This window comes from Ranitomeya variabilis, chromosome 4 (genome assembly GCF_051348905.1).
Source record: "Ranitomeya variabilis isolate aRanVar5 chromosome 4, aRanVar5.hap1, whole genome shotgun sequence".
Classification (NCBI taxonomy): Eukaryota; Metazoa; Chordata; class Amphibia; order Anura; family Dendrobatidae; genus Ranitomeya; species Ranitomeya variabilis.
The window spans coordinates 298,030,202-298,102,290 of NC_135235.1; the positions used below are offsets into that span (position 1 = coordinate 298,030,202).

General features: G+C 43.0%; 1 long non-coding RNA gene across 1 annotated transcript in view; it reads right to left on the minus strand.

Moving 5' to 3' along the window:
• Positions 1-70,344: 70,344 nt before the first annotated feature.
• The window catches only part of LOC143768864 (uncharacterized), a 3,798-nt gene continuing 2,053 nt past the window's right edge, over positions 70,345-72,089 (minus strand). The window contains exon 3 of the long non-coding RNA XR_013214085.1: positions 70,345-70,704. This is a non-coding gene — a long non-coding RNA (uncharacterized LOC143768864). The remainder of the gene's footprint in view (positions 70,705-72,089) is intronic.

A 72,089-nucleotide genomic window follows, 5' to 3' on the forward strand; every position in this document is an offset into this window, starting at 1 on the left:
GCCCACGTAGTATATAGCACAGCCCACGCAGTATATCACACAGCCCACGCAGTATATCACACTGCCCTTGTAGTATATAGCACAGCCCCCGCAGTACATCACACAGCCCACGCAGTATATCACACTGCCCATGTAGTATATAGCACAGCCCACGCAGTATATCACACTGCCCACGCAGTATATCACACTGCCCATGTAGTATATAGCACAGCCCACGCAGTATTTAGCAGTGTAGGCACCATATCCCCGTGCGGCTCGGCGGACTACGGAGGGTGAGAATAGCAGGTTGTTTTTTTTTAATTATTATTTTTAACATTACATTTTTTTACTATTGATGCTGCATAGGCAGCATCAATAGTAAAAAGTTGGGGACACACAGGGTTAATAGCAGCAGTAACGGAGTGCGTTACACCGCGGCATAACATGGTCTGTTACCGCTGGCATTAACCCTGTGTTAGCGGTGACCGGAGGGGAGTATGTCGGCGCACTGACTGCAGGGGAGTAGGGAGGGACTAATCGGACTGTGCCCATTGCTGATTGGTCGTGGCAGCCATGACAGGCAGCTGGCGAGACAAATCAGCGACGTGGGATTTCCGTTATGGAAGTTGAGGACAGAAAGACGGAAGTACCCCTTAGACAATTATATATATAGATATATATCTATATATATTAAAAATCATATCTGTTCCTGTTTACAGATTAGCACAGATGTAGGTGATGTGAGTGCATATACTATATGCAATGTGCTGAGAACATATGGTTAACATATCAATAATGTAATATAATATGCAGATAATTATAGCAGCAGAGATATCTGCAGGACACACAAGCTCCATTCACTTCTACCTTAGAATTTCCACGTCGACCAGTAAGGCCGTAACTACATTACCTTATCTTTCCATCCTATTGAGTAAGTGAATTGTCAGCCTCCAAGAACAAGGATGTATTGTGAATGGAGATTATATCTTTATAGTTAAAATTACACATTTACGCAAAATCCAGCTCAAACCAGCTCTGGAAAAAAAAGCAAACCTGACTGATGTGTAATTGACCGGGAAGAAATAATAGTATTCATGGAACGATGGCATTTATAACAACATGGGATTTGGTAGCAGAACCGTACAAAATGTACTTAGCTTTAGTCAATCTACCTGTTAGATTGTACAATGCTCCAGTTCTGTTACTCACCATTATACTGTATCCCTACAGCAGCGTAGCTAGCGGGAGTGAGGGGGTTGCAGAGGGGGCTGTTGTGTGCATTGCTCATCGATACAGTTAAACCCTATGGTAGATCAGGAAATATGGTCTCTCTACACTCCTGCTCTCCATTGTGTAGACCACAGATAGCCATTATACCGCTGGGGGAATAATAGAAGGACCATTATATAGCTTGATGGCTAATTCAAGGGCTATTATACAGCTCTAGGACTAATGCAGTGGCCATTTTACAGTTTGGGGATTAATGCGTTAATGTGGGGGCCATTATACAGCGTGGGAGCTAATGTGGGGGCCATTATATAGTTTGGGACCTAATGCGGGAGCCATTGTACAGTGTGCCGACTACTGTGGAGGCCATTATACTGTGTTTTGGAGGAGCAGTGGGGACATCATAGTATGTGCAGGGGAGCTGTGGGCCAATCATATACTGTCTAGTGGAGCTGTAGACCATTATACTGTGTAGAAGACAGTTGTGGGGACATCATATTGTAAATAAAGGAGCTATGGGTGCATTATACTGTGTATAGGAGAGGTCTGCGGGCATTACATAGCGTATATAGAGGAGCCTTACATTGAAGAACTCTGGGGACGTTATTAGATGTTAAGTGGGCACTTAAGAAGCATTATTATTATAGGGGCACACAGAGTATTGTGACCGTCAAATTAGCATTAGGATTAAAATGTGGACACTGTTTTCTAGGGCATTTGCACAGGGTATTAATATTTTCAAGGGGACGATTTTACTATCTAGAGAGCACAAAGAAAGCATTATTACTACTATATAAGGGGCACAATGGTGGGCATTACTATGTGGGGCAGAAAGAGGAGCCATTATTGTACCACATTGTATTGGGATATCAGCATGGATGTTGGGTGTTACGGATGCAGACTGAGCAATTGCCCAGGCTCCCAGCCTCTACAGCAGGAGCTTCACTGATAACAGCTTTATCAGTATAGCTTCCGATGGGGAGACTACTTCAGGTCCTTTGGTGACATCACGGTCATGTCACTGGTCATATGGCCGTGATGTCACTACATGTCCTGTACTCTGCGGGTGTCAGTAGGACTCTAGAGAAGATAGATGGATGGTTAGAGTGTGTGTCTGAAACATATGGGCTCCTGGTAGGACCTCTCTGCAGCCCATAAAGCTAGATGCCTGTAGATGGATGTTGTTCAATTGTTAAACTTAACTCCTTCATAACCTTTGATGTACATGTACATCATATGTCCTGTCTCTGCCTTTGATGCGGGCTCACACACCAAGTCCGCATCTTTTACTGACAATGCAGCTTCAAGTCCCCCAAGGGAACTATTAAATACAGTAAAAAAAACTTTTCTCAATTTTTGAAAATATGAAGGAAATAAAAACAAGTTTAAATCACCCACTTTTTGCTCCATTAAAAATATTTTAAAAATGCACATATTTAGTATCGCTGTGTTCGTAAGTCTGTTCTATCAAAATATGAAGAAAATGAATCCGATCAGTAAACGGCATAACGAGAAAAAAAAATCAAAACACCAAAATTACATTTCTTTGGCCACTGCAACAATGCAATGAAAAAAAACATTGTATCTACCCCAAATTAGTATTAGTAAAATCGTTAGATCAGGATGCAAAAAATAAGCCCTCACCCTGCCCCAGATCCCTAAAAACTAAAAGTTATGTGTCTTGAAAAATGTCGACAAAGGCAAATTTTTTATTTATTTTTTTTTTTTCAAATTTCTGAATTTTTTTCATCAAGGGAAATAAAAAAATAACTATACATATTTGGTGTATGTGTATATTGCCAGATAAGTTTTAGCATATAGGAAACATGGTACAAAAAATCCCTAAAACCAACTGTGGAATTGCATTTTTTTCTGCAATTTCAATGCACTTGGAATGTTTTTGTTTAATAATGGTGCCATTCAAAAGTACAACTCGTCCTGCAAAAAAACAAGCCAAGCCCTCATACTTTTATATTGGGTATATGCTAAAGAAAATTTCATTTCTTTACCTTAACGAAAAAAAAAAACATGCATTTTACAACACCATTTAACAGGTCATCCTGACAAATGTTGGGCAGCACACATCTCCTGGAGGCTTAGGGCTTAGTCGTACGTCCGATTTTCAGATATGAGTGCAGTCCGTGGTTTTCATGGTTTTCACGGACAACATTCATACATGTGATAGTTTATGGGGCCAATGACATGTCTGTGATGTTTTGCGCAATCGCGGAGACATATCCATTTTGATTCGAGGGTCGAAACCAGCCATTCAAGTCAAAGGGTCTGCGAAATCGGACCGCACTTGATTTTCACGGACTGTGAGAATGGAGAAAGTGGAGAAACCTTTTTTTTATTTCTCCTTGTATGAGGAAAAACGGATGACACTCAGACAACACTGATCCAACTCTAATAATCGGTCCGTTTTTCTCGTACGTCTGAATGAGTCCTTAGGGCTGTGACTGGCTTTGTGGCGTGGAAAGGGTTAATTGCTTACATTTCCCATTGAAAAGTGAGGAAGCGAGGTGTTGCCCCATGACAGCTATCACCTGCTCCGCGTACACACCTGCATCCTCTCCGCTTCCTGAGAAACCAGCCCAGCTTATACTTGTACTTACCTCTGTGTCTAGACAGTGTTACCCAACTCACCCGACACCAGATGTTTCCATATTGTCTGCATGAGACGGACATCATATATAAGATAACTAATAATTAGTACACCACAAAGCAGGAAAGATTTTTTTTTACGTGTGCATGAGACATTGGGATTCTCATTCAGAAAACTCTTCAGGGTTTGTGACAAATCTGCGAAGAAAAAAAAGCTGCAACATGTGCACAGGCCCAAAGTCCTGCTGGGGTACCAAAACGGCAGCAACATGGACCACAGACAGACTTTTGGCCACATTTGAGCACCATTTTTTTTATTATTATTCTAATTAGGTATATAAGTCTGTACTGATTTATACTTTCAACAAATTTTGCATAAATCAATAATACAAGCACAATGAATAAACTTCCTAATATATCTTATCAGAGAAGTATGCTTCCTTTTTTACTTATCAGACACTTCTTACCTCTGCCCACCTCCTTATCTCACCATACACTCTGTAAAACAGAACACCTCCATCTTACTCAAGAGAGGACAGATAGCCAATACATTAAAGTCTCATATTACAAAGCAAATTATACTGTATGGAGCGATGAAGAGGGGAAATTAGTGAGAAAACAGGGACAGGGAAAAACAGAAAGATGGTGATGAGCTTTGCAACAAGTCTTTTCCCTCTTTCCTGATCTGTATTCACATCTACACAGCTCATTATTCATTTATTTTTGAATGATGGTGTTCTCCTTCATTGAACTGTGGAACCTATGGTACACACCTCCGGCTACATACGGTCTGTATGGGTGTAAGGCCCTCACAGCATAAATCCACACACCCAGCCAGGACCCACACTTTCATGTACCGTACCGGGGTGTAATAGGAGACGAATGTGCAGCGCCCCAGAGTCCTGGTTGTTGCAGTACTGATGCTCCGCCGCTAAGGGGGGCTATGGTACGTCTGATGGCACAGAAGGAGTTCACCTGACCAGGTATCACAGACACCAATACACTTCACAGTCTGGCCTCCAGGGGGAGCTAAGGGTGCTATGTATTAGGCCACTCCTCACAATCTGGTAAAACTGGGGGTTGGATAGGAAGTTAGATCAGAAGCTGACGGGGAATCGAACAGGCAACACCCTGTGGCAGAGGGTGTTGCTGGGAGAGACTCAGGGGGGTCCCTGTCAGGGGTGGGATCCTGACAGAGGCCTAGCGAACAGAGAGAACGTTACGGGACCGCGCCTGCACGAGATAGCAGCGGTACCCTAAGAAAGGACAAGAAGCGAGGTATATTGTGCTGAGTGAGAAACGAGATCAACGCAACAAGGAGAAATACCAGTAGGAGTCGTGCTGTAAGACGAGGCAACATCCTACTGAGGCGTGTAGCCGGTGGCCGGAACCCCGAGGAATTACTAGGCTCCAAGCAATACTTCAAACCTACGGCAGGACAGTCAGCTATAGGCGGGCTGTCTCACACAAATCACCTACGAAGACACAGGGGGCAACAACAGGAGAAGGGCAACACTAGGGTCCAGGAAGAGCTCCGAGCCTACCCGTCATACGGGTGCGTCCTAGCCATATCATCTGGGGGACGAAAGAGAACATCATAATCGAGTTGTGAGGGAACACGAGAAACAGACACAACAGTTGTGGGGACTATCCCGTAAGCACAGCAGGGGAGGACCACAACACACAAGCGCTAGAAGGTAGGCACAGATTTCCACCTGCAAAGGAAACTCTGGAGGTGCCATCGGACCGGCCGGACTTGCGCAGCCTGGTTGACCGTATTCCGGACTGAGGATCCTGAAGCCTTCAGTAAAGAGGTAAAGAGACTGCAACCTGGTGTACTCGTTATTTACTGTGACCGGCACTGCACCGCACTACCACCACCATCCACACCTATTATTGGGCGCCCCTTAGCAGGGTCACAGACCGGGCCTAGCCACCGTGACAACCCCAGACCAGAGACTCAGAGGCCCGGTACCGGGTACCCCTCGGCCCTGCGGCAGTGGGGGCGCTGCAAACTTGGCGTCACGAACAGGATCTACTTAAGCCTGAAGAATCAGGTCATGTGTGCCTTGGAACTGTGATTTATTATACTTGGACTGTGACTTATTGCAAAGACTGTGGATTGCCATTTGCCGCCAAAACCAGCCGCCATTACAGCGCTGAGGAGAGCGCAGGAGGAGAAGAGGGGCGTGGAGTAGGTGTGGACCAGCTGAAGAGCGCGAAAGACAATGGCCGCCCAGTCTAAATATTTCTGCACCGTGAGGACGTGTCCGTCAGCAGCCGAGATCCGCCTCCTGATTCTCAATGGTGGGCGGAGACAGAGAAAACGAAACCGCCCACGAAGGAGAGAGCGGGAAAAAGACCAGGAAGCGACCCATGCGGAGGACGCCATGTCGAGTCGCTCAGACCAGGAATGCGGGGTTGAAGCCGAAGACTCCCCCAGCCACCCGGATGAGCCCAGCGGCCAGCTCTCCACGATTGGGGCCGGCCTCCTGCAAATGGAGATGGAGGGCCTGATCGAACAACTCCTCCAGCTGCGGACGGAGGCACCAGCGGAGGACCTTCTAACGTCGGACCCTGCATTGCTGCCGCCACCCCAGCCGACGCTCCCATTGACCATACCGCCAGCGGAGCCGACCGAGGAGGAGGGGCACGCACCGACTGGTGAGTCCGCCGACCCTGTCCCGCTGGCTGAGGGTCTGTTGATAAGCCCCGTCGCGGCACCCCCTCTCCCTGGGACCCATAGACTCCAGCGCTTGTTACCGTGGGAAGAGACAACGGGTATGGAACACTTCTTGAAAGCCCCGATTTCACCAATTACCCCTCTGAGTGAGGTCCATGCGGAGCGTACAGTGTGCTGCTTGGTGAACCCAGGACCCGACCTCATGGGGTTCCCCGGGGTGAAGACACAGGAAGGGGAGATGGTGCAGGCCCTGAGCTGGGAGGAATACCAGGCCCAGCTTGAACAGCAGTGGGAGGAGAAGGTAAGGGTGTACCAGGCCGGGCTAGAGGCCTACCACCAAAAGGACTTGGCGGTCAAGGACCGGGCCCGCAAGGACCCCATCGCTCACCAGGCCCCGTGCAGGCAGGGCACCGTTGTCACCTTCAAGCTCCGCGGAGGCTGGGGCTTTATAAAAGAGCCGGGCCTGTACGCCGAAGTCTTTGTCAACCGGCGGGATGTGGAGTCTCATCTCAGAGAGGGCCACCCAGACCGGGATCTCTACCCGGGGGACGAAATTACTTACACCAGGCACTTTGGGGAAAAGGGGTGGTTCGCCCTGAATGTCCATAGGAAGCAAAACCTCGTGACACCCCCGACTAAGGGGCCAGTGAAGCTGACCCCCATAGCGAAAGAGCCCCCTTGTGGTCAGCCCATGATCATCACCAAGACCACCGAGGTCACCCTGACGTACACCATCATCAAAACCACGACCTGCAACATTGTCACCTCGACCACTGTCGTGGCCAAGGGGGCGTCTTCTCAGGTGGTCAGTGCACCAGCTGCCCCAGAACGGAAGACGGTGGGTACGCAGACCCCCAGATGGGACAACACTCCCCCTTACGCAGTACCAGGTGGCGGGCAATATCCAAAGGGGTTGCCTCCGCCGGTGCTGCCTCCTGAGTGGTTCAAGTAAATGTTCTAATCTTCCGAACATGTAAATAGTTAATTGTTTGTCTTCTTGCTGCTACAACCCGATCAGGGAAACTCTTAAAGGGATCCCTTTGTTTACCCGGGATCCCTTCTGCTTTTTGTTTTTGTTTCCTGTTTCATCATTGTTAAAATAACTGCTGGATCATGAACACTGCATGATTACAAACTCCTTGTAAATAGTTTGCACCTTCTTAAAGGTGCCCTCTACTGGTTTTATAAAAGAAAGGACTCTTTGCGAAGAAACTGTTCCTGGAAGCAGTACCGGAGTCCTTGCTGCGTACGGACTTGCAGCTTGAGAAGTTGCACTACCTCATAGAGACTTGGTCCCCTCTTAAAGGGAACGTTCACCCATAGCACTTAAAGTATAATGATGCCTTAAGAGAAATAGTGATAATGCTTACATGTAAAGTTATATGTAGTCAGACAGTTGATAGTAAGAAATGTTTAATGATGTGTCAGAGAATGAGGACAGGAAGTGAACCCGTACGGGGTTAATCGGTGAGTCCTCCTAGGAGCCATACAGAGATGGCTCAGAGATCTTGAACTGAGAGATGGATGATAAGTTCTATACTGTGTATAGTAGTAGAAAGACAGTAGGCCCGGGCAGAAAGGGGCGGTCCTGTAATAGAACGAGAGGCGGGAGGCCTGGGCAAGTAGACAAGTGGTCCTGCAGATGTAAAGATGGAAAATGAAGAAAAAGTTGATTAGCCTTATAATGTTTTATAAGAAGGTCTTTAGTGGATTCAGCGTGTATGTCCTTAAAGGCAATGTTAAATTATTATTCAGAAATTTGCACTAAGTAGAATACCCGGTTGGGTAAGAAAAGTTATTTATAGTATGTTATATAAAGTATTTAACCATGTTTGTAACGTTCAAGTGTCCTCACCTCCCATAAAGGGAAGCTCTGTTCAAACTTGCTTATTGTTATTGCATTTCAAAATTGTATGTCTTTTTGCTGATCTGTATTGGTGTTTTCTTCCCAGTCCAGGAGTACTGGATTTAACCGGGGGGGAGTGCAGCGCCCCAGAGTCCTGGTCATTGCAGTACTGATGCTCCGCCGCTAAGGGGGGCTATGGTACGTCTGATGGCACTGAAGTAGTTCACCTGACCAGGTATCACAGACACCAATACACTTCACAGTCTGGCCTCCAGGGGGAGCTAAGGGTGCTATGTATTAGGCCACTCCTCACAATCTGGTAAAACTGGGGGTTGGATAGGAAGTTAGATCAGAAGCTGACTGGGAATTGAACAGGCAACACCCTGTGGCAAAGGGTGTTGCGGGGAGAGACTCAGGGGGGTCCCTGTCAGGGGTGGGATCCTGACAGAGGCCTAGCGAACAGAGAGAACGTTACGGGACCGCGCCTGCACGAGATAGCGGCGGTACCCTAAGAAAGGACAAGAAGCAAGGTATATTGTGCTGAGTGAGAAACGAGATCAATGCAACAAGGAGAAATACCAGTAGGAGTCGTGCTGTAAGACGAGGCAACATCCTACTGAGGCGTGTAGCCGGTGGCCGGAACGCCGAGGAAGTACTAGGCTCCAAGCAATACTTCAAACCTACGGCAGGACAGTCAGCTATAGGCGGGCTGTCTCACACAAATCACCTACGAAGACACAGGGGGCAACAACAGGAGAAGGGCAACACTAGGGTCCAGGAAGAGCTCCGAGCCTACCCGTCATACGGGTGCGTCCTAGCCATATCATCTGGGGGACGAAAGAGAACATCATAATCGAGTTGTGAGGGAACACGAGAAACAGACACAACAGTTGTGGGGACTATCCCGTAAGCACAGCAGGGGAGGACCACAACACACAAGCGCTAGAAGGTAGGCACAGATTTCCACCTGCAAAGGAAACTCTGGAGGTGCCATCGGACCGGCCGGACTTGCGCAGCCTGGTTGACCGTATTCCGGACTGAGGATCCTGAAGCCTTCAGTAAAGAGGTAAAGAGACTGCAACCTGGTGTCCTCGTTATTTACTGTGACCGGCACTGCACCGAACTACCACCACCATCCACACCTATTATTGGGTGCCCCTCAGCAGGGTCACGGACCGGGCCTAGCCACCGTGACAACCCCAGACCAGAGACTCAGAGGCCCGGTACCGGGTACCCCTCGGCCCTGCGGCAGTGGGGGCGCTGCGAATGCATCCAGCACGGCTACCGCCCCGCGGAGCCATACATACATACAATACAATATATAATACATCGCAGTTTGGAAAGTTTCTTCAAAGTACAGTTACTTTTAAAAGGAAACCAGTCAGCTGTCTTTACTGACCGCAGCATGTCTAAGTATCTTGCAGAGATGCTCCATCTCCGCAAGATAAATAACCAACTCAATGGATAGGATGCGGTGATTCCGCATGAGCTCAATGAACAAAGGCGAAATCACCGCACGTACAAAGGGGGGAGGCGCTTTGGGTGGAGCAGGGTATCCGCTGAGTCCAAAGCACTACGTTTCCTGACCGTGGAAACATAGCCTTACTGTGTAATGACCGGTGACTGACCACTGCCCCCCAGATCACTGGAAGCAAGTGACAGGAGGGAGAATAAAACTCTAGCTAACTGTTGATTTGCCCTGAAATCCGATTAGACATCGACTTGGAGGAATTTTAGCTTATTCCTCCCTATAAAACAGCTACAACTTTGATATGCTAGTGGGTTTTCTCCCATGAACTGCTCATTTCAGGTCCTTCTACATCATTTCTTTAGGATGGATTAAGGGCAGGAATTTGACTTGGCCATTTCGTGCGTTATTCTTCTTCAACCATTTGTATAGTAGCTGGTGTGCTTTGGGTCATTGTCTTGCTACATGACCCACGTTCTCTTGAGTTTCAGCTCATGGACAGATGTTTTGATATTTAACTTTAGAACTTTCTGTTAAAAATGGTTTTGATTTTTTCCATTTGTACACAATCTGTCTGACTGTGGATTAGTAGAGACCAAACTCCTGGGAGACGGTTTTGGAACCTTTTCAGCCTGATGAGAATCAACATTTCTTTTTCTGAGGTTCTCAAAAATCTCTTTTGTTCATGCCATAATAAGCTTCCACAAACGTTTTGTTAATATTAAGATCATTCTTTTTTAAATAAAACAGGTCTCCCACTTACACCTGATTGATATCCCATTGATTGGAAAAACCCGACTTTAATTTCACATTCAAATTTCTACTGTTTCTAAAGGGTCACATACTTTTGTCACATGCAGACATATAACATTGGATCATTTACTTTATGTTAAGAAAAGTCTAATATTTTTGACTCATTTTTTTATTCGGTTCTCTGTATCTGCTATGAGGACTTGTATGAATATCTGATGCAGTTTTAGGTCACATGTATGCAGAAAAATGGAAAATTCTACAGGGTTCACAAACATTCAATCACTAGTGTAAATAATGAATGATTCTGCCTGCCTGTGGCTACTAGAGGGAGACTACTGAATATAGTTTATGCCATGCTTTGTGTGACTTTTTGACTACTTTAAGCAGCTGAGCCTTTTTTAAGCCTTTTGGAAAAGGTTCCGCCACATAAAAGTGCACTTGGCACAAAGATTGATAAATAAATCACTATATTTTTTCGCTCCAGCTTTGGAGTGTTACGTTTTTAATTTTTTTTTTGCACATCTGTCTATCTGAAAAATAATGTTTTGATCTCTTAATTGGCAGAAAAAATTCAGATTGACACAAATTGTTTAATTGCTATTGTAATAATGCACAGCGATCAGTGACAGATGAGTGACAGTAAAAGCTAAATTCTGGCATCTGTGTATAGTTGTTTGCTCTGTTACCACGTTACGTTATTCAGTTACGAGACGCAACGCATCGGCCGCAGGCTCACACAGGTTACATCTGGCTTGTATAACAAAGGCTCCTGCTCATATCGTGTAATGCACATTGTCAGTATCTGGCATCAGACTTTCATTTCACTAGACATTAGAACAAAACAGTCACTATTGTCCCGACTCCCAGGTATGTGGCATCCTCTGTACTAACATACCAGACGATGTAATTTAATACATGCATCCCCTGCAGAATATTGTGCGCTAACGCCATACATCTGGTCAGATGTTATTTTTATATCTTAAAAGGTATCTGTTCTCAGACTCAATATTACACCTAATGGGTTTATTTTATCCAGCTTGCAAAAACCATTTATATTACTATTATAGGGAATTCTTTTCTGGATCCTAATCAGTTACTCCCAGGTGTCAGCTGTATTACACAGCCGACGCCTGCCCTGTCTTTATGGAGCATGCTCAGCTCCTAACCATATAGTGAGTTCACATACACGTATGGATAGTATCGTCAAAGAGTTGGGTATCGGTCACCCCATTTGAGCATTTTTAGCTAATAATATGGGCATACAGGTTGTATAATATGGTCATACCTGTATGCCTCCTTGATGACGCCTTGTTTATTAAAAATCATCTTTTATAGCTTCGATCTTCCAGGCTATGGGGCATATGCTGCCCAGAAGATAAGACTGCCTCCTCTCTCATTATGCTGGATTTCTCCTCCCGTTTTCCCTTCTTGCCATTGTCTTGCCGTCTCTCCTGCTCACCGTTCCGCGCTTCTCAGGGCAGCGACTTGCAACTTTCAGTGCGTGGGAAAACACTGGGACCAGAAGTGACAATGACTCTTAGGCACTTGCGAACAAACAAACTAAAGTCACTGCCCTCAGAAGGGTGGAACAGTGTGCAGGAGAGACAGCAGGCAGAACGCGCGAGGGCAGGATTTCCGACTGTGCACCTGACATCAAAGGCGAGCAGGGAAGAGGTGGAGGGGGAAATCCAGCATAATGAGAGAGGAGGCAGTCTTATCTTCCGGGCAGCATACGTCCCATAGCACAGGCGCTCAGTGAAGCCTTGGCGTTGTTGAGCAGTTCAGTGCACCTTCCCAACTAGTTGTTTTTGCATTTATCTCCACCCTCCTCTTATTTGATTGACAGCTCTGACTTTACAGGAGCCAGAAAAGGGCGAAGATAGAGAAAAAATCAAGTAGGTTGGAAGGTGAACTGAACGACTCGGCTATGGAAAGGGTCTACCGAGTTCCTGGGGTTGGTTTGAATGGTCATTTTGTGCTGACAGACTCCCTTTAATAGGACATAAGCTAACATGGTAAAGCAATAATACAGGTATAGGGTAAGTAGCCTATCTTTCTTTATATCTATCTATCTTTTTATTGGATTATGGTCTTTAAAGGGAGTCTGTCGGCAGGATATCACCTCACAAACTATTTATATGTACATGTAGCTAGTCCGTTCCTCCGTTACTGAGAAATCAGCATTTTAATTGATATGTAAACGAGGCTGATCACAAGTTTTCCTAAAATGGCATAGCTATGACTTATCCTCCAGGTGCCGGCGGTGCTGTCTTGCTAAAGAAGAAAAAAAAATCCTCCTCCAAGATGACGCCGCCCGTGGCTGCACAGAAGCAGTTCTCAGCGATCTTCTAGAGCTGCTACTGCGCAGGTGCGGGCGGCACAATTTTCAAATTAATTTTTTTTGTACACTTGCTCAATAACATCAAGAACATTTATTAACTGGACATTACACATGTGATTATGCTGCAGAGCGGCAAGGGCCACGGCCTGCTCCTGTCTGCAGAAGCGTTTTTTGTTTTTTCTTCAGTATGTACAAATATTCATTATGTAAACTGGGGGCAGGTCAGTGAGAGATCACTGCATTATGAATACCTAATCAGAGCACCACATGAAGACCCCACACACTCCACCCCGGGGTGCGAGCATATCACTAACTCAAAAGTAAAGATAAAACAATAACCACAAGACAGATTTCATCACTAGGTATCATTGTAATCAGTATAACGGCGCCGACCTGACACTGTCTGTAGGTTACTGTGCTCAATTCTGCTGACAGGTTCCCATTAAAACCACTTACATACCATAAAAATCCCCAACCATCTTCCAATCAGCATCATACAACATTCATTTTTTTATTATCATGCTCTAAAATATATCTTTTTCTCGGAAAGCCTCTGCTATAAAAGCTATATCTATCCAATTTACGCCAAATGGTTTAGTAAGGAAGCAGAAATAATCAAGTTGCAAAAATTTCCTCAGGAGGCAAATTACTTTTTATGTTAAAGTTCTGATTTTTCATTATGGTCAGGCAATGAAATCCCACCATTGATAATTTAGTATTTGGCCCGGATCCATAATGCAGGAATGTTTAAACAATTACAAGAAAAGAAAGGATATTACACAGCATACAATCAAAGTATTAGTAATTTGGGCCACACAGGCCCTTTTTAACTCTTTTTTGGAGCATGCTTTTTCTGCACTCCTGCTTTTTCTCGGGATTTCAGTCACGAGTCATATAGCACATTCATGTAGAGCCAAGATGCTGCTATATACAACTTATAAAGTATTACCATTTGCCTTGATAATGAGGGGGTTTTATGTTTGCTCATAGGACTGTGAAACATCTTAGGAAACTGGAGACTTGGGCAATCATTGCTAAAATATATGATTCAGCCACTTTCTTCAAGGCTCTTTGCTTACGTGGCTCCATAGGCCCTTCTGTTGTGTATGGGGAATCTGGTGTCAGTGGAGAGAAGCATCCGTACTTGGATTTTTAAAGAAGTTGTCCATTACTAGGACAACTTCTTCTCATACTCCTTGCTTGGCCCCGATAAAATAATAAAGCTTATACTCACCTCCTGTGCTGGCGTTGTTCCCGCGGTGTTGGCACTCATTCTACCCAGGTCTCCCATGCTGTTGTTGTGACATCTGGTGCCCGGCACCCAATCAACGCTGGTGTCACTGTCCCCATATCCTGTCGAATTGAGCAGGAAGAGGAAGTCCGAGATCAGCTGCAGACTGAATTTCCTCTTCATGTTTAATCCATATGAAGGCGTAAACAGTGATGCCAGCATTGATTGAGCGCCGGCATCACATGTCACAACAACCGCTCGGGAGCCCCGGGGAGAACAAGAGCCGACACAGTGGGAACAGCATCGGCATGGGAGGTGAGTATAGGCTTTTTTATTCTATATGGGTAAAACGTTTAGATCATGAAGGGGTTGTCCTAGTAGTGGGCAACTGCTTTAATGTCTGATACTTTTTTTTCAGGGGAGAAAAGCAGTTGCCAGAGCTGGCTGGCAGTCTGCTTTCTCCAACTCCCTGTTGAAAACACGAGAACGCTTGGTCAGTTGTTCATGTGTATAGGGAAATTTGGAGAGCTAGGTGTCTACTGAATGAACCCTCAGCCAAAAGATATTACATGTATATGGCCAGCTTAAGGGGGTTGTCCAGTATTTTTATATTGATGGCCTATTATTAGGATAAGTCATCAATCTCCAATCAGTGGGGGTATGACAACTGTCACCGATTAGTTGTTTTTGATGCCGGCCAGGTGTGATCAGTTGCAGAGCTGCACAACACAACTCCATCAACTGTATAGTGGCCACAGCTGGGTACTGCAAATCCACCCATATTCAAATGAATAGAAGTGTATTTTCAATACCCGATGTGGCTATTATGCAGTTGATGGAGCTGTGCTATTCCACTCTGCAACAGATTTCATCTCGCCAACACCGTTACTGCGAACAGCTGATCGCTGGTGATCGCTGTGGGGGACGGGACAGTTTGTCACACCTACACGGATCTGAGATTGATGAGCTAAGGATATGCCATCAATATAGAACTACTGGACAACCACTTTAAAGGGTTGCACCCCCATGCACATCAGATAGTTGTCGACTCGCGCACATTGGGTACTTGTTGATCACTACTCCATACACCAGACGTTCTTGTATTCTCTGTGAGAGCCTCTGTCGGACTTCTCTGGTGGTGACTTATTTCAGTGCCAAGCAAAAGGATCTGCTATTGAAATCTAACATGCAGGATCATTCTCTCCCCAACATGTTCTGATAGAGGAGCGTCAGGCGGCCCTCAACGAATATTATATGATTGGCTGATTTAATCCATTTCAACAGGTTCAGCCGACTTTAGTTTAAAGGGAACAATTGCATAGATCCATAGGAAGTGAGAAAGCAGCAGTTCTCACTTTTTCTGGAAGTATACCGTTTGTCAGAAGTTAGGGAGAATGAAGCAGTTGCTGATTAGCTGCAGGGATCGTATGACATAATAAAGTCACGCAATCCTTGGGGGAGGCAGTGCCAACACTGCTAGAATGGTGTTGGGACTGGAGGTGCATATGAGTGTTATTATTTTTACTGGGGGCTTCCTCTGTTTAGAGGAATTATCTCAGAAATTCTGGAGTCAGTGGTCAGTGATGAATATTTGGGCTTTGCATCGATCCAATATTTATAGGAAATATATTTTTGGCGTCGTTGCAAAGGAACAAGCATAATGCATTCACTAACATCACTGTAAGGCTGGCCGAATACCTCCAAAGGGATTATGCTATCCATGTCATGTTTCACCTCTATAGAAAGGTAGAATTGTGATAGGAAACATAACAGCAATATCTCCCGCTTAGGACCTCCAGGGGCGAAGATATCCTAAAAGTTGGGGATCTCATAATCTTCTACAGACCTAGCACATCCCACGACCAGCCCTCCATATGATCTGACCAAAGGGAGGTATGTGGGTGTAAACTTGATCTAATTAAAATCAGAGTTTGGGTGTTTGTCATTTGTCAGCTCTGGAGGACACAGCGCTCTGTGGCTCTATCCATTGCTCTAAGGAGTAGTTTCCTCCACTAAGCTCAGAGCCATTTCCGTGGCACAGGTTTAGTATTTTTTCTTTTGTTATCCCTTTTATTACATGTGATTGTATATACAGTATTATTTTGTTCCTACTTTGTAACATCTTTGTATATTTTTAGAACCTCTTTCTAGATTAAATCTAGAAAATCTAATAGTTCCATTCCTCTTGCTCTGTAAACCGCACCCCTGAAGCAATACACTGTCTGTAACGAATGTCCTATGGGCAGGTATAAACGATTGGTGGTGGCTTCTAGTTCCTTTTCTTATTGTGGAGTTGCCAGTGAACGTACCTGGGTGTATATATATATATATAGATTTTTTTTTCCAGAAATCAAGGAGACGCCAGCACTTAACAACATGATCATATCTTTTACAGTCCAAAGCAACTGAGCAGCCGAAATTGCCTCGTAGATCACAGGTACAACACCTCACCCACTGATGCATCACCTGCATGCATAACAGCCATCACCCGCATCCATGTTTTAACTTTTCATTAGAAAGAAGTTTTACCTGATCCCCGAGTGCCACTTGTTCATCTCTAAATTTGGATATATATTCCATATGTTGAAAGCAGAGGTGTATATACCCTATGCTCTCTGTAAGTTCCTCAATAATTGGGCTAGTAGGTAAAACAGCCGCGGCTTCATCTATCACTCGTCAGTGATAGTGCGTAATTGCTCTGACGATAGGAGGCGGTGGAGTTGTGTCCCTAACAATGGGAGTGCTTTTTTAATAGCTATGGGGGTCTTTGATAGTGACCCAACACAGGTCGGTGACATGATAACATCTGTTAGTTTCAGAATTGAGCTGTCAACCACAAAGCGGCCCCCACACGCATCCAGCTGCTGAGCATTATACATACTGGGATAAACACTAGGCCACATTACACTATGAAATTCCTGTAGAAATAAATGGTAACATGAATAAGGCCTTAGACATACTTCACGCTCAGCACTTTTAATGGGTCTGTTGCTTCTCAGATACCTAATTTTTGCAAAATTGGGATTGGATCCAAAACGTAAGAAAGAAATCTAATCTCAACGTTAGAAATCCAAACTTAATTGGATATTTTAAATGAAGTGGGAATTGGATGAGAGTATAACTACCCAGAGATCCTATAATAGTGGTCATTATCCTGAACTAGATACCTTCATAAAATAAAAGCCTACAAGAAAGTGGCTCAGTAAATCTTACTACCTTGTAGCCGCCCATGTGTCTTGCATAGTAATTTTTTGGGCAAATTATTATTTTTTGTTATATTTTATACAAGCCGAGTAAGGATACATTAGATTCTCATCCTCATACGCAGTTCACCTACACATGTGGAATTCTATATGAGGCAATTTATAGCTTAGATTTACAATGCATTAATGCAATAAACGATACTTCTCCCTGAGTCTGCGATACTTCCCTGGGTTCTCAGTGTCCTTGAAGGAGAGTTTTTGTGTGTGTGGTAGCCGCATGTTAAATTGATGCATTGCCTGTCATGACAAAACAGCAGGATGCCCAGAACTCTATAGACTTCTGAAGCCAAAACTATTCTCAAGTGACTTCTTGAAAGTTAGTCCCTTTGTGCACCCTTATCCCTCCCTTCGTCTTGCCTTCACACCACCTTTTATATCTATTATATACCAAGGACTCTATAATTAGATTATAGCATGAAAAGAAATAGAGGATTGTGGGAAACGATTGATGGCAGAAACAGACACAAATTGTTCGAGTGAAACCATAACTGAATGGCCCATAATAACCCTTTTGCAGCTGCATCGGCCGGTTCGAGCATACACAGTGTGTGGGCATCCATCAGCATTGATTTATAGGTGATTCACATAAAGATGAATCAAATAAATTCTATCTATCTACATTTACTATATGTCTAGAAGGATGAGGTTTGAGGTTTAATGGAATTGAAGGGATTCCTAAGCAATATCTGAATTCCTGATTTATGCCTCAAAATGTGGACCTTACCAAACAACTGTCCATATCTCAACTCCCTGAATCCATATAAATGTGACATGTGACAATAATCCTACTGGTTAGGGAAGTCCAGGATGGAATACAATGAGGATTTTATGGTTAGATATTACTCAAAGGTATAATAACCAGCAAACAGGCATCAAAATAGAGGTATAAAGTCCATGTTTCAATGCCAGATTGGCGTCTTCTTCAGGCAAAGGTCCGAGGAAGACTCCTGATGAAGACCATGCTCCAGCGTTGAAATGCGTTGTATGGAATCTTATTTTATGCCATTTTGTACCAACCCACGGTAGAGGATGTGCAGCAAACAGGCACAACACTGAGGATAATCACATGGTGTATGTCCAAATACAAGAGTAACCAGGTCAGCAGCTGCTTAAGACCGTCTGTGATGTCCGACCATCTACACAAAAAACGTGAAGTCTGAAGAAAAATAAGCCTTGGGCGATACTGGTTGGGGAAGTCCAAGTGGAACACAAATTGGATCCAGAGTTGTTGAAAAAACAACAAAACGGCACAAAAGAAGAGTCGATACAACGCATTTCAGCACTGGAGCATGGTCTTCATCAGGAACATTCCTCAGACCCAGCCTGAAGAAGATGCCAATCCGGCATTGAAACATGGACTTTAAACTTATAATTTCATGTCTCTTTGTTACAAACCCATCTTAAAGTTTTTGCATTAAGAGGGATGTTTATCTTTTTTTCGCTAGACCATCCTATTAGGTAAATTGGGATGTCTTATTTAGAAAATCCATTAGGGAAACTAGTTCAAGATCTACATCAATTATTTTCTAAATTAGAAAGTGGCTACAGAGGGTTTTACTGTAAGATGCTCAGGTTAGGTAGTTGTGGACAAGCTGCTGCTCCCGCTCACTTTGGCACCCTACAGACAAAACGTGTCACCATCTCGGTGTGCTTCTGTGTGTGGGTTGCAACACACTTACTTCTGGACCACAGGCTTTCAATGGCTCCAAGTCTTCTTCTTCTGAAACCTTGGCAGCAATCAATCCAGGGAACACAGTATTTGTAAAAACAATCAAACTTATACTTGACAACTGGCAGTCCTTACAAACAGGCATAAAGGATTTGACCCAACAGGTTGTCATCTTTCCCACAGGTATCGGACACAATTTCAGCCCTAGTTCTTGGTATAGGAAGAGTGTCCCTCTTGCTATTTTCACTAGCACTAGGAAGTCTTCTCCACCACTAGCAGTGCACCCGGATTGAATCACCACCCGCCTCTTAGCGTTTGAGTCCATCTTTCCCTGTGACTTCACAGGCTGAGTGCACCCAAGGGCCCCAGGCCAGCAGACAGATTCACACAGAAGGGTTCTTTAGCAATCCACTGCCCCGATTATTAGGCCCACATTGTCCCTAGCAGCCTATCACCTGTGAATGCTGCTGTCACGTCTCACTGCTCTCCACAACTGTCACTACTCTCCATAAGGAGAAACACTACCCCTTAGACCCCAGTCCAGAGCCACTCACCTAGCCAAATCAGTTCTCATGCTTCGCACTGACTAGGGCCCACACCGTGTCTGCGAATTGAGATACTGATTTGGCTTTTATCCTAAGTCATATTGCACGACTCGTTAAAGGGTTGATTGTGACTTGTAGGATTGCGACTTGTAGGATCGCGACTTCCAACAGGTGGCGCTATAGAGTTTAAGTCCTCTTTTTCTCAGAAGAGGTAATTTGAATATTCCTGAACTTAGTAACAACTCTCAGCTCCCCCTCCCAAAACTGCGCCTGCTGTTAGTTAACCCTGTCTAGGCTAAGCTGCAGCCCCATTGGGTTTCACCATTGACAACATACATCAATATAAAATACATTTAACCATTTGGGGTACCAAGGAGTAGACCATCATCTCCACCACTCCTACATTATAATGAGCACCATGTAATGCACTGCACGGCAGGGAGATTAAACGTTTGTTGACTGCTCAGCACAGATTACAGCTGATCACTGTGGATCTCAGTATCAGGTTTGTTGCAGATTTCAGCTTTCAGCAGAATCATCAGCATCTAGGCAATGAAGGAGAATGAAATGAATTGAATTATTTATGACAACCGTTACCTTCATCATCACAACTTGGAGGATTACAGGAAGAGAAAAGACACATATCAACCACTGAGAAGTCATACAGTACATAGAGGAACTACTATACATATCAACAAACAATAACAATTCACTCAGTGTCATCTACTCTCCACTTAAGATAGTCCCTCAGCATAAGTCAAGATCCACCACACACAGACGTATCCAGGACATGGGTTACAAGTGTCACATTCCTTGTGTCAAGCCACTCATGACCAGTGGTGTCTTACCTGGGCCAAGGAGAAAAAGAACTGGACTGTTGCTCAGTGGTCCAAGGTGTTGTTTTCACATGAAAGTAAATTTTGCATTTCATTTGGAAATTAAGGTCCCAGAGTCTGTACACGTCTGTGTGTGGTGGCTCTTGAAGCAATGACTCCAGCAGCAGTCCAGTCCTTGTGAATCTCCCCCCAATTTTTTAATGGCCTTTTCCTTTTCATATGAGTACGCAGATGTCAGGAGTCTTCAACAGGCCTTAGGGTGCCATGGCAGCCCACCAGCACCCTGCAAGTCTTATGTGCAGGCTCATGGGCGCCCGAATTGATGCACAACCTGAATCGCATCACTTATGTGCTACTGGCAGGGATTGAATGGAAGTGGTTTAAGTGGTTTATTCGGAAATAGAAAAAATAAATAAGTAAAAGAGAGGTCATTATAAACGAATTCCGAGAAACACTTAATTTTCAAATCACATTAGTTTTCTCTACGGAGGTAATGAATGCATAGAAAATGTCCGCAGTCCTGTTACACTGATAGAAACCTGTCAAAAAAGTGTTAATGGGTCAAACTTCCTGTGAGCAAGTGCCATAGGAACCTCCACTGCTGTGACCTGTAGGTAGCCTATACCAAATGCAATCAATCAGACAGACAGATGGACAGAAGTGTAAGCAGTATCTTCTTACCTCAACACCCCTAGAATCTCCTGTATTATCAGGTGAACAAGATGGACAGCAGTGTGAGCAGCCTCTTCTTACCTCAGCACTCGTGATATAGCCATTATTAGATAGACAGGGTGAACAGCAGTGTGAGCTGTCTTTTCTTACCTCAGTACCTCTGCTATCTCCAGTATTAGATCAGATAGACAGGGTGGACAGCAGTGTGAGCTGCCTGTCCTTAACTCAGCACCCCTGATATGTCTAGTATTAGATCCCATAAACAGGATGGACCGCAGTGCAAGCAGCATCTTCTTACCTTAGCATCCCTGGCATCTCCAGTATTAGATCAGGTACACAGTGTGGACAGCAGTGTGAGCAGCCTCTCCTTACCTCAGCACCCCTGGTATGTCTAGTATTAGATCAGATAGACAGGGTGGACAGCAGTGTGAGCTGCCTCTTCTTACTTCAGCACTCCTGGTATCTCTAGTGTTAGATCACATAGACAGGGTGGACAGCAGTGTGAGCCTTCTCTTTTTACCTCAGCACCCCTGGTATCTCCAGTATTAGCTCAGATAAACAGGGTGGACAGTAGTGTGAGCTGCCTCTTCTTACTTCAGCACTCCTGGTATCTGTAGTGTTAGATCACATAGACAGGGTGGACAGCAGTGTGAGCCGTCTCTTCTTACCTCAGCACCCCTGGTATTTCCAATATTAGATCAGAAAGACAGGGTAGACAGCAGTGGGAGCAGTCTCTTCTTACCTAAGCACCCCTGGTATATCTAGTATTAGATCAGATAGGATAAAGAGCAGTGTGAGCAGCCTCTTCTTACCTCAGCACTCCTGGAAACTCCAGTATTAGATCAGATAGACAGGGTGAACAGCAGTGTGAGCAGCCTCTTCTTACCTCAGAACTCCTGGTATCTCCAGTATTAGATCAGATAAACAGGGTGAACAGCAGTGTGAGCAGCCTCCTCTTACCTCAGCACTCCTGGTATCTCCAGTATTAGATCAGATAGACAGGGTGGACAGCAGTGTGAGCAGCCTCCTCTTACCTCAGCACTCCTGGTATCTCCAGTATTAGATCAGATAGACAGGGAGGACAGCAGTGTGAGCAGCCTCTTCTTACCTCAGCACTCCTGGTATCTCCAGTATTAGATCAGATAGACAGGGAGGAGAGCAGTGTGAGCAGCCTCTTCATAACTCAGCACTCCTGGTATCTCCAGTATTAGATCAGATAGACAGGGAGGACAGCAGTGTGAGCAGCCTCTTCTTACCTCAGCACTCCTGGTATCTCCAGTATTAGATCAGATAGACATGATGTACAGCAGTGTGAGCAGCCTCTTCTTAACTCAGCATCACTGGTATCTCCAGTATTTGATCAGATAGGGTGGACTGCAGTGTGAGCAGTCTCTTCTTACCTCATAATTTTTGGTATCTCCAGTATTAGATCAGAATATCCACTGTGATCACATCTTCGATTACCTAAATAGGAGCATCACATAAATTAACAAATTTTAAAGGTAGATGCTGACATTTTCCTCCAGAAACAGTGTGATTCTTGTTTGTTGGTTTTCACCTGGTATTGTATTTGAGCTGAATTTACTTGGCACTTGCCTGCAGTCCATTTATACATTGATTCTTGCTGATCCAAACTTTCTTCACTATAGAAGAGATGAAACACTACTACAAAGTTTAATGACAGATTCAGCTACACCTGTATTTAGTGTTATTTACATGAGGATGCAAAAATCTATGATCATGTGCTGAGCGCAGAGATGGCTTGACGGTAAATTTGCTCTTATTACTACAAATGGAAAATAACTTTGTTTTCTTGTGTTATTATAACCCTGTTTTTCATTAGCACTGAGATTTTATCTATAGATATGACTTGTTTTTGTTAATCGGTATTTCTTGTTTTCACTGTTTTTTTTTCCTCGACAGCGGGACTTTAAGTCATCCAAGCGTGTATCTCTAGAAAGCGGTCTTGTCCTATATTTACTTTTAAAGGAATGTGTTCGGAATCAAAATTAGGACCTTTTTTCCTTGTTTCAGCAAATATTTCCTAGGACTTTGCTTAAATGGGAACATGTTATATTCATCTCGTTTGTCATCTTCTTTATAGTAGGGATTACATTACGAGCGCCATGTAAAAGTGACTCACAATGAGGAGTAATTTAGTTGAAGTGCTGGAATATATCAGCAGGTTAGAGCAAGTTCATCCCATAGTGGAGACATTTCCACAGCCAAGGTGTGAAATATGCTAAAATAATCGTCTATTTTGTTTACTCCAATAGTTCCAAGCCTTGGCTCCATTACCTCTTGTATCTCCTTATAGCACATTTTGGAGTATGTAGTATAGCATCGATGAGTTTAGAAAGAATCAAATTTGTAATAAATGGGTTATTCCCAAAATAGTAAGGTATCCCCTATCCATAGGACAGTTCATAACTTTCTGATCACTGATGGTCTTACCGCAGGGACACCCAGCGATCCTGAAAACTGGCTTTGCAAAGCTCTATCTTGAATGGAAAGTAGGTCATATCCATTCATTGTCTATAGGACTGATAGAAATATCAGTGGACTTTGTTCAGCTGTCTCCAACAGTCTCATAGACAATGATTGTAGTTCAGTTTGAGTATGCAAAACTCCCTTCCATTCAATATGGAGCTCTGCAGAGTTTGGGTTTCAGAGCCTGGTTTTGAGGATTTTTGGGGGGTCACAGTGTTCCGATCCCCTTTCAGGAGAACTTACTATATTGAGAATAATTAGTGCATTTGATTAATCATTCAATAATGTTTGAAAAAAAACAAAACAGGGGTGACTACAGCTTACACCAATAACCATTTCCACCATGTCCCAACTCATTAAGGTGAGATAGGTGAAGCAGTTTCTTAGTTGCCATTATTCTGGAAATCTGCATGGAGAAAGCTATTTGGGTACCTGTGATTATCATATACTGACACCAAAGATTGATACTCTGCAGAGTCAAATATACTGAATAGTGTTTTGTATTGTTCTTTCTTTAAGCCTCCTGTAAATGTATGTATCATTCAGCGCTCATGGTGTCAGATGGTGTAGGAACAAACTCTTTTACTTTGGGAATAGTAGCCCTTACTGTATATCTGTCATTAAATACAATACTCTAAAAATAGATGACTCTGTAGTTCTGTCCTAGTCTGTACAGTAAAGCTGATAAGTAAGCTTCAGAAAACTGACTTATTGTGAGAGTTACGGTGTAACTGGACAATTTCATTGAAGTAACATTCTGATTATAAATTTCCTTTAATGCCTTATTAACCCCTTCCCGACCCATGACGCCTATGTGGCGTCATGGAATGATCGCATCCCTGCAGATCGGGTGAAAGGGTTAACTCCTATTTTACCCGATCTGCAGAGAGAGGGGGAGTTGTACTTCAGCCTAGGGGGGGTGGCTTTGCCCCCACGTGGCTACGATCGCTCTGATTGGCTGTTGAAAGTGCAACAGCCAATCAGAGCAATTTGCAATATTTCACCTATGAAAATGGTGAAATATTGCAATCCAGCCATGGCCGATGCTGCAATAGCATCTGCCATGGCTGGAAATCATGTTCTGCCCCCCCCCCACCGCCCCCGATCTCCTCCCCAGTCCTCCGTTCTGTCCGGTACCCCCCTCCGTCCCCCTGTTCGCTCCCCCGTGCTCCTGTCCGCTCCCCCGTGCTCCTGTCCGCTCCCCCCGTCCTCCGATCCCCCCCCCCTGTGCTCCGATCCACCCCCCCACCACCCCCTCATACTTACCGAGCCTCCCGAAGTCGGTCCGTCTTCTCCCTGGGCGCCGCCATCTTCCAAGATGGCGGGCGCATGCTCAGTGCGCCCGCCGAATCTGCCGGCTGGCAGATTCGTTACAAGTACATTTTGATCGCTGTGGTAGGTTCTATCACAGCGATCAAAATAAAAAAAATAATAAATAAACCCCCCCCTTTATCACCCCCATAGGTAGGGACAATAATAAAATAAAGAAAATATTTTTTTTTCTTTTTCCACTAGGGTTAGGGTTAGAACTAGGGTTAGAACTAGGGGTAGGGTTAGGGGTAGGGTTAGGGGTAGGGTTAGGGTTATGGCATGTGCACACAGTGCGGATTTGGCTGCGGATCCGCAGCGGATTGGCCGCGGATCCGCAGCGGATTGGCCGCGGATCCGCAGCGGATTGGCCGCGGATCCGCAGCGGATTGGATTGAATTCGTAGCAGTTTTACATCAGGTTTACAGTACCATGTACACCTATGGAAAACCAAATCCGCTGTGCCCATGGTGCGGAAAATTCCGTGCAGAAACGCTGCGTTGTATTTTCCGCAGCATGTCAATTCTTTGTGCAGATTCCGCAGCGTTTTACACCTGTTCCTCAATAGGAATCCGCAGGTGAAATCCGCACAAAAAAAAACACTGGAAATCTGCTGTAAATCCGCAGGTAAAACGCAGTGCCTTTTACCTGCAGATTTTTCAAAAATCGTGCGGAAAAATCTCACACGAATCCGCAACGTGGGCACATAGCCTTAGGGTTAGGGTTGGAATTAGAGTTAGGGTTGGAATTAGGGCTAGGGTTAGAAATAGGGTTAAGATTAGGCTTGTGGTTAGGGTTACGGATAGGGTTAGGGGTGTGTTGGGGTTACAGTTGTGGTTAGGGTTGGGATTAGGGTTAGGGTTGGGATTAGGGTTAGGATTAGGAATGGAATTAGGGTTACGGGTGTGTTGGGGTTAGGGTTGTGGTTAGGGGTGTGTTGGGGTTAGGGTTGTGATTAGGGTTATGGCTACAGTTGGGATTAGGATTAGGGGTGTGTTGGGGTTAGTGTTGAAGTTAGAATTGAGGGGTTTCCACTGTTTAGGCACATCAGGGGTCTCCAAACGCAACATGGCGCCACCATTGATTCCAGCCAATCTTGCGTTCAAAAAGTCAAATGGTGCTCCCTCCCTTCCAAGCCCCGACGTGCGCCCAAACAGTGGTTTACCCCCACATTTGGGGTACCAGCGTACTCAGGACAAACTGGGCAACAACTGTTGGGGTCCAATTTCTCCTGATACCCTTGCAAAAATAAAAAATTACTTGCTAAAACATAATTTTTGAGGAAAGAACAATTATTTTTTATTTTCACGGCTCTGCGTTATAAACTTCTGTGAAGCACTTGGGGGTTGAACGTGCTCACCACACATCTAGATAAGTTCCTTGGGGGGTCTAGTTTCCAAAATGGGGTCACTTGTGGGGTGTTTCTACTGTTTAGGCACATCAGGGGCTCTGCAAATGCAATGTGACGCCCGCAGACCATTCCATCAAAGTCTGCATTTCAAAACGTCACTACTTCCCTTCCGAGCCCCGGCATGTGCCCAAACAGTGGTTTACCCCCACATATGGGGTATCAGCGTACTCAGGAGAAACTGGAAAACAACCTTTGGGGTCAAATTTCTCCTGTTACCCTTGCAAAAATAAAAAATTCTGGGCTAAAAAAATATTTTTGAGGAAAGGAAACACATTTATTAATTTCACGGCTCTGCGTTATAAACTTCTGTGAAGCACTTGGGGGTTCAAAGTGCTCACCACACATCTAGATAAGTTCCCTTGGGGGTCTAGTTTCCAAAATGGAGTCACTTGTGGGGAGTTCCTACTGTTTAAGCACATCAGGGGCTCTGCAAACGCAGCCTGACGCCCGCAGAGCATTCCATCAAAGTCTGCATTTTAAAATGTCACTACTTCCCTTCCAAACCCCGACGTGTGCCAAAACAGTGGTTTACCCCCACATATGGGGTATCAGCGTACTCAGGAGAAACTGGACAACAACTTTTGGGGTCCAATTTCTCCTGTTACCCTTGGGAAAATAAAAAAATGTGGGCTAAAAAATCATTTTTGAGAAAAGAAAAATTATTTTTTATTTTCATGGCTCTGCGTTATAAACTTCTGTGAAGCACTTGGGGGTTCAAAGTGCTCACCACACATCTAGATTAGTTCCTTCGGAGGTCTAGTTTCCAAAATGGGGTCACTTGTGCGGGAGCTCCAATGTTTAGGCACACAGGGGCTCTCCAAACGCGACATGGTGTCCGCTAATGATTGGAGCTAATTTTCCATTCAAAAAGCCAAATGGCGTGCCTTCCCTTCCGAGCCCTGCGGTGCACCCAAACAGTGGTTTACCCCCACATATGAGGTATCGGCGTACTCAGGAGAAATTGCCCAACAAATTTTAGGATCCATTTTATCCTGTTGCCCATGTGAAAATGAAAAAATTGAGGCTAAAAGAAATTTTGTGTGAAAAAAAAAGTACTTTTTCATTTTTATGGATCAATTTGTGAAGCACCTGAGAGTTTAAAGTGCTCACTATGCTTCTAGATAAGTTCCTTGGGGGGTCTAGTTTCCAAAATGGGGTCACTTGTGGGGGAGCTCCAATGTTTAGGCACACAGGGGCTCTCCAAACGTGACATGGTGTCTGCTAGCGATGGAGATAATTTTTCATTGAAAAAGTCAAATGGCGCTCCTTCCCTTCTGAGCCGTGCCGTGCGCCCAAACAGTGGTTTACCCCCACATATGAGGTATCAGCGTACTCAGAACAAATTGGACAACAACGTTCGTGGTCCAGTTTCTCCTTTTACCCTTGGGAAAATAAAAAATTTTTAGCTAAAAATCATTTTTGTGACTAAAAAGTTAAATGTTCATTTTTTACTTCCATGTTGCTTCTGCTGCTGTGAAACACCTGAAGGGTTAATAAACTTCTTGAATGCGGTTTTGAGCACCTTGAGGGGTGCAGTTTTTAGAATGGTGTCACTTTGGGGTATTTTCAGCCATATAGAACCCTCAAACTGACTTCAAATGTGAGGTGGTCCCTAAAAAAAATGGTTTTGTAAATTTTGTTGTAAAAATGAGAAATCACTGGTCAAATTTTAACCCTTATAACTTCCTAGCAAAAAAAAAATTTGTTTCCAAAATTGTGCTCATGTAAAGTAGACATGTGGGAAATGTTATTTATTAACTATTTTGTGTCACATAACTCTCTAGTTTAACAGAATAAAAATTCAAAATGTGAAAATTGCGAAATTTTCAAAATTTTTGCCAAATTTCCATTTTTTTTACAAATAAACTCAGAAATTATCGACCTAAATTTACCACTAACATGAAGCCCAATATGTCACGAAAAAACAATCTCAGAATCGCTAGGATCCGTTGAAGCGTTCCTGAGTTATTACCTCATAAAGGGACACTGGTCAGAATTGCAAAAAACGGCAAGGTCATGAAGGGGTTAATTTATGAAGTTCATCCTAATATTAAAAAAAAGAAAAAAAAAAAGAGGATGGCACACAAGCATTTGATAACAAAAACACGAGGCTCATGTTCGGAGCTTAGTCATGGTTGTATGGTGCTATGCAGGTCTAAACTAAACATAACTTTTAACAAGCAAGGCAAATGCATCCGAAGAGACATTTATACACTATGCAAACACGAGGTGCTGACATTTCTGTGCGAGATACCCACAAAGATCGAGAGTGCTGGGAAAATAAGCCTGCGAGGAAAAGAGGATTAAAGATAGCGGAGAGCCTTCAGAGAGGTGTGATAAGTATTTTCCCATGAAATAACAAGAAAACATCATGAGCACCATGGTCATAGAGCAAAATAAATTACAAAAGGATATGGTTGTAGAAATTCAAATCCACAAACCATCTAAAATATTTTTGGGGGGCAAAAATGAAACATTGAAGGGCTGTCTTACAGTACAATGGATGGGATAACTCCCATCTATCAGCAAAATATGTTTTTAATTTCAAGGGGTTGTCTGACCTTAGGGTACTGTCACACAGTACCATTTTGATCGCTACGACGGTACGATTCGTGACGTTCTAGCGATATCGTTACGATATCGCAGTGTCTGACACGCAGCAGCGATCAGGGATCCTGCTGAGAATCGTACGTCGTAGCAGATCGTATGGAACTTTCTTTCGTCGCTTGATCACCCGCTGACATCGCTGGATCGTTGTGTGTGACAGCGATCCAGCGATGTGTTCGCTTGTAACCAGGGTAAACATCGGGTAACTAAGCGCAGGGCCGCGCTTAGTAACCCGATGTTTACCGTGGTTACCAGCGTAAACGTAAAAAAACAAACAGTACATACTCACATTCCGGTGTCTGTCCTCCGGCGTCTCAGCTTCTCTGCACTGTGAGCGCCTGCCGGCCGGAAAGCGAGCACAGCGGTGACGTCACCGCTGTGCTTTCCGGCTATGGCGCTTACACAGTGGAGAGAAGCAGAACGCCGGGGACAGACACCGGAATGTAAGTATGTACTGTTTGTTTTTTTTACGTTTACGCTGGTAACCACGGTAAACATCGGGTTACTAAGCGCGGCCCTGCGCTTAGTTACCCGATGTTTACCCTGGTTACCGGGGACTTCGGCATCGCTCCAGCGCCGTGATTGCAACGTGTGACCGCAGTCTACGACGCTGGAGCGATAATCATACGATCGCTGCGACGTCACGGATCGTGCCGTCGTAGCGATGAAAATGGCACTGTGTGACAGTACCCTTAGGCTACAAGTCTGCAGTCACTCGATATAACTGCAGACGCAGACATCTGAATCTTCACAGCGTGCACAGTGCGCACTGTCAGGATTTTCCGTTACCAGCATCGGGAGTGGGCAGTCAAGTGACCACAAGTATATAATTTACATTCTCCTAGCCACATTCTGATTAGAGGTGTCTGGTTTTGCTCAATTCACGTGCATGAGGCCGGGCATGCCTAGTAGGACTGTGGCCGGGAGTATGCAAATCACATATCTGTGGTCACGGGCCCACCACTTCCGGCAAGTTCCCTACCGTGCCCCTAAAGGTGATATGATGCATTACATTTTTTAATGATTGAAAATAATTGGCTGTTCATGCAATAAACAGACAAATCATATCTTTTAGAGATAACAAAACTGTTTGTAGCCGCTCTTCATCAAAACTATTCCATAAAGTCACCAGAAAAGGAATTTTCTCAAAGTAATGAGCTGCACATGTAACAACTGAACGCATAGGGTCCTTCACAACGCAAGGCTAAATCTATTAGGAATTGTTTCTACTTGATATGAGAATCTTATTCGACTTCTCCTTTCCATTTCTTTCTTGCCACTTCCCATATTGCTCAGTGCCACAGGTTGCTATGCAGAGTTCAGCAGTTAAGGCGAGCTTGTCATCAGCTGCTGAGCTCCGCATAGGCAGTTACCATGATAATAAAGCTCTTAGTATAATGACATGAACTTTGTCATCTCAATCTCTACCTATGAATGGCACAGCAGCCATTGGCAAACTCACCTCTGTTGCTGCGCTTTGCATAGGCAACAAATGAGATTGCAAAAACTGCACAGTTCCTCCCCGATAGCTTCCTACCTCTCCTCTCACTTTTAATGTTATGAGAGGAGAGTTAAAAACTGGAGAAGCTCTGCCATTGTCTCCTGTCAAATAAAATGCAAACATTATAATAAACTTTATGTTTTTAAATACTTTTTCTAATTGTAACTAAGGTTAGTTCTAAGGATAGGACTAGAGTTAGCGCACTGGTTTGTTTTATGACTGTCTTTAATGTTAGCAGAAAATCAAGAAGAACGGCATCCAATCCAGGTAAAAAAACAAAAATACCTCTTTTTTGCCATAATGCGATGTTTCGACCAATTGTAGGTTATTTTCAAAAAGCTTGAAAAAGACCTACAATTGGTCGAAACGTCGCATTATGGCAAAATAAAGAGGTATTTTTTGTTTTTTCACCTGGATTGGATGCCGTTCTTCTTGATTTTCTGGTATGCATTTTTACTATTGGGTCCTACGGATTCTGAACATGCATTCTGATATCTGAAGTGCGGTCAGCTGTTGCTATTGCATTTTGTGAGGTTAATGTTAGGACTAAGTGATAAGGATAGTGCTGGGGTTAGGGATCAGGATTGGTTTAGGGCTAGAGCAATAAAATAGTTCCCCCAAAAAAACACACATAAATGTGATAAAAATACAACAATTTACAAATTTATTTAGAAATGTTATATTTTCATTTTTAGCAAAAATCAGAAAAAAACTAGAGAGTCAAAGGGAAAATTATAGTTACAATACAGTAGTATCTTAAAATAAAATTAATGTGATTGGGGCATAAGGTGTTCAGTACTGGACTGATGGAAGGGACTTGGTGCTAAATGACTGGTGAGACCCACCAAAACCATGCTTCTTCCCATGGTGTACCATAAAAAAACAACAATACACATACATCTCTGGCAAACATTGAGAGACCACTGCAAAATGTTCAGTTTGTCTGATTTTTCTCTTTATAGGTATATTTTTGAGTAAAATGTAAATTGTTGTTTTATTCTATAAACTACTGACAACATGTCTTCGAATTTTCAAGCAATAAATTTTGTATTTATTTTCAAAAAACGAGAAATGGTCAAAATAACAAAAAAAAATGCAGTGCTTGTAGACCCCAAATAATGCTAAGAAAACAAGTTAATAATCATTTAGAAACAGCAATACTTATGTTTTATATCAGGAAGAGTTCAGAAATCAATATTTTGTGGAATAACCATGATTTTTAATCACAGCTTTCATGCGTCTTGGCATGCTTTTCACAAGTCTTTCACACTGCTTTTGGGTGACCTTATGCCGCTCCTGGTACAAAAATGTAAGCAGTTCTTCTTTGTTTGATGGCTTGTGACTATCCATCTTCCTCTTCATTACATTCCAGAGGTTTTCAATGGGGTTCAGGTCTGGAGATTGGGCTGGGCATGACAAGGTTTTGATGTGGTGGTCCTTCATCCACACATTGATTGACCTAGCTGTGTGGCATGGCGCATTGTTCTGCTGGAAAAAACAGTCCTCAGAGTTGGGAAACATTGCCTGAGCAGAAGGAATCAACTGTTTTTCCAGGATAACCTTGTATGTGGCTTGATTCATACGTCCTTCACAAAGATTAACCTGCCCAATTCCAGCTATGCTGAAGCATCCCCAGATCATCACCGATCCTCCACCAAATTGCACAGTGGGTGCAAAACACTGTGCCTTGTACACCTCTCCTGGTCTCCGTCTAACCATTAGACGACCAGGTGTTGTGCAAAGCTGAAAATTAGACTCATCAGAGAAGATTACCTTACTCCAGTCCTCTGTGGTCCAATCCTTATGGTCTTTGGCAAACTTCAGCCTGGCTCTCCTTTGCTTCTCATTGATGAAAGGCTTTTTTCTAGCTTTACATGACTTGAGTCCTGCCTCTAGGAGCCTGTTACAAACTGTTCATTCAATGCATTTCACCCCAGCTGCCATTTGCCATTCCTTTTGTAGGTCACTTGATGTCATCTTGCAGTTGCTGGGTGACATTTGAATAAGATGACGGTCAGTCCGGTCAGTGGAGAGTCGTTTTCGCCCTCTGCCGGTCTGTAGCTTTGTTGTCCCCAATGTCTGCTGCTTCACCTTGTTGTAATGGACTGCCATCTTAAAAATTTTAAGGACGGAAGCAACATGACGCTCACTGTGTCCCTCTGCTAGTAAAGCCAGAATTGAGCCCTTCTTTTTCTCACTGAAGACTTTTCTTTTCAACTCCTTGGCATGGGTAAAAGAAATTTTTTCATTCCTATTACTTTTGGGATATTACTAGCACTTGTTTTTCCATCCAACTTGTCCTATTGCAAGAGGATTGTGATCACCACAACAGGGTATTTTATACTTTCCTTTGTTAAATAAGATTTGGTTCAGGTGATCACCTAATCAGAAGCACATAAGTATTAAGTAGAATGAGGTGTACTCTGGTTGGAATTCAACTGACACTGGAATGGAATGGCCGTGAGACATGTAGAGAAGCTGATTTTTATAAAACTGTGCTGTGGTCTCTTAATTTTTGCCAGAGCTGTATTTAATCCAACAATTTTGCTTTTAATTTTGGGCAGCACGGTGGCGCAGTGGTTAGCACAGCAGCCTTGCAGCGCTGGAGTCCTGGACCACCAAGGACAACATCTGCAAAGAGTTTGTATGTTGTTTGCGTGGGTTTCCTCCGGGTACTCCGGTTTTCTCCCATATTGCAAAGACATACTGATAGGGAATTTAGATTGTGAGCCCTAACGGGGACAGCAATGATAATGTGTGCAACCTGTAAAGCGCTGCAGAATATGTTATTGCTATATAAAGATTATTATTATTTTAATGGGTGAAGGTCTGTTACAGCGATAGGGGCATGCACAGCTTGTGAATATCAAAGGTCACCAATAAGGCTCCATTGGCCATAAGAACTGATACAAATTGATATGCCCAGCCAGACTTCTGGCACATGTCCGACTTCATACACATCAAAACTCTTGTAAAATAACAACTTGACCGCTGCTGTGACTTAAACACCAACAACATGTCAATTAAAATACTGTAAAATAAAATAAGGGAAGGCGGGTGGGACAACACAGCCTGCGGGTCCCACAGCTGTGAGAAGAGAGACAGGAAGAGGATGGGACAACATTTATAAAGGGGGCACAAAGGGAGGAGAATACAGGGGAAGTTGTCCCTAATGACAAACAGGAAGGGAGGAATTACAAATAATGCAAGGAACACTGGGGCACAAAACTTTAACCCCTTGTAAACGGGGAGAACCAGTCCGAGGGCATCCAAAAAATGATTGAAGTGCCCTTCAGTCCGTGGCTTAGGTAGAGGACAATATTTGATTTGCCCGGCATGGGCTGCCTATGCTATGTCACTGCACTGGTGAACCCAACTATATAATTATATAGATTTTAGTTACAGATCACTTGAAATGTAGCAGTCAAAAGGAAGAAAAATCCCACAGGGCTGAAAATCACACTGTGTATACTGTCTACTTGTACAATAGAGCCATAGATATAGCCTAAAGGTACCGTCACACTAGGCGATATCGCCAGCGATCCGTGACGTTGCAGCGACCTGGATAGCGATATCGCTGTATTTGACACGCAGCAGCGATCTGGATCCCGCTGTGAAATTGCTGGTCGCTGCTAGAAGGTCTGCACTTTATTTGGTCGCTAGGTCGCCGTGTATCGCCGTGTTTGACAGCAAAAGCAAGGATACCAGCGATATTTTACACTGGTAACCAGGGTAAACATCGGGTTACTAAGCGCAGGGCCGCGCTTAGTAACCCGATGTTTACCCTGGTTACCAGCGTAAAAGTTAAAAAAACAAACAGCACATACTCACCAGCGCGTCCCCCAGCCTCTGCTTCCTGACACTGACTGAGCGCCGGCCCTAAACTGAAAGTGAAAGCACAGCGGTGACGTCACCGCTGTGCTGTTAGGGCCGGAGCTCAGTCAGTGTCAGGAAGCAGAGGCTGGGGGACGCGCTGGTGAGTATGTGCTGTTTGTTTTTTTAACTTTTACGCTGGTAACCAGGGTAAACATCGGGTTACTAAGCGCGGCCCTGCGCTTAGTAACCCGATGTTTACCCTGGTTACCCGGGGACCTCGGCATCGTTGGTCGCTGGAGAGCGGTCTGTGTGACAGCTCTCCAGCGACCAAACAGCGACGCTGCAGCGATCGGCATCGCTGTCGCTATCGCTGCAGCGTCGCTTAATGTGACGGTACCTTTAAAGGTCATCTGCCTGCGATTCTATCAGTTCCAGGTACTGCCTGCTACAATGAATCATCTGAAGTCATATCATGTTATAGTGTCTAATCTGACTGCAGTCAGTCATCACAATCATTTCATTATTGCTTTTTTTCTTTAGGGCAAAAACAAGGCACATTAAATTTGATAGTGTTGAATTAGATGGACGTCAGCAATCTGAAAGTACTATGGTAGAATCATATTTTTTGCACATTCATCTACACCACTGGTCTTCTAACTTATGAAACGTCAACTTCCTACATGATCTGACAGCCGGCAACTGGAGATGTACAGTATGTACCGTATGTGTTTTCCTCTGGATACGGTCAGCCTACACAAGACATGTTTGCAGACTGTCACTATGGAGACACATTTTATATTTTAGATCACTTTCTGTAATAAGAAAAAATTACTTGCAGTTTTCACACTGGCTACTAGGACCAATATAAAGAAGCACTCCCCTCAAAGTTTTTATCCTCTTAATATATTGCAGTCATAATACACTGCTCAAAAAATAAAGGGAACACTAAAATACCACATCCTAGATATCACTGAATGAACTATTCCAGTTGCAAATCTTTATTCGTTACATAGTGGAATGCGCTGAGAACAATAAAACATAAAAATGATCAATGTAAATCAAAATTAGTATCCCATTGAGAACAATGGAAAATCAAATTGCAGGCTGACCCAACTTCAGTTGAAATGCCTCAATACAAGGAAATAATGCTCTGTAGTGTAATTGCTCTCATCCCTAGAGGAACAGTAGCATGAGGCGATGACTACAACCTACAAAAGTTGCTCAGGTAGTGCAGCTCATCCAGCATGGCACATCAATGTGAGCTGTGGCAAGAAGAGTAGATTTGTCAGTCAGCATTGTCCAGAGTATGAAGCAAATATCAGAAGACAGGCCAGTGCACCAGGAAATGTGGAGGGGGTTGTAGGAGGGCAACAACCCAGCAGCAGGACTGCTACCTTCTCCTTTCTGCAAGGAAGAACATGAGGAGCAGTGCCAGAGCCCTGCAAAATGACCTCTAGCAGGCCACGAACATCCATGTGTCTGCTCAAACTGTCAGAAATAGACTCCATGAGGGCCCAACATCCACAATTTTTCCCCGTTTTTCTAATACATTATATAGTAAAAATGATGTCCTTCTCAACTACAACTTGTCTTTGAAAAAATAAGCCATCTCAACATATGGCTTATTGCAAAGGAGAAATAAAAATGCTATGGTTTTTGGATCAAGGGCAGGAAAGAATGAAAGGATAGGATAACTTGTTGATTGGTGGGCATCTGACCACTCAGACCCTCACCAATCGGCAGAACAGGGAACTTTTATCTCTATTTCTATGGAGAAGCTGTGCATATGTGTGACCTGATCTACATTAATTTCATATGGGGCTGACTAGCGGTATAAATAGAGGATGAATGGTGCAGTGGTCGGGCACACCATCTAGTAACAGAGATAAAAGTACCCCATTGGGGATACACGTTCCCTGTTAGTTATCACTAGAGATGAGCAAATAAATTCAAGTGGAATTGAATTCTACTCAAATTTTACAAAAATCCACATTTGCAAAAATCCTAATTTTTTATAGCTTGCCTCAAGGTGTATTCAGGAATAAAAATGGCTGCCATTTTTCTGAAATATAAAGGGCCATCAAAAGGTTAAAAGGGTAATCCACTACTTATACAACCCCTTTTCAATCCCTGTTTGCCCCCCAGTAAAATAATAATACTTATACTCATCTCCGGCGCTGATGCCTTTCCAGCTGTTATGTCACGTGATCCTTCCAGTCAATTAGTGCTGCTTCACTTTCCTCACTTATGGACGTAATTGATATTTAGAGGAAGTGAGAGAACAGTCACAGGTCTCACATCTTCTGGATGTCTTTGATTTCTCCAAAGGAGGAGAGTTAAGCCAGCACTGATTGACCGCATGGATCGCTCGATATAACAATGTCACGCGTCCCCGGGATAGCCAGTACCCATACTCCTGGAACAGTGCCAGCACCGGAGGTGAATATAGGTGTTATTATTTTACGGGGGGGGGGGGGGGGGGGGCAAACATAGTGATGCAGAAGGGGTTGTCAGAGTAGTGGACAACCTTTAAAAAAAATAAAAATCCTTACCTTATCGCTCATCTCTTTGGCCCTTCCTCGCCTCACCGTCACTCGTCCAGGCCTCATCACATCTTCTGATCCCCAGGCCTCTCACACTGAGCCCACACTTTTGACTCTGATGAAGCCTGGGACTTTTCTGTGCATGCCTTTATGTCAGGACGTTGTGACCTTTGGCACGCTTGAACAGAACCCTATTGAGCCTCATCGCGAGAGGCCAGAGGATTTCAGGGCATGCAGCAGGAACAAGAAGGTGTGACAATGAGAAGCGGAGGGGTTGGTAAGGTGAGTATTAGGAGTTTTTTTTAATTTATTACATACTATGTTTATTATGCTCTGGAATCTGTTGAGACCCCAGAACTTAATAAGAACTTAAATTCATGAAAAAAACTTCTCTGAGAATCAAATTTCCCAGGAAGATACGTGGGGACAGGCAAATTCGAACTTTGATCGATCCGCTCATCGTGGAAGAATTTGGCAGATTCTGAACACCTACCCAGATTTGCCATAACCTCTGGTCAAGGTAAGCCACATAAGCGTTAATTTTCACGAGTCGGCTACAGCTGCCTCCGCTCTGGCCATGCTGCCGCAGTGCATGCAAGTGCCAGATCACTGACTGGTATGTGACGTGAGCACGTGCTGGAACTCCACACTGCACATGCTGACACTGCGCTTTTTGAGCAGTAGAAGCCAGTTGTGGAATACCAGCCCCGACACACCAGCCAGTATTCTGGTCTGCCGCCACACATGACAATTGAAGTGTCGGCATGGATGGCTGACATTTCTGCGGTTCTCCAAGATATGACATAGCCTTAGAGGACTCCATAAAGATGGTGAGCAGTGATGATGCCATCATCATCATCTCTGCTGAAAATTAAACATGAAGCTTTGCATGCAAACCAGGTGGAAACGGAGGAAGACAGGAGACAGGTAGATACTACCAAGCCCAACCTCATCTCATCTGCTCAGCGCAGATTGGATAACAATGAAGAGGTGGAGGTTGAAGAAGAGAGGGAATAGGAGCTGGCTGATAGCGCAAAAGATCAGATCATAATGTTGATCTGGGAGGAGCTGCATTCTAATCTATGGGGTGGCTGCATTATACTCTGAGGTGGGCTTTAGTATAATCTATTGAGGACTATGGGCAGTGCATTATACTATATGTACTATATGGGGCCTGTATTATACTTATCAAGAACTATGGGGAATGCATTATACTATATGAAGAACTATGCGGTGCATTATACTATGGGGAGTGCATTGTACTACTTAGAGGACTATGGAGGGTGCATTATACTATATGGACAACTATTAGGAGTGTATTTTACTATATGGGGGCCAATGAGGAATGCAGTATACTATATGAAGAACTATGAGGAGTGTATTATATTATATGGAGGACTGAGGAGTGTATTTTAATATGTGGAGGACTATGGGGTGCATTATTCTACTGGGAGGGCTATGGGGGGTGCTTTATACTATGGGGAGGACTATGGGGAATGTATTATACTATATGGAGGACTATTGGGAGTGTATTATACTATATGGAGGACTATGGGGAGTGTATTATACTATATGGAGGACTATGGGGTGTGCATTATACTATGTGGAGGACTGTAGTGCACATTATACTATGTGGAACACTATGAGGTGTGCATTATACTATACTGAAGACTATGGGGTGCATTATACTAAACAAGCAAAATGCTACCTATTAATCAAGTGATTGGATTGGTTATGCTAGAACAAAAATCATTGTTCTCAGCAGCACATCGCCCGGAATCAACTGCAGATATGCTGTTGATAACATGATACTGTATGGGGACAGATTGATCTATTAGTGATCGTTCCGTTCCCATCATTGTTTCTCAGCCGGTGTAAAGAGGCCGGGAAACAAGCATCGAGGGACTTCAATATTGTCGATCACACTCATTTAGCGGGCTGAGTACAGCACATGTAAACACAACCAAAATGTTTTTGTGTGATGGTGCAATATGTTGGCATTTGGGGCCCCACTTTAAACATTTGCCCAGGGTCCCACCTTATCTAAAACTGGCCCTGTGAGTATATTAATATTTAGGTTACACAACTGAAAAATTGTGCCATTATCATGACCCAGCGTCAATGTTTTTATACGGTAAACAAGGTCTGGGCATCACCAACGCTTTTTTCTTGACCAAATGTCCCTGTATATTCCCAGACTAAAAGAATTGCAAACATAAAAATCAGCTTTTTTTTATTAATTGAATACAAACTTCCGTAACATTTCTAAAGCAAAAAAAAGAAAGAAAATTGAGACCATTAACTGGAGGATTCATTTCCCTCTTTTCCCTCTTGTTCATCCATTAAAGTCTCTAGCCTGAAAGATTTATTAAAGAGGAGCAGAGAGCTGGCATTCATTCCACCATAAAAGCCCATTGTGCGGTTGTGCCACATTCAGTTAAATGTTTACTTTCTCGTTGTACATCGGAACAGGAAATGAAAGGTCAGGAGGACCCTAAAGCAAAGCAAAAAGTTCATTTATTTATCCATCAATTCACCTCCGGCCAAAACTTGAGGAATCGGACTTCTCAGTGACTTACTAACCCTTCACCATTTCCAAGATAAAATCCCAGGAAAAAGATTAATTGTTCACCACAGTGACAAACTCACCCTCCGAAGCAAAGAAGAGTACAACTCAGGATACCGCTGATGATGAGCAAATATTTATTTAATGATTTTAATTTTTTAATTGGAATTAAAGGGGAATTCTATATGCAAATATCCTCTAGAGAGAGGTAGAGAACTGTAACTCTAGTATCACCTATTGGAAATAGCAATGCTAAAAGTCAACATTGACCTTCTAAGGGACCTTGGCACGTGACTCATTATAAGATATCGGATCAGAAACTTCATTGGCAGACGTGTTTTGGTGTATTTGCCGCTCATTGGTGCAAAGCAGGAGAACTGATTTGGCTGAATGAGATGCCTCTAACAGGGGTATCTAAATAGGAACTTTTCTCCTTGTGAAAAACACTAAGTTGTCGTAGGGAGACTTATAGGCCATGCAACATCCCCATGGAATTTAAATATGCAAATAGCCTCTTCAAAGCAGAATATACCGGGAATTCTACTGTATCCTCACCCATCCCTTGTAGATTGTGAGCCCTCGTGGGCAGGGTCCTCTCTCCTCCTGTACCAGTCGTGACTTGTATTGTTTAAGATTACTGTACATGTTTTTTATCATGTATAAACCTTCTCACATGTAAAGCGCCATGGAAAAAATGGCGCTATAAAAATAAATAATGATAATAATAATTCTAATGCTACCTATTGGGCGTCACAATCCTAAAAGTCAATAGCTACCCTTTAAAAGAGAACCTTACACCACATTTTATGTGCTTAATTGGCCACATCATGGAATACTGGTTGAAGATTTGAATTAAATGTATTTTTGCTTTTTTATTTCTCATCTCCCTTGCCGAGATATTAGCTTGCAAACTTTATGTGATAATTTTCCAGTAAAACCAAGGGGGCGTTAACTGAGATTCTTCTCTTTTTCTCCTTAATTATGTTGACCAATCATAAGCAGGAGTTGTCATGCAGGGGAAAAAAAAGGAAACACCCCCCATTGAAGTTTTGAACCTAGTTTTTCGGTGTAATATGGAAAGAAAGATGCGTCTACCCAGGTCACACAGATCTGACTGGCGGCATGTTTACATGGGCCAATAATAAGGAATAAGAGCTCTTAAGGGCCTTTAGTTCTTTAGTGTCCGGTCACATGACAGTGAAGAGGAGACTACTGAAGGCAACTCTGGAGGAGAGTACAGAAAAACCAAACCAAAACAAACTAACTGATTTGTTACATTTTTTATGTTCATATGTTAATGGAATGTTTATATTAGTGGAGTTATGCATAAAGTATGTTCTATACCCTGAATCTACACATTTTTCGTGAATGTGGAATACCCCTTTAAATTAGACATCAAACTATTGACACATAATGATAAATGGTGCCATATAGTGACACAAGTTATAGGTCGGAAAGTCTCTTCTGTATGTCCCAGATCTTTGTGTGGCCTGTATACTAAATAATATTCTATCAGTGTCAGAATTAATTTGATATTTTCCTGGTAGTTTCCAGAAAAACAATGTCTTAGGTGATAAAAGAGGTCATCAGTCATAGCTGTGCCTTGAGATACAGACAAGCCTGTTTTCATAGAATTGTTCATATGATATTTGAGCAGCATCGAGCTAAGCCCGGAGGCACATTTTTTTAATCGCGAGCAGTGTCTAGGTTATCTAACGTCAATGACATCTCTCAAAGAACAGCAAAAAAAGAAAAAAACAAAAGTTTGTAGATCGTGTCTGGCAATATTGAAGAATGAATATCTTGACTTATATCCTAAATTTATGTTTTGATACAATCAATAAACCAAACATTTCTATTTGTACATGACAGATGCAACTGAATGGAACTGATGTACCAAACAAAGAACCAGTGGGTGTATCGCGACATCCAAAGTGATGACAACTGTAATCCGATGGGTGGCTTGAAGCTCCAGGGTCACAGTGCAAAGTCTATAAAAGGTTGTTGGTTCATCCCAGAGTTTAGATAGGACTCCATTAGTGGTGCGAATTTATTGACAAGTCCCATTCCATTGGCCATGACAGTGGTCTGTGGCAGATGAAAGGGAAAGGAGTCCCCCCTCTAGTCTGGCGGCATCCCGGCATCTACGGCTGTTCTTTTGATTAGCTGGCCTAAGGTGATGTCACTTGTGCTTCATGCCACAGCAATGACGTCACTCAAAAGAAGAGCCGAGGACACTGGCAGGTAAGAGGTGATACTCCCTTTCGTGTCATGCGGCCACAGACCACTGTCGTATAGAATGGGACAGGTAAATTAATTCACACCAACTCTTCACTCCAATCTTCTTTTCAACAGTGAAAACCGCATTCTATGTCTTGACAGACCAACAACTAAGGCCCCTTTACGCATTAGACTAAAGCACCCTCTGATATCGGTGGAATTGGCCAACATTCCAATGTATATGGGAGTGGGAGCCTCCTTCCTCTTCTCTGACAGATGAAGTTGGGAGAGAGAAGGATCTGGCCATGGAGAATTTCAGCCCCAGCTTCCTTTGTACTCGTAGAGATAAGCTGCCACCAGTGGCTCTCTCATAAAGAACACAGCTGAGCAAGGCATTCCTGCAAATGGGGGAAGTCAGAGGAGCTAGTTGATGACCTAGAGTTGCCTAATGTTTATGGTGGCCTTAAAACTTATACTAGGAGAGGGCTGTTTTCATTTTTTTTATATTCTGTTCCTCAGTATATGCTCAACTTTTGCTCTATTTGACTAAAAATAGGAAGGTCTCAATAGCAGAGCCTTCAGATTCTGCTTTCTGTCCTAGATTAGTATCTACATACCCTGGCCAATGTCAAGTTGCTTTTTGGTGCCTGCCTGTCATCTAATACACAATTCCCCAACATTTATGCCCTTGCATAAAAAGAAGACTCCAAACTAAAAAACCTTATGTTATGCCTTGATAGTGGCACATATAGCAAAGACTCCAAATTGGAACACCTACACCTACCATGCTCCCACAACCCATCAAGTTCCTGTGATCATGTCTTTAGAGGCCTAATTACTTAGTGCTGCGGTCAATCTCGCTCCATACAAATCCTTCCAATCTTTGGTGTACATCTACAGTGGATGCCAGGAGAAGTCTGTGGATGCCAGGGTGGGGGAAGACAGTTTGGCACCATGCCACCCAGGGCTGTATTTGCCACTAGGCACTTGAGGGCATATGCCTAGGGCACCATGATGCAGGGGGGCGGCACCTGAGCAAGTTTTTTGCTACTGCTCACAGACACCATAGTGGTCATGGTCATGTGGCTTGGAAATATTGAAGGTACACTGTTGTGTCTATGGAAGGATCTGATGGAGCAGCTCATGACTCAGAGATGCTAGGGTTCTAGCTTGAAGGCCTTAATACAGAATCTCCAACAGAACCTCTTACTAACTGTTCTTTAACAGCAATAGTCTTTTTATGCGGGTCAAAGGGATATTTTGTGATCATCTAGTCTCCAGGGCCCAGGTGCGATTACAACCCCTGCACCTATTTTAGCCACTGGCTCCAGGATAATTGCCATGTTCCCGCGACCATCACAGAAGCTCATTGCTTCACCAATGAAGAAAAAGTTGAGGACAAGTTGCCACAATTGCCAGAATTTTTAATACTGCTAAAGTCTCTGTGGAGTCCTAACCTAAATATGAAGAAAAGCCATTGTCCAAAAGAAGACGAAGGAAAAATGAAGGAGAAATAAAGGATTCTGGAAAAAAATCTTGGGACTCAAAAGTCTATTAGTTACCCTGAAACATGGCTGCTGCAATAAACACAAATTGAAAGCCTTGCAGAAAAAAAACTTGAAGTGTGTGGGCGGTGGATGGTGACATGGAGCAGGGTGGGAATTTAAGAGAAGGAGGATAAATACTGGAAGATTATCACATCTTAGTAAAGAGGAAAAGATGATGAAATAGGGATAGGTGGAGATCCATTAGGTCATTGTTGTGAATGTATATGGTAAATTCGAGCCTACGGAGATGATGGATACATGGAAAGACAAACATATACAGTCGGGATACTGCTCTATGCCACTTACTAAGTTTTCCTTCATGAGTCATAAGATTTCTTTATTTTGGCTTCATTTTTCACGTTCATCCTGTGCAAATTTAATTTTTGGAAAGTATATTTATTTATATTCTATGAAAATTACTAAAAACTATTGACTATGGGGGGCAGTTATAGGGGGTGCAGTTGAACGAGAAACTGGCAACTAAGGGGGCACAAATAAGAACACTTATGGACTAGAAATAGAACATGATAGGCAAGGGCCCTGTGAGGGATTTTTATCTTGTTAAGTTACAAGTTATAACCCTATGTTTGCTTTTAAGGATGAAATATAGATATCAAAAGGTTTGTCCTCTTCTGAACATCATCATTTTACAGTTTAGATCCTGAAACAATGCCAGGCCTCCTATTACTGGTGTTTCTATAAGCGACCTGCATGGCCTAAATGTGCTACTATGGCCTGCAGCGTCTCCGGTCTTGTCTCCCATCGAGCATCTCTGGGACATCATTGGTCGGCAGTTACAGAGGAGCTGCCAGCAGAGGATCTTGATGATTTTCCCAAGTACATTCAGCACAGCAATACAGTCTTCAGACATCCATTGATAACCCATTTAATAGCAGCCAAGGCTGTAAGTGTGGGGATTTTTGTGCATATATATGTACAGTATGCACTATTTTGCATTTTTAGCCTATTTCTGTGTCCGCTTTAGCCTGTTTCACATCTGCACATCCCACACAATGTCTGGCTTTTACACAATGATTTTTTTCGTCAGGAAACCCGCAGACCTATTACAATATCGAAAGTAAGAATTCTTTATGATCATGGGGATTTTTGTGAAAGCATTTTGCCAAAAGCATGTTTTTGGGATTAACTAGTTTAAAGCCTTTTTTAAATCAATCTATAAAATGGCAGGAAATTGCATTCTCTCCTGGGTTGTTAATAGGCTTTAATTGAAGAAAAGTTCTTGTACATCTAATTCCTTTTCACCTTATAATATTATGTGATACCCTAAAACACACAAGGTGTTAATCTAGATGTTCCTTCTTTCCAGGTATAGTATGGCTTCTGAAAAAAACACCATTTAGAGGCTTAAATTTTTGTTTGTTCTTAGACAGCTAACGCAAATCTATCACCAGATTTCAAAATACAAAATGAACACATTCTTAAATGGATCTCATAGACCTGATGAGGCTGGTGTGCTTACTTTGGGGAAAAAAAAACCAGCAAGATGATATGCTCCCTTTTGAAAACGTTCCTGCCCAGTGAGGAGCATTTTAGCGGGGCTCCGAAAATGCTCTTTGTAATATTGGGATTATACAGCTTTTCAAAAATTGATTTTTCAAAGTAATTACACCATCTTCATCAGGTCTAAGACAACTGTATGCAGTTTGTATTGTGAAACCTGGTGACAGATCTGCTCTAAGTAGTTTCATTAAAATGATGTACAATGTTGGGGGTATGTAGGAAAAAGTAGAAAAACGTCAAGGAAGGAGAGGAGGAGGAGGAGGAATGGTAAACTCTAAGTAAATTTTCTTTAAAATGATGTACAAAGTTGGGGGTATGTAGGAAAAAGTAGGAAAACGTCAAGGATGGAGAGGTGGAGGAGAAATTGTAAAGAGGATCAGGAGAAGAATATTTTTTAGTAATTCGATGTTACACTCATGTCCCAATTCGTCTAGGCTCTGCTACCTTCACCTTGGTCTGCTGCCCTCTGTTGTGCTCCACGTCCGGTTTTGCAGGTTGCCTGTCCTGGCTTGGTGACATTGTCTCCCTAAACCTTTTAAGGCCCATTTGGGCACCCAGCTGTGTAACAAATATGTCCCAAAAACAATGAAAGGCAAATTGACACCAATGTACATAATGTGTGGGACGGGACCAATCATAAAATCATGAGAAGTATAATCAACATTATTCATAACATGATTAGCAACATTCCTGGAAAATATGAAATTAAAGCAGATAAATCCCCCAATGTCTAGACATGATTCACCCACCAAACCTGACCGTCTTCAGGGTAATTATTCTTTACTTTCCTACCTAAAGTGCATACTTTATGTTCTGGGTATTTTTTCAGCTCTATACTATAATTGATCCTGTTTCTACTGATTCCTAGGACTGTTGCTTCTTTCAGGGGGATTATTCTCTCATTTACTACTCAGTATGTGCATAGTTTGTGTTTTGGGCCTTTTTTGGCCCCACTTTATATTTTACCTCACTTTATTAATTTGTAATTCAGTAATTTTGTGAAATTAGTTCTGCATGGTTCCCCATGTGGTCTTGTCTAGTTTTTAACCACTTGAAGACCAGGCCATTTACCCCCCTTCCTCACCAGTCACATATTCCGATTTTTTCATACATGCAGATTAAAGAGTGTCAACATTTTTTTTGTTTAGATATTCAAATAATTTTTGCATCTTTTTCTGATACATGGGCTTTTATGTCATATTCTCTATTTTCTTTTTTTGCCGATATCAGACTGAAAGTAAATGACATACATATCTGGGGTTTTTTTCACATTTTTTGATACCATCAAATTATATTTAAAAATGTGTTCTCCTTTTTGGATTCTTTTTTCATATGGGATATGGTAGTTTTTATGGAGTGGGACTAGTAAAAACAACTTGCATTGGCGGTGGATTTGGTTTTATCACATGTATTTTTCTTATTAATTAATACATTTAGTTATTCATTTATTTCACATATTGTGCCCCCCTATAAGGTCATAAATAATCTTTGAGAGGACATTTCAATATCGTTTCAATATTTAAATGCTTAATTTTCCTTTACGTGATTTCCCCTGTAACTGGGGCTGGCATTTTAGAGAACTGTCGGGGTGACAAAGGACCAAATAGCCCCTGTTTCCTCCCTACAGACAGCGATCACATGACTACTAGGTCGACAGTAGGAGGCGCCATTAGAGCTTTCTTTCACTGTACGCACAGTGCTTGATTAGTGCTGTGTATCTATCAAACAGGAAGGCAAAGATGGTAGACAAAAAAAGTCTTTGCCTCTTCTATGTGGAGTCTGGCTGTGTCTGGCAGATAGCTCACCATACACACAGTGTAAGATCACATGCAGTTGATCTGCTATGCAGGGACTTTTTAGAACGTCATTGAAAAGTAGAACACGGTCTGCCCGGACATTTATGGTCTATGAGTGATTCGTATTTAGTTAAAGGGGTTGTCCACTACTTTCAATTAACCCGCCAATGTACCCCCCCGGGGCCCCTGATGAATTGTGTAAATACCTTCCGTTGCCGTTTTCGCCTGTGAGCGGCGCTATGCTGGCGGCTGAGTCCGGGTCACGTGACCCCCAGGCTACAGCCGCCGCTTATTTCCGCCAACGTCACATCAATTTCCAGACTCTGGAAATTGACGTGATGTCATGAGCAGGCGTGACCAGCCTCCACAGGCAGCAGTCACTCATCAAGAGTGACTGGGCTGTGGGCGAGGCTGGGGGCTGCAGGGTTGTGCTGGGGGCGGGTGGGGTTGTGCTGGGGGGTGGGCGGGGCTAGGCAGGGATATGCGGGCGCCGGGGGTCTGTGTGCCGGCGCCGGGATGTGCGAGCGCCGGGATGTGCGGGCGCCGGATGTCTGTGCCGGCGCTGGGATGTGCGGGCACCGGGTGTCTGCATGCCGGCGCCGGCACGCAGACACCCGGCGCCCGTGTCTGCGTGGCGGCGCCGGGATGTGCGGGCGCCGGGTGTCTGCGTGCCGGCATGTGTGTGTGTGTGTGTTTCTCTGTGTGCAGGCCTCGTTCGATGGGACTACAAGTGACAGTGAGTGACACATTAGCCAATGATGGGACAGTAGTAGTCCCATCATCCGGCTAATGTGTTGAATGTAAAAAAAAACCACATACACACATATACAGACGTACAACATGCGACATGTGACAACATGTGACATGCACCATGCGACATGCAACATGTGATGACATGCACCATGCGATGACATGCACCATGCACCATGCGACGACATGCAACATGCGATGACATGCGACATGCAACATGTGATGACATGCACCATACGACATGCAACATATGACATGCGACGGCATGCGGCATGCGATGACATGCAACGTGACATGCAACATATGACAACATGTGACATGCGATGACATGCGATGACATGCGACTTGCGGTATGTGACATGCAATCACATGCGACATGCACCATGCGATGACATGCACCATGCAACATACTACGTGCAACATGCCATGACATACAGCATGCGACATGCAACATGCGACGACATGCAACATGCGACAACATGCAGCATGCGACATGCGATGACATGCAACATGTGATGACATGCACCATGCGACATGCAACATGTGGCAACATACACCATGTGACATGCAACATACGACATTCCAAAAATCGATGAACAGCGCTCCAGCCAGGTGTAATAATAGAGAGTATTTATTACGCCATAAAACAGCAACGTTTCGACCAGAAACTGGTCTTTTTCAAGCATATACACAAGTGCAAAAGTGATAGCTTAAATAGTGTGGATACCACGCAGGGCACCAATCACCATCAAGCTGCTAATTACTAAAAAAACACACATAACATACATCAGATAAACGTATCATCACCAGTTGACCACGGTCATCTGTCAGGTTACATAGCAGCATGTAACCAACGCATCATACCATATCGCTTTAAGCAAGGGAAATAGAAAGAGAGACAAAACATGAAAATATATAGAGCAAACATTAGACATATATAGAAGGGATAGTTGGGAGACTATGGATCAATCACAAGTCTATCAAACCTTCAAATTATTAAATTCCCAAAAGGACATAAGAACATTAATATCTTCCAAAGGTCTCCACCAACCATCACAACAATTATCTATATCGGGGAAAACACAATAAAATGTGAAACACATATACAAAAATTAAAAGTATGCGTTAAAAACAAACCACTGATGACCTTGCTACATATAAGAGGAGGATAGAGTTATTTGGGGATACATACTTGTAGATTGAAATCCAAATTCAATCCCCTAGGTTGTAATGACCCCAATGTGTAGATCCATCTCATCTCCTTTTTTTTAAGTATCAATAACCTATCTCCACCTCTTCTTAATGTTGGGACACTGTCAATCACCTTAAAACGCAATTGATTTACTGAATGTTTGTTATCCAGAAAATGTTTAGGGATTCGTAAATTGGTGAGTCCTGTCCTGATAGTGCTTTTGTGTTTACTGATACGGGCCCTCACTTCCATTGTGGTCTCCCCAATATATACCAGACCACATGGGCACGTAATCATGTAAACCACAAAGCTCGATGTACACGTATAACGTTCCTTTAAGAAAATCTTTTTTCCCGTATGGGGATGGTAAAAAATTTCCCCTTTTAACATATTATTGCAACTAGCACATCCCAGGCATGGAAAATTACCATTCCGGGGTGTGCTCAAAGTTCGTTGGGTTAAAATTTTAGATGTACCAATATCTGATTTAACAAGACTATCACCCAAATTGCGTCCCCTTCTATACGACATCATAGGGTAATGTCCAAAAGCCGGAATTGACGGTAAAGCTCGTCGTAAAAAAGACCAGTGTTTTTTTTAGAATTCTACCAACATGGCTGCTTGCTGAAGTGAACGTTGACACAAATGGAATACGTTCGCAAGGGCGTTTAGAGGAAACCTTGCGGATGGACTCACGTGATAGGTTACGAGCTCTTTCACTAAACCTATTCAACTCTTTCCTTGGGTATCCTCTAGCTATAAATTTGGAACACATCTCTTCCAATCTTTGGTCAACAATATTATCGTCCGATACTATTCTCCGTACCCTTAGTAGTTGACTCCAGGGTAAGGAATTGACCATCTTTCTTGGATGGTTACTATCAAAAGATAGCAAACCATTTCTATCAGTATCTTTTACAAAGATGTCCGTTTTTAGTTTCTCACCATCTTTGTATACCAAAGTATCCAAAAATTGGAGTTGAGAAGTAGAGTGTGACAAAGTAAATTGTAGCTCCGGGTACACCCCATTGAGGCCTTCATGTAACTCTTCCAATTCCCAAATTAGAAAAATATCATCAATGTAGCGCCACCAGGCTCTGACGTGGCGCCAGAGAGTGCTAACAGCCCTCTCTTTTTCTCTAATGCAACATACGACATGTGACGGCATGCGGCATGCAATGACATGTGACATGCAGCGACATGCAACATGCGACAACATGCGACATGTGACTTGCGGCATGTGACATGCGATGATATGCACCATGCAACATGCGACGACATGCAACATGCGACATATAACATGTCACATACAGTACATACATACAGTGCATACATACAACATACATATAGACATACAGTACATATAACATAGAGTACATACTCACCATCACTTATCACTTTGTTCCCCGAAGCTAGTGTCACCTGCAAAAAATATTACAATAATAAACAAACACTATACTCCCTGATCCGCAGAAATCCAATTAAAACGAGTGTCCCACGACGATCTCCCGTGGAGAGCAGGAGCATCAGCTGATGCGACCGCTCTCCAGGGGCTCCAGGAATACAATGATGGAAGGTATCCTTCCACAATGTATTCCTCACAATGTATTCCTACGCCCCTATGAGAAAATAGTCCCTAGTCTCACTTTTGGCATTGCTGTATGAGAAATTTTCCCACACAGCAATTGCCATAAAGTGAGACTTTGAACTCTAGTAGCCTCTCAGTGATGCACTGCAGGAGCCTTTGTCTCCTGTCAGTGTGTCACTGAGGGTCCTATAGAGTACTGACATCACCCGATGTCACTGCTCTATTGGGGAGATCGTCGTGGGACACTCGTTATTAATTGGACTACGGCGGAAAGTGAGCATATGGTTTATTATTTTACGGTTTTTTGCAGGTGCTGAAGTATGTATGTATGAAGCAAGTATTGTTAAATGAGAATATTAAAATACTTTTTTCTGGCTGTGTCTTTTTTCTTTTTAACTCTTTCACTACTATAGGATTAATAATGGATGGGCGTCTTATTGACGCCTCTTCATTATTAACCCGGCTTAATGTCACCCTACAATAGCAAGGTGACATTAACCCCTTATTACCCCATATCCCACCGCTACTCGGGAGTGGGAAGAGAGGGGCTAAGTGCCGGAATTGGCGCATCTTACAGATGCGCAATTTCTGGGGCGGCTGCGGACTGGTATTTGTAGCCGGGGGGGGCAATATCCCCTTCTCTAGGCTATGAATATCAGCCCGCAGCTGTCTGCTATAAAATATAGGGGAACCCCACATCATTTTTTTGGGGGGTCCCCCTATTTTAATAGTCAGCAAAGGCTACGCAGACAGCTGCGGGCTGATATTCATAGCCTAGAGAGGGGCCATGGGTATTACCCCCTTCCCAGGCTACAAATATTGGCCCCGGCCATCGGCTTTCCCCCTCTGGTGCAGAAAATTGCGTGGAAGCCCACGCCATTTTTGTTTTTCGGTTTTTTTACCTGAAACATTGTTCATTAATCCCTTTCTGCCAGCTGACGGAATAGTACGTCAGCTGGCAGTATCCCCCGCTTTGAGGTGGGCTTCGGCGGTGAGCCCACTTCAAAGCTGCAACATGTCAGCTGTTTTCAATACAACAAAAAAAATTTCCATGATCGCTAAACGGCGTAGCGAGAAAAAAAAATCAAAAGCCAAAATTATGTTTTTTTGGTCGCCGCGACATTGCATTAAAATGCAATAATGGGCGCTCAAAAGAACGTATCTGCACAAAAGAGGTATCATTAAAAACGTCAGCTCGGCACACAAAAAATTAGCCCTGACCCGACCCGATATCTCAGAAAATATAGACGCTAAGCGTATTGGAAAATGGCACAATTATTTTATTTCTTTTTAGCAAAGTTTGGAATTTTTTTTCACCACTTAGATAACAAATAACCTAGGTGTATTTGGTGTCTATGAACTTGTAATGACCTGGAGAATCATAATGGCAGGTCAGTTTTATGCTGTGTGCACACGTTGCAGATTTGAGTGCAGAATTTTCTGCACAAAATCTGCATCTCCTTGCAGAAAACGCAGCTGCGTTTTTGATGCATTTTTTTCACGTTTTTTTCACGGTTTTGATGCCTTTTTTGTGCGGTTTTGATGCAGTTTTTGGTGGGGTTTTCGGTGCGTTTTTTTGTGTGGTTTTGATTCAGGTTTTTTATGCTTTTTTATGCAGTTTTTAGTGAAGTTTTGATGCAGTTTTGATGTGTTTTTGGTGCGGTTTTGATGCAGTTTTTGGTGCGGTTTTGATGCAGTTTTTGGCGCATTTTTTTGCACAGTTTTGATGCATTTTTAATTTTTTTTGGGTGCGGTTTTTGCACGGTTTTTGTATGCATTTTTGAAAGCTAAATAAAGATATATTATTGAACAAAAAAAAAGATTTGTGATGTCATTATTGTCCAACCTCCTCTTTTACATTTGTCCAACCCACACTCAATTACACACAGATAGACAGATAGATGATAGATGAAATGGATAGACAGATCTACATATAGATAGATCTATAGATGCATACATCTATCTATTCATATATCTATCTATAGATATATCTGGATAGATATATCTATTGATAGATGTATGGATAGTGTAGGGTGCGTGTCCACTGTCCAGATTAGGCTACTTTCACACTTTTGACCTCCGTTGCAATCCGTCGTTATGGGCAAAAAACAGATCCTGCAAATGTGCTTGCAGGATGCGTTTTTTGCCCATAGACTTGTATTAGCGAAGGATCGCGACGAATGGGCACACGTCGCATCCGTCGTGCGACGGATCCGTCGTGCGATGGATCCGTTGTGTTTTGGCGGACGCGACGCACAAAAAAACGTTCAATGTAACTTTTTGGTGCGACGTGTCCACCATTTCCGACCATGCATGCACGGCCGGAACTCCGCCCCCTCCTCCCCGCTCATCACAACGAGCAGCGGATGCGTTGTAAAATTGCATCCGCTGCCCACGTTGTGCTAAATTTAGCACAACGTCCGTCGGTACGTCGGGCTGACGGTTTGCAACGGCCCCGTACCGACGGAAGTGTGAAAGTAGCCTTACATCCGAACTATCTGCAGATTGGATGCTGCGTACTTGTAGCCCCATCGGATGATGCCTGCACACACACCCCAAAAGACCCCCCGCACAGCCCCGCACACACCTGAACAGCCTGCAGACCCCGCCCGCACACACATACACGCACACAGTCACCGCCCACACACTTCCCTCCTCCTAAACTGCAGTGTTTCTCGGACCCACATCCGCAGCAAAACTGTAAATCTTTTTTACATCTGCGGTTTTGCTGCGGATGTGCCCGACTCAATGAAAGTCTAAGGCCGGTGTCAACTACAGCGAGATACGGCCGAGTCTCCCAGGTTAAAAACAAGCTCTGGCACCGGCACTCCGGCGCGGAGAGTGCAGCTCCATGTATTGCTATGCGGCTGCACGCTCCGCTCTGGAGTGCCGGTGCCAGAGCTTGGTTTTAACCTGCGAGACTCGGCCGTATCTCGCTGTGTGTGATCCCGGCCTAAGGGTGCAGAAACGCTGCAGTTCACAAAAGAAGTGACATGCTGCGGAAAAAAAAGCTGCGTTTCGGTGCGGCTTTTTCCGCAGCATGTGCACAACAAGTTTGCGGCTCCCATAGACTTACATTGGTTGTGCACTACACTGCGGATTTGATGCAATTCTATGCAGCAAAAAACCCTGCGGAACTGCAATCAAATCCGCAACGTGTGCACACAGCCTTAGCATTTAGTGAACCTAGCAAAAAAGCCAAGCAAAAAACAAGTGTGGGATTGCACTTTTTTTGCAATTTCATCGCACTTTGAATTTTTTTCACATTTTCTGCTACACGACATGGTAAAACCAATGGTGTCGTTCAAAAGTAGAACTTGTCCCGCAAAAGATAAGCCCTCACATGGCCATATTGACGGAAAAATTATGGCCCTGGAAAGAAGGGGAGCTCCAGGGGTGAAGGGGTTTAGAAACCTGGATATGGACATATCTATGGAAATAGACATAGATATACAGATATATCTGTATGTATCTATCTATCTATCTATCTATCTATCTATCTATCCATCCATCTGTGTGTAATGGAGTGTGGGTTGGACAAATGTAAAAGAGGAGGTTGGACAGAAATGACATCACAAATCTTTTTGAAGATAGAGGAGGGAGAGGAGGGAGGGGTTGGGGTGTGTTTTGGAGTGGGTGTGGTAGGTTCGGGCTTAGTGGCCAGTGCAAAGCATCATGGAACTTGTAGTATTAGAGCACAATAACTCAGGAGAAAGGAAGTTGTCGATTAACTCCATGAGAGCTGGATCCAGCACTGAAGATGTGCTGCTACTGCATGATAAAAGGTAATATTGCTAAAATAAACACAGTGGATGTTTTCAGTGGCACATAATAGCAAGATTTATTTAAAAAAAAAATTATTGTAGTGGACAACTTTAAATATGTTTTTATTGTATGGCATTACTGCATGGTGTGATTTGTGCTATATGACAGTGGGTACACTATGTCACCTATTGTCAATGATGGATTCTGCGTTATCTGTCTCCTTCTTTATTGTAGGAGAGTTTGCATTTTAATGGCAAGCCTCTGATAATGTTGATGGCCAAAAAAAGATATTAGATTGTCAGCAGATTCTATAAAAACTGGCTGCATTGGCCAATAAATAACTGATGTCTATGGTTAGCCTTAGAGGGGTTCTCCTGGTGGAAGAGAAATGAAAATAACTAAAGGAAATGTAATTCTAAATATATTTCTAAATACCATTAATTAGCAAATCACAACTGTTTTGTTTGAAAGGTAATCACTATAGAAGTAAAATGGCCATCATCTTGTAACACTGAAAAAAAACCTGTTCTAGAATGTTAGGTGCCTTTGCAGTAGGAAGCTCCACATTTTCTTTTAATGAGTAGGAAAATATGCTTCCTTAATAATACTAGGGATAACAGTGATAATGAGGTAAGAAGACACTGATCACACTGCTGTCCATCTTTCTGATCTAATACCGGAGACACCAGGAATGCTGAGGTAAGAAGAGGCTGCTCACACTGCTGTCCACCCTGTCTATCTGATCTAACACTAGACATACAAAGTGTGTTTAGGTAAGAAGAGGCTGCTCACACTGTCTATCTGATCTAATACTGGAGATACCAGGAGTGCTGAGGTAAGAAGAGGCTGCTCACACTATTGTTCACCCTGTCTACCTGATCTAATACTGGAGATACCAGGAGTGCTGAGGTAAGAAGAGGCTGCTCACACTGCTGTCCCCCCTGTGTATCTGATCTAATACCGGAGACACCAGGAATGCTGAGGTAAGAAGAGGCTGCCCACACTGCTGTCCACCCTGTCTATCTGATCTAACACTAGAAATACAAAGTGTGTTTAGGTAAGAAGAGGCTGCTCACACAACTGTTCACACTGTCTATCTGATCTAATACTGGAGACACCAGGAGTGCTGAGGTAAGAAGAGGCTGCTCCCTCTGCTGTCCACCCTGTGTATCTGATCTAATACTGGAGATACCAGGAGTGCTGAGGTAAGAAGAGGCTGCTCACACTGCTGTCCACCCTGTGTATCTGATCTAATACTAGAGATACCAGGAGGGCTGAGGTAAGAAGAGACTGCTCACACTATTGTTCACACTGTCTACCTGATCTAATACTGGAGATACCAGGAGTGCTGAGGTAAGAAGAGGCTGCTCACACTACTGTTCACACTGTCTATCTGATCTAATACTGGAGACACCAGGAGTGCTGAGGTAAAAAGAGGCTGCTCACACTATTGTTCACACTGTCTACCTGATCTAATACTGGAGATACCAGGAGTGCTGAGGTAAGAAGAGGCTTCTCACACTGCTGTCCACCCTGTGTATCTGATCTAATACTAGAGATACCAGGAGGGCTGAGGTAAGAAGAGGCTGCTCACACTACTGTTCACACTGTCTATCTGATCTAATACTGGAGACACCAGGAGTGCTGAGGTAAGAAGAGGCTGCTCACACTATTGTTCACACTGTCTACCTGATCTAATACTGGAGATACCAGGAGTGCTGAGGTAAGAAGAGGCTTCACACACTGCTGTCCACCCTGTGTATCTGATCTAATACTAGAGATACCAGGAGGGCTGAGGTAAGAAGAGACTTCTCACACTACTGTTCACACTGTCTATCTGATCTAATACTTTAGACACCAGGAGTGCTGAGGTAAGAAGAGGCTGCTCACACTATTGTTCACACTGTCTACCTCATCTAATACTGGAGATACCAGGAGTGCTGAGGTAAGAAGAGGCTGCTCACACTACTGTTCACACTGTCTATTTGATCTAATACTGGAGACACCAGGAGTGCTGAGGTAAGAAGAGGCTGCTCACACTATTGTTCACACTGTCTACCTGATCTAATACTGGAGATACCAGGAGTGCTGAGGTAAGAAGAGGCTTCTCACACTGCTGTCCACCCTGTGTATCTGATCTAATACTAGAGATACCAGGAGGGCTGAGGTAAGAAGAGACTGCTCACACTATTGTTCACACTGTCTACCTGATCTAATACTGGAGACACCAGGAGTGCTGAGGTAAGAAGAGGCTGCTCACACTATTGTTCACACTGTCTACCTGATCTAATACTGGAGATACCAGGAGTGCTGAGGTAAGAAGAGGCTGCTCACACTGCTGTCCACCCTGTCTATCAGATCTAATACTGGAGATACCAGGAGTGCTGAGGTAAAAAGAGGCTGCTTGCTCTGCTGTCCACTATATCTGTCTGATCTAATACTGGAGATACCAGGAATGCTGAGGTAAGAAGAGGCTGCTCACACTGCTGTTTACCATATCTGATCTAATACTGGAGATACCAGGAATGCTGAGGTAAGAAGAGGCTACTCACACTGCTGTCCACTATATCTATCTGATCTAATACTGGAGATACCAGGAATGCTGAGGTAAGAAGAGGCTGCTCACACTGCTGTCTACTCTGTTTATTTTATCTAATACTGGATATATCAGGGGTGTTGAGGAAGGAAGAGGCTTCTCATGCTGCTATCCATCCTCTCTATCTAATCTAATACTGGAGATACCAGGAGTGCTGAGGTAAGAAGAGAGTGCTCATACAGCTGTCAAATCCTGTCTGTCAGATCAAATACTGGAATACCAGGGGATCTGATGTAAAAAGAGGCTGCTCATCTTGCTGTCCACCCTGTCTATCTGGTCTCATACTGTAGACACCAGGGATGCTGAGGTGAGATGCTGCTCACACTGCTGTCCACCCTGTCTATACAATCTAATATTGGAGATACCAGAGATGCTGAGGTAAGAAGAGGCTGCTCACACTGCTGTCCATCCTGTCAGTCTGATCTAATACTGTAAATATCAGGAAAGCTGAGGTAAGAAGAGGCCGCTCACACTGCTGCCCACCATATCTATCTGATCTAATACTGGAGATACCAGAAATGCTGAGGTAAGAAGAGGCTGCTCACACTGCTGTCCACCATCTCTATCTGATCTAGTACTAGAGTTCTTGGATTCAGCTCCATCTAAAGAGAACTCTTCTGTATTAGTTAAAAATTTGCTAATAGCCAGGTTGGAGTCATTTTTTGTGGTGTGAACCAATTTGTGGGTTCTTGTAATCAATAAAGATTTATATATATATATATATATATATATATATATATATATATATATAGGGATTATTATGAGTATGGTTTGAGATCCTGATTGCATATACTTTTGCTCAAAATAGCCAGGTTGGAAAGCAAATAATAAAAATATACACTGGGTAAAACTAAAACGCCAGGCAATCCCTAATGCAGGACCAGAGGGTGTGACACAGTGTATAAGTCTTGCCTGGAGTTTTACAACAAAAGTTATACAACCCCTTTGAAAAGACGTAATTTCTGCATTATCTGAGCATATAGTATCTCACGCCTTCATGTTGCTACTATGCCTTTAAATTTTAATCTGTAGTCAGCCAAAAGCAGAAAATAGGTGAAAAGCTGACAAGGAGCTATCATCCGTCTTGCTTTGTTCCTTGCAGGGTTGAGTGATTCTGGGTGTACTTGTTTAACTTGTCACAAATTATTTTGTGTTTATTCTTGTACCGAGAAAGCAAAACCTTCTCGAACCTTTCTCTCAACAAGTTGCTCTGTCACCTCATGCTGACCTCTCCTCCTGCACATTTTTATAGTATATGAACCTTTCCTCAAAAACAAAACAGGCTGTTTATCCGTCACTTGTAGGTTCAATGCCAAATGCTACTATAATGGAAAAATGCATCTGTAGTAGTTTTTTGCAAAAACTTTAGATTTTTGAAAATTTCTGTTTATGTTTTTTCTTAGCAATTTCCTTTAAAGGGTTATTCCCCAAATCACAAGAACTCATATATTTATTGAGTTGTGCCAACATTACTCGTTTTTTAAGTCTGCCCCATTTTGCACCTATCACCCTCCAAAGAATGCCCTTACAGGCTCTATTTACACCTCAGTTGCCATTCCATCCATTCTGCTATAGTTCCAGTGCAGTTTCTTTCATCTGACTTCCTGCCAGAGTGCATTTTAGAATACATTGTATGCTTCTGTGCAGTAATGTCAGCCCTATTTTATCTTTTGCTATCTTCATCAGTTTATGTGCCAGTGTATTTCTACATCATTGCTCTGTTAGCTGGTTTCAAGCAGACCACAACTTTCCTTCGCTCTTCTCTGCCTCCATATCAGACAGTGCAGAGCTGAGACACAAGCAGATCTAAGCTGTGTTTTTGATGCCTGCTGGAGACAGATCATGTGAAAATGCAAATATCTTTGTCGATGCATATGGCAGAAGACAATCCTCTGCCATGTGCATCAACAGAGTGGCAGCTGCGGCTTCACAACACTGCATCAAAAAATATCAGCCCTACCTAGCTCAAGTCTGCACTGCCAAGCTCGTAGCCACTGTATTGTTGTGCAGCAATCAAGCTCTTAGCTGATGTCTAGTAGTGCCTGCAGCCATCGCTCAGTTTGAGCTCTTCCCCACTGAGTCTGCATCCATCATCACCTAATAAGTTTGGTGCCTATTCAGCTGTCTACATGCTACAAACAAAAATCTACACTATGTATAATCCTCTCTGATTTTTTTTAAATTATAGTTACTACAATTTCTGTTACATTTTACAGCCCAAATAAATGTTATTTTTTTAAAGTGATGATAGATGCACAATATGTTAAACATTCTTTGCAATTTTTTATGGCAAAAAAACTGGCGTACAAAATTAATATTCTCCAGGGGAATTGCCTCTTATGGGCTAAATAAAAAATTAAATCATTTTCCCATTGAGTGGAGCAAAGTCACTGATTTTCGTAATACTGTGTGTCAATGGAATGCAAAGTGAAAACTTTTTTGTTGTTGGAGAGAAGATCTGCCCCGTGCTTGGTGAATTTTCTGCTGGCTAATAAGAATAATCTGCCTATTAGCTTCTAAGATTAGTTTGTTACAGGATTTGCTGTACGTAATGCAGAGGTTAGCTCTTAACTTTTACTTTTCCCACATTTGATCTCAAAGTGTGTCAGTGCAGACACATTCTCTTCCCTTGCTCCTCTTTGCAGACGCTGCTCACTATATGGAGACACCCGGAAGTGTAGTGAGCGGAGTGAAAAATTCCAAATGCAAAAATTGGGGTGTTTTGGTCACATCACCTCCATAAAAAATTAATCAAAAGCGATCAATATATTGTACATACCCACAAGAGTTTCCTCCTCCTTCTAATTTCTGCCTCCAGCCTAACAATTATCTAACGAAGAGCAAGGTAGGCTTAACGGGTATCTGTAGTTTTAATTTGGATAATCATATGAAAAGGTTTTTTTTATTAGTTAATTAATGCCGTGAAAAATTCTCCAAAAAAATCAATGTCGTAATGGCATCCCTTCTAGCCATTTCACCATACTTTGTTTTTCTTTCTCCCATTTTCCAATACGTTGTATGGTACAATGAACGATGACATTCAAAGCTACAACTCGTCCCTTAAAAAATAAGCACTTGTCTGGCAGAAAAAAACACAACATTTATGGCTCTTTGAAGAAAAGAAGGAAAAAATGAAATTGCAAAAACGATAGGGATGTAAAGCGATTAAAAGAAGTAATTCAGCCTAGGGGAGCTGAACCCCAAAATAATATGACAATAGAGGGAGGACATAGACAGAAGTTCTCAGGTTTTTTTGTTTTTTTTTAAAAACCTTCTGATTGACTAGACAATGTGAGACGAGGGTAGTAAGAGCAATTCCAACCCAGACATGAGTTGAGCAGACTAGACTCCATTGGAAATGTAAAATACAGGAATACAAAAGGGTTGGGGGGAAATTTACTAACTAAAGTGCAACATTTTTTAAGGGCTTTAGACACTTTTTTTCATCCTGAAAATGTCTAAAAGAGTTGATGTGGCTAAGTGTGTTTGTAAATCTGCCTAATTGACTAAAATTGGGTTCCAGATTTTTGGCTGAAAAATTGATTAAAAAATAAGCTTAAAAGTGTAAACCTATAGTGTAAATGCATGGGCAACATCCACTATAATAAATCTAATGCATCAAACTTTACACTGGTTTAGTTCATCTGCCCCTGTGGTTTCTATGATAATCAGATTTTTGTTTTGATTTTGATGAAGAACGCCCTGGATAATCCTTTGGGGTCTTAGGTCAGCCGCACTTTTCCAAGTATCCAGGGTGTAACATCGGTGCGGTCCCAGGGTCCCATGTCCTGACCTCATCAGTCTGCCTGATGGAGGAGTTAGCCACATCAGTATATGGACAAGAGGCAGTGGAAGGTACCGGACACCGACCACTGCTGCCAGAAGACGGACCAACGACTACAGTACCATCCTGGAAAAGGCACTGCGCCCGCCGTTGCCGGCGCTATTGAGTTTGCAGCAGGAGCTGCAGTGTTAGGGCTTCCTGATACGCTTGCTACCGGAGTGTCGTTATTTGTCCCTTTGTATTTCACCTTGCCATTCATACTGTTTAACTCTTTACCTCCCTGCGTGGAGTATTCCCCTGTAAATAAATCTGTCAACCCTTGCTCTGCCTCCCGTCCGTCACTGCATCCCGCGTTCCTGCGATTTCTACATAACAACCAAAGATCAGCTACTTGTTTGCCGATCGGCCGGTGATCGTTTATTAGCCGGTTTACATGAGCCGACCGCATGTACAGTAATATGTGTCTAGAACAATCAGCAATAGAGTGTTTAGTTCTCGGCAGCACGCTTACGCAGGATGATGTGCTGCCGAGAACGATTATCTTTTAAGAAAGCCAAAAGATCATTTCAGCGTTTTTCTTAGACTGTCCAGTTATCAGACAACAAGCATTCCTGGGAACACTCGTTCCTTATCGGACAGTGTAACCGCACCACAAGAGATTAAACAGGTTGATACAAAAATGTTGCATTTTGGAGGGGGACATCGCTGCCATGACCAGGCACCATACGACAGCGCACAGAGTAGCAGGAACGAGGCGTGGAGAGACTCTGTTCAGCCTCGGTGTATACTGACTGCTCTCCTCCATGTGCAGGACGCTGAGGGTTTCATAGTGGGAGCAGCTCAGAGCGTCACACTAATGCAAGGAGACCATAATGTCTCCTGTAGTTACATGTTAATGTTTCCATAGATGACTCATTACTTATCAAAGGAATGCACAGAATTTTCTCGGCCAAACCATGTTAATTCCTTAAAGAATACCTCCACCCTATATACATTACTCCAGCCGTCCACTCAGCTAAAATCAATACTCTCCACTCACAGTTAATTGCATTGAGAGCAGATGTATCAGAGGTGTGAACTTCCTGATATTTGTGGTGTCCGGGGCCACCAAAGGGAGTTTTGCAAAAACTTTAACACATCGCTAGATATTACAATATTTCTGGTAAGTCATATACATGTTCATTTAAAGGAGATGTCTAGTTTTAGACAAACCGGCGGGTGTAATAAATTACTATAGACAGAAATATTTGTAGGAGATGGCCAAGGGTTGCCCCTTGAAAAAACAATTGTACACTTTATTTTTCACACCATAGAGGCAATGTACGCTTGAAGGTTGCATCTCCCAATGAAGGGCACAATAAGCTTGATAGGTTCAATACATTAGAACTGTCACTTCTCACAGCCAAGTCGTGAGTCAGAATGGCCAAGGAGTCCAAGGTCAGAAGCTAGGAGAGTACGTCATAAACAGAAGGAAGCGACAAAAGCGCGGTCAGGTAATGTTCCGAGGTCAGAATACCGGGAGGATAACGGATCAGAGCTGAAGGGCTTAAACAGATGGATGGTCAGAACGAAGTCAAAGGTCAGGCAAAAAAAAGATCCAGCATACAAACCTCACTATCTGGCAGAGGTCTGGGAGAAAAAGCTCAGTTAAGTAGCATGGCAATTACCCAGGATAATGAACACTTGGAGACAGCCGACACCTCTCAGTATCAGAATGGCTAGTCGAGCTGTCAATCAACACACTGACTGCTTCAGCACGCCCCTGTACCAGATTGGATGGCTAAGCTGTCAATCAAAGTACTGACAGCTTCAGCACACCCCTGTACCAGATAGGATGGCTGAGCTGTTAGTAACTGCATCAAAGACACCCTGAGGGGTGGAACCATGACAGTCACAGACATCATTGTTGACTTCTGGTCGCTTGTGGTTTTTACGTAGACTCATACAATTCAAGAGAACCTCACATCTGGCCACTAAACGTTCAGAGGCGACATGTTTGTGAACTGATCCCCTTGACCATTGGCAGCAGTTTCCATCATGATTGAAGCCTTCTACAATCCAGCCTGACTCTGCCACTTATCTCCATACTTGATTTTGCCCATGCAGTCCCGTGAACTGGACCTCGAGAGGTGCATGGTTTAGTAATGTCACACTTAAAAGTGGTCATTTTAGGGGAGTTCCTGGTGGGTTCATGGGGGTGGGACTTAAATGTCCCAAATTGTGAAACGTTGTGGTGTATCTGTTAGTCTTGCTCCAGGACTGAAGATTATTCATATTCTGAATTTTCACCCAAAGTCATACCGTAGCTCAACGGAAAACTCACGTTTTACACAGTTTTCATAAACTTCCCAGAGATACTTCCATTCCACAAAGAGCTTCCTCCTCCTTCTCCCTCACGTCATCCTCCAGCCCACCAACTCTCTAATGACGAGCAAGGTGAGCTTAATGAGTAACCTTAGTTTTAATTTTTATTTCATAAATCAATAGTACACGTGAACATAAGAAACATTGTGATATATATCATTAGAGAAATCTATTTATTTCTCTACCAGGACTGAGATTTCACTCTCAAAATCCACAACGCAAAGGTAAAATGTGTGTTCAGTGAATAAAGATTTTCCCATTCCTGAGATAGGAGATGACAGTTGGTGCTCATAAAGTTCTATGGAGAACTGTAATTGTCATTCCAGGAGAACTTGCAGCAGAATGTCCATATCTGCCTCTAGCTCCCCCACCTCTCCATAGAATTCTAAAAGCACTAACTGCCATCTTGTACCTTAGTAATGTGAAAAACTGTCTTCACTGAACACAAATTTTATCCAGGAAATGGAAGTGAACGATCAGTTAAGGAAGAGAACAAGAAGATATATCTGATAAGAGCTATTACAAAGTTGCTTACCATGTGCACTATAGATTTATGAAATAAAAATTAAATTGAGACAGAGACCCTGATTCCAGAGATGTGCCACTTACTGGGCTGCTTGCTGTAGTTTTGATAAAAATCACTGATTAGCAGGATATTATCACTAGAGGACTAGTACCCCTTCTGCCATGTTCATGAGCATTGACAACCAACCCCACCCCCATCACTGATTGGCAGCTTTCTCTGTACACTGTGCATAGGCAGAAAGCTGCCAATCAGTGGTGTGGGTGAGGTTACACAGAGCTCAGCATTCAGAAAACTGCTAGATCAGCATCAGATAAAACTCATTTTATCAACTGCAGCAAGCAGCCCTGTAAGTGACACATCACCGGAATCAGGGTCTCTGTCTCTACATCATGCTGCTCTCAGATGAGAAAGGAAAAACCAGGCGACAGATTCCCTTTAAGTTCTGCTTCATAACCAAGGAGATTTTATGGAAAAGTTTACAGATGTACAGAAGTTCAGAGGAACATCTGGAAAACGTAGAGTTCTTTTTATCCCATGGAGGGCCAATAAAGATTTACAGTTCATGCAGGGGAATCATAAACCGGGTCTAGAGTACGCTGCTTGTAATCTGTTCTATTAAAAAGCCTAAATAAAACCTAGGAAGCTGTGACGTTTCTCAGCGCTTGTACTACACCATGGACGCAGGCAAGACATATAATACTGTATGTTGTCAGTATATCATACCGTAATCTGCTTATGGACTGATGTCACAAAATATCACTGCACTGTGTCAAGGGGAAAGGAGGAGGAGGTGAACTGCTCAGTGCTGGCGATGAGACAATGGAACACATCAAATTCAATAAGATTTTTGTTCCCAAAAATTTCCAATTTTTTTTCTAATCCTAAATTTTTTAGGATTCGATTTGCACAATTGCGAAATGCCACCCTGTAGTCAACGAATGCAAAAATTTGCATCATGGATTCATGGCACAGTTTTGATTTATTTCTAAATATTTAGGGCTTGATCAGAAGAATACAAAACTGACGGCATATGTTAAGCGAATGGCGCAGTTCACATGAGCGGTTTTACAAGTGTAAATATGATATCTGATATGTTTTTCAGACCTATTAAATTCAGTGGGAGTGTAAAGAATGGATGCTGTAATGACACCATCCATTTGTTATGAATCCATTGCAATTATTAACCCCTTCATGACCGTGGGATTTTTCGTTTTTCCGTTTTCGTTTTTCACTCCCCTTCTTCCCAGAGCCATAACTTTTTTATTTTTCTGTCAATTTGGCCATGTGAGGGCTTATTTTTTGCGGGACGAGTTGTACTTTTGAATGACACCATTGGTTTTACCATGGCATGTACTAGAAAACAGGAAAAAAATTCCAAGTGCGGTGAAATTGCAAAAAAAGTGCAATCCCACACTTGTTTTTTGTTTGTTTTTTTTGCTAGGTTCACTAAATGCTAAAACTGACCTGCAATTATGATTCTCCAGGTCAGTACGAGTTCATAGACACCTAACATGACTAGGTTATTTTTCACCTAAGTGGTGAAAAAAAATTCCAAACTTTGCAAAAAAAAAAAAAAAAATTGCACCATTTTCCGATGCTCGTAGCGTCTCCATTTTTCATGATCTGGGGTCGGTTGAGGGCTTATTTTTTGCGTGCCGAGACGGCGTTTTTAATTATACCAATTTGGTGCAGATGCGTTCTTTTGATCGCCCGTTATTGCATTTTAATGCAAATCGCGGCGACCAAAAAAACGTAATTCTGGCATTTCGATTTTTTTTCTCGTTACGCCGTTTTGCGATCAGGTTAATGCTTTTTTTTTATTGATAGATCGGGCGATTCTGAATGCGGCGATACGATACCAAATATGTGTAGGTTTGATTATTTTTTTATTGATTTATTTTGATTGGGGCGAAAGGGGGGTGATTTAAACTTTTATATATTTTTTTTTTTTTTCACATTTTTTTAACTTTTTTTTTTAACTTTTATCATGCTTCTATAGCCTCCATGGGAGGCTAGAAGCAGGCACAGCCCGATCGGCTCTGCTACATAGCAGCGATCATCAGATCGCTGTTATGTAGCTAAAATGCAGGCGATCAGTAACCATAGAGGTCTCAAGGACCTCTATGGTTACAATATACAAGCATCGCCGACCCCCGATCATGTGACGGGGGGCGGCGATGCGCTCATTTCTGGCTGCCCGGCCGGATGCGGTAGTTAAATGCCGCTGTCTGCGTTTGACAGCGGCATTTAACTAGTTAATAGCGGCGGGTGATCGCGATTTCACCCGCCGCTATTGCGCGCACATGTCAGCTGTAAAAAACAGCTGACATGTCGCGACTTTGATGTGCGCTCACCGCCGGAGCGCACATCAAAGCAGGGGACCCGACATCGGACGGGATAGTACGTCCGATGTCGGGAAGGGGTTAATGTAAAAACCTTTTTTTGGGGGGCCTTTTATTCAATTTCTTAATTTTTGGTGTATAAAATGGAAATCATACGGATGTAAAAAAAAATGAAAAATAGATGATTTTTCACATGGCTGTTCTATGAAAAATGTGCTACTATCTGGAAACAAGAGTTAGAGAGTGCACGAGTCCAAGTGTATTCAGTCCGCACCGACTTACGTGGCCGAACTGAAAGCTGCGGCTTGTACTGAGTAGTGTGAGATCTCAGCAGGGAGGAGGTACACTGAGAAGCAGTCAAAAAATCTTGGTGTGCAAAGATTGAGTTTCTACTTTCACAAAGAATTATATATATAAGAACACTCGCCTCATCCGGTCCGATACATCTATTGAATAATGTGCACAACTCGTATTTTTGAAATCTGGACGCTGATCCTTGAAAATAAGAATAGTAGATCCGTCAACAGCAGCTTGGTGATGCTTTCCCTATTGACATTTTTTCACTAGCTTCTCTTTTTAGAAAAAAAAACTGAAATAAAAGTCATGATGGCGATATTTTACTCCTCTTCCAAATTTTATCTTTGCTGTCTAAGTCTCCACAGTCATTTAAAGGCAAAGCGTCACTTTAAGACAAATTATAATAAAACTCTGATGTAATATTTGTGATGCGGTCACTGCCCGATCGGTGCTTCTTTCTCTTTAATTAAATGCTATAAAATCACCTTTGCTGCCAAACAGGATGTATTTCTGCATTGGGATGATTGCGGTCCGCCTACTCTAATTAGCCGGCGTAGGAGTGTTGTCATCATGAGTTCAGTATAGATAATAATTATTATTAATGGAAGTAACGGAAGTGGCTATTTATGCTGCTATGCCTCCTCACTTTGGCACCTTTCTTATTTTACGACGACTCATATTTGGTCAATAAGAAATTCTAAAGCTTATTCCTTCTGTGTTTCTATGGTAAACTTTTTGCTGCTGTTCAAATGTATTCTACTATCATTGTATCTTCCCTGTAGATTTACAAAGGGCACGTATGACGCAGATGAAAAGAGAAGGCAGCGTTCCCCTGCATGGCAGTGTTCAGGGAGGATCTGTTGCTACACAGGTCTCATGAGCGCCCCCTAGTGACCGGGCACAGTGCTTGTGGACTGCTGCAGAAGATGGTGGCACTTTACCCCTAAATAGCAATAGCTTCGAGGACTCACAACCAAAGCTTCACCCCCTGACCTGATGTAGTTCTACATGTCTATCTTCCCTAAACCACCAAGGATGTAGACATTGGACCCATTTACTGACCTAGACCACCAGGGACACTGCTATCAACACCTCCACTGGCCTATAACCCCAAGTGACACTCACATAAACTCCTTTACTGACCTAGACCACCAGAAACACTATATTGAATATCTTAACTGGCTTAGACCACCAGGGACACTCATACCAACACCTTTACTTACCTAGGTTTCTTCTTCAGGTATGTCACTGACCTAGACCACCAGGAACACTCATACCAACACCTTTACTTACCTAGGTTTCTTCTTCAGGTGTGTCACTGACCTAGACCACCAGGGACACTCATACCAACGCCTTCACTTACCTAGGTTTCTTCTTCAGGTATGTCACTGACCTAGACCACCAGGGACACTCATATCAACGCCTTCACTTAACTAGGTGTCTTCTTCAGGTATGTCACTGACCTAGACAACCAGGGACGCTCATAACAAAACCTTTACTTACCTAGGTTCCTTCTTCAGGTATGTCACTGACCTAGACCCGCAGGGACACTCATATCAACGCCTTCACCTACCTAGGTTTCTTCTTCTGGTATGTCACTGACCTAGACCACCAGGGACACTCATACCAGTACCTTCACTTACCTAGGTTTCTTCTTCAGGTATGTCACTGACCTAGACCACCAGGGACACTCATACCAGCACCTTCATTTACCTAGGTTTCTTCTTCAGGTATGTCACTGACCTAGACCACCAGGGACATTCATAACAACGCCTTCACTTACCTAGGTTTCTTCAGGTATGTCACTGACCTAGACCACCAGGGACACTCATACCAACGCCTTCAACTTACCTAGGTTTCTTCTTCAGGTATGTCACTGACCTAGACCACCAGGGACACTCATACCAATGCCTTCACTTACCTAGGTTTCTTCTTCAGGTATGTCACTGACCTAGACCACCAGGGACACTCATACCAGCACCTTCACTTACCTAGGTTTCTTCTTCAGGTATGTCACTGACCTAGACCACCAAGGACACTCATACCAACGCCTTCACTTACCTAGGTTTCTTCTTCAGGCACAGTACAGACCAAAAGTTTGGACACACCTTCTCATTTAAAGATTTTTCCGTATTTTCATGACTATGAAAATTGTAAATTCACACTGAAGGCATCAAAACTATGAATTAACACATGTGGAATTATATACTTAACAAAAAAGTGTGAAACAACTGAAAATATGTCTTATTTTCTAGGTTCTTCAAAGTAGCCACCTTTTGCTTTGATGACTGCTTTGCACACTCTTGGCATTCTCTTGATGAGCTTCAAGAGGTAGTCACCGGGAATGGTTTTCCCTTCACAGGTGTGCCCTGTCAGGTTTAATAAGTGGGATTTCTTGCCTTATAAATGGGGTTGGGACCATCAGTTGTGTTGTGCAGAAGTCTGGAGGATACACAGCTGATAGTCCTTCTGAATAGACTGTTAGAATTTGTTTTATGGCAAGAAAAAAGCAGCTAAGTAAAGAAAAACGAGTGGCCATCATTACTTTAAGAAATGAAGGTCAGTCAGTCCGAAAAATTGGGAAAACTTTGAAAGTGTCCCCAAGTGCAGTGGCAAAAACCATCAAGCGCTACAAAGAACCTGGCTCACATGAGGACCACCCCAGGAAAGGAAGACCAAGAGTCACCTCTGCTTCTGAGGATAAGTTTATCCGAGTCACCAGCCTCAGAAATCGCAGGTTAACAGCAGCTCAGATTAGAGACCAGGTCAATGCCACACAGAGTTCTAGCAGCAGACACATCTCTACAACAACTTTTAAGAGAAGACTTTGTGCAGCAGGCCTTCATGGTAAAATAGCTGCTAGGAAACCACTGCTAAGGACAGGCAACAAGCAGAAGAGACTTGTTGGGGGTAAAGAACACAAGGAATGGACAATTGACCAGTGGAAATCTGTGCTTTGGTCTGATGAGTCCAAATTTGAGGTCTTTGGTTCCAACCACCGTGTCTTTGTGCGACGCAGAAAAGGTGAACGGATGGACTCTATATGCCTGGTTCCCACTGTGAAGCATGGAGGAGGAGGTGTGATGGTGTGGGGGGGCTTTGCTGGTGACACTGTTGGGGATTTATACAAAATTGAAGGCATACTGACCCAGCATGGCCATCAGAGCATCTTGCAGCGGCATGCTATTCCATCCGGTTTACGTTTAGTTGGACCATCATTTATTTTTCAACAGGACAACGACCCCAAACACCCCTCCAGGCTATGTAAGGGCTATTTGACCAAGAAGGAGAGTGATGGGGTGCTACGCCAGATGACCTGATGGTTTGGGGTGAGCTAGACTGCAGAGTGAAGGCAAAAGGGCCAACAAGTGCTAAGCATCTCTGGGAACTCCTTCAAGATTGTTGGAAGACCATTCCCGTTGACTACGTCTTGAAGCTCATAAAGAGAATGCCAAGAGTGTGCAAAGCAGTCATCAAAGCAAAAGGTGGCTTCTTTGAAGAACCTAGAATATAAGACATATTTTCAGTTGTTTCACACTTTTTTGTTAAGTATATAATTCCACATGTGTTAATTCATAGTTTTGATGCCTTCAGTGTGAATTTACAATTTTCATAGTCATGAAAATACAAAAAAATCTTTAAATGAAAAGGTGTGTCCAAACTTTTGGTCTGTACTGTATGTCACTGACCTAGACCACCAGGGACACTCATACCAACGCCTTCACTTACCTAGGTTTCTTCTTCAGGTATGTCACTGACCTAGACCACCAGGGACACTCATACCAACGCCTTCACTTACCTAGGTTTTTTCTTCAGGTATGTCACTGACCTAGACCACCAGGGACACTCATACCAGCACCTTCACTTACACTATGGAGCGCCCCTCTTGACTATTTTTCGCAAGCTAATAGAATAGTTTTAATGCTTCAGCCACCCAAGTATTTTGACATTAATGCGTTAAACTACTCTAGAAGTTGATACTAACATTGTCATATCTATTCTAGACCGGGAAATCTCACATGAAGCCTTTCATTGCTTTGACCACCTTCCTTCTTCTGTGTTGACTTTCCTTAACACTAGAGGAAGGCCGGAAGTGAGCGAAACATTTGATTTTTTTTCTCTTGTACAATATATTCTATAATAATCACAACTCCTTGCTATTGCATTTTCCACCTCATCTATTGGGCAGAAAATAAAGTTTTCTTACAAGCCAAAATGTAATGAAACAAGTACTCGATAATTACGGACAGCAGCCAGTGAATGATAGTAGGACGCAGGACAAGCAGTTGGATTCAATGGCATCTATAAAGCCATGACTGCTCAGTTACACACGCAACACACACACACACACGACAAAGACTTCTAAAGTGACACTTGAAGGATTTGTCCATGTAATCATTGTCTCCTTAGCAGACAGGAGACAGACTAAGCTGGCGCTCCTTACACTCCACAAAATTGTAGCATCGCAATATGTAGTGAAGAATTATTTTGGGTCAGGGACTGAAGCATCAATCAGGGCAGAAGAATTGTTTTGTTATAGCATGACATAGTTATTTGTATTCAGGAGATTAGTCGAATTAACATTCACCAATAGGACATTTACACTCCCAAAAGCTTTTTATGAAGTACGGTGAAGGTATTTTCTACCTGGTAGTTAGGCAACCACACAATAAACAGGATCCAATCACACCCGTCTTTAATAAACCCATCAGATTTAACACGAGGAGCCATCGGTTCTGCTGGAAGTCACAAGTGCATTTCGTAAAGAATAGAACCTAAACTTTATTAGCATTTGTGCATCTCCAGTTCTGAAAAGCCCAGTTCTATGCACATAAGCTTGTCGGATTGCATATTGGCCACCGCTGCTGGCAGTGATTGGCTGCAGGGGTCACCTGCCCATCCAGCTGGAAGAGGAAGTATATCGACTGGTAGGGAGGGATACAGTGGGGAAAATAAGTATTTAATACTCTGCCGATTTTTCAAGTTTTCCCACCTACAAAGAATGGAGAGGTCTGTAATTTTTATCACAGGTACACTTCACCTGTGAGAGACCGAATCTAAAATAGAAAAAACAGAAAATCTCATTGTATGAGTTTTACATAATTAAATTGCATAGCCCATCATGTCACAGCCCATAGACAGACATGATGTTTCTATAAAATAAAAAAAATTACTTTTTTTAAAAATAATTTTTGACTCCTTTAACTTCATGGAATATGTGGTATTGACATTGACAGATGGAAGGGCTGATAAAAATGTATGAGAAATATTTGTAGATTTTGTGGCTGATGTTCTATTTGTTATTCTTACTATAGTTTCACAATATCAGTTACACTTCTATGGTTAGACCATGGAATGACGCTGGAAACAACCCTAGCCACATCCGACATCGTGCTATTACAAGCATGAAACAATAAATAACAGGTAATCATCTCTGTGTGCTGAAGCTCATCTTCCTCTGCCTAGAAGATATTACCATCTCCAATAGCCTACCCCAATATGTAGTAGATGCAGTAATAATAATAATATTAGCTAATACCTCCAATTAGAAATGTAGTATAGTTCTTCTGATAAGCTATATTACTTTCCCCATGTGCAGGGCATTTCAAGAGCTTAGATATCCATGGTTACGACCACCATATAATGGCAGTAAGCTAGTTGCTAGTGGTCGTAACCATGGATATCTAAGCTTCTGCAATGCCCTGTACATGGGCAAAGTAATATAGCTTATCCGAAGAACTATACTACATTTCTAATTGGAGGTATTAGCTAAATATTATTATTATTGCATCTACTACATATTGGGTTAGGCTATTAGAGATGGTAAAAACATAATCCAAATGACATAGCGAATCAGAAGAACTATACTACATTTATAATTGGAGTTATTTTTTTATTATTATTATTACTCCTACTACATATTAGGATAGGATCTTAGAGATTGGAATACCCCTTTAAATGAAAATACAGAATAAGATCTTACATTTGTTGACTATGTACCCAATTTTCACACTGGATAGAGGGGCTCTTTTACATTAATAATTCCTGTCTTTTTAAGAAGAGTTTTCAGCTCATTATCAGCACAGGCAGGATTACAATGACGGGTAACACTTTTATACGTAGCTGATATAATCAAAGGTGGAGCATCGCCTTAACCAGGGCCGTATTTAGAGTTTCTGCTGCCCTAGGCACTTTTAGTTCTGCCTCCCCTTTGGTGAGTATGACACTATCGGCAGTGACTTTGGCAAGAATCGCTGATGTGAAAGTCGCCTTTTGCAGCAGATCCGGCAGTTTTTCTGCATCTGCCGCGTAACGGATCACTTACAGCAACACTGCGTTCAGCCTCATTCATTCCCTATGGGATTTGCGGCACTTGCCATGATCTGGCAAATGCGGTACCATACCTCCCAACTTTTGATGAAGGGAAGGAGGTATAAAATTT